The sequence below is a fragment of the Thamnophis sirtalis genome, unplaced genomic scaffold, assembly GCF_051295495.1.
Source record: "Thamnophis sirtalis isolate CommonGarterSnake01/CBP01778 unplaced genomic scaffold, rThaSir2_p1.2 scaffold_13, whole genome shotgun sequence".
Lineage (NCBI taxonomy): Eukaryota > Metazoa > Chordata > Lepidosauria > Squamata > Natricidae > Thamnophis > Thamnophis sirtalis.
Window position 1 is genome coordinate 3148336 of NW_028261393.1, and position 70985 is coordinate 3219320.

At 47.5% G+C, this 70985-nt stretch overlaps 1 protein-coding gene and 1 long non-coding RNA gene across 2 annotated transcripts; one reads left to right on the forward strand and one right to left on the reverse strand.

Moving 5' to 3' along the window:
- Nucleotides 1–3970: 3970 nt before the first annotated feature.
- Nucleotides 3971–5083, reverse strand: LOC148042897 (uncharacterized). Its single transcript, XR_015698351.1, has 2 exons — nucleotides 4965–5083; nucleotides 3971–4091 (listed from the first exon to the last, which is right to left on the reverse strand). It is a non-coding gene; the product is annotated as an uncharacterized LOC148042897 (long non-coding RNA).
- Nucleotides 5084–6388: 1305 nt separating this feature from the next.
- LOC148042898 (cation channel sperm-associated auxiliary subunit gamma-like) lies at nucleotides 6389–57621 on the forward strand. The gene is made up of 30 exons (XM_087727953.1): nucleotides 6389–6484; nucleotides 7820–7969; nucleotides 8899–8952; nucleotides 9638–9782; nucleotides 10273–10402; nucleotides 11113–11182; nucleotides 15186–15341; nucleotides 16777–16948; nucleotides 17912–18049; nucleotides 19101–19166; nucleotides 19708–19845; nucleotides 23163–23213; nucleotides 24387–24516; nucleotides 32770–32881; nucleotides 33466–33630; nucleotides 34515–34633; nucleotides 35942–36155; nucleotides 37278–37340; nucleotides 37618–37801; nucleotides 42283–42410; nucleotides 43064–43144; nucleotides 43780–43836; nucleotides 44255–44411; nucleotides 45106–45169; nucleotides 46171–46263; nucleotides 51288–51386; nucleotides 52410–52502; nucleotides 53782–53881; nucleotides 55134–55260; nucleotides 56949–57621. The coding sequence occupies exons 1-30, from the start codon at nucleotides 6389–6391 to the stop codon at nucleotides 57095–57097; spliced, it is 3501 nt and encodes a 1166-aa protein (XP_087584079.1). The 3' UTR covers nucleotides 57098–57621.
- Nucleotides 57622–70985: the final 13364 nt, after the last annotated feature.

The following is a 70985-nucleotide window of genomic DNA, read 5'->3' on the forward strand; positions in this document are numbered from 1 at the left end:
GAGACTGGACGGTAGTTATTAAGAACGGCTGGATCCAAGGATGGTTTCTTCAGGAGGGGTCTCACCACCGCCGCTTTAAGTGCGGCGGGGAAGTGCCCCTCCCGAAGGGAGGCGGTAACGACCGCCTGGATCCAGCCTCGTGTCACCTCACTGCTGTTGACAACCGGCCAGGGGGGACACGGGTCCAGTGTACAGGTGGAGGCGCTCACAGCTCGCATAGCCTTGTCCACATCCCCGGAGGCAACATCCTGAAACTCAACCCAGAGATGGTCTGCCAAGTTATCCCCGTGTCTCAGCTGGATCTGCGGGAGTGGAGTCCAAGTCCGACCGAAACCGAGCAACTTTGTCCGCCAAGAACTGGACATACTCCTCAGCCTTACCCTGTAAGGGGTCCCCTGCCTCCCTCCTATTTAGGAGTCTGGCAGTCGGCAGAGTTAGCCTACAATAATGCATCCTAACCACTGCGCCACCACGACTCTTCCCTGTATGGTCAGACAGAATGGGCACACACGGCTCCTCCTGACTAAAACAATAGCATCTTTGGGGACCCCGCAAAGGTGTCTTTTCTGTTGCAACACCTAGAACAGCCTAAGGCAGGCCTGGAACTCACTGTTTCCTGGTGATTGGCCCAAAGTCACCCAGTCTCCTTTCATGCCTAAGGCGGAACTAGAACTCACCATGGTGATTGGTCCAAAATCATCCAGCTGGCTCTCATGCTTAAGGTTGGACTAGAACTCACTGTTTCCTGGTGATTGACCCACAGTCACCCAGCCGGCTTTCATCCCTTCAGTGGGACTAGAACTCAACTTCTCTCTTTTCGCCCAGGGCCTAAACAACTGGACCAAACTGGTTCATAGGATTTTATCTGTTAATGCAATACGATTATAGTATAGTATAATCTTTATTGTCATTGTACTTAAATACAACGAAATGATCATTCTTTGGAGGTATATTCTTCTCATTTTTTTAATCTGACTCTTTTTTTTCATAATTTTTTTTTATTAGTTTTATTACAGAAAAAAAAGCACAAAAAGAAAAGCATCATCTTTCATTACATCTTGTAGAAAGCGCATCCATTGGTCACAAGTACATTTCGTGGGTTCTGTCCAGAATCACATATATTCCATTCAGTTTCAATTGTATATGTTAAAAATTTATATATTTTACTATCACCATACCACAATTTTCATTTAGTTAAGATTTCAAAGACAACCACCTGCTGGCATTTGCAGTCAATATGCCATATGTCAATATGCCATATCTTTATAACATATTCTAAGAAAAAAAAATAAAGTCAATCTGACTCTTTTACATGTTCTAATTATGGGGACTTGGAGCCGGCTCCTCCTGGCGAATCCTTAACTCTCCTGTCCTTTCTCTTGTGTCTTTTTCTTACCAGAATCCAGCCTCACCTTCTCTTCTTCCTTCAGCAGTCAAGGATCTCTTCGGCACCTGCCTTCTGACATCAGTTCTGGGGACCCCGCCAATGTCCCATCTACCACTCAGGCCCACTCCAAAAGATTTGCACCCCATCATGAGGCACAATAGAGCAGCCGTGACTTGCCAGATTCATCGGGCACTGTGGTTTTCCGGTGCCTGGATGTGTCATCTTTTGTCTGTGTAATGGTCCGAGAAAGATCCTTTTTCTTTGTTTCTCAAGTTGGAGGGTATCAGCAATGGGGAAGACACTTTAAGCACCAGCTGTCTGATTTTGGGAACAGGGTTGCGCTGTTAGGCTAGTCTTGCAAAAGGCTCGAAAGTCACCTATGGCCAATACTACCACACCTATCAAGATCAATTGGCACCCCAAAAGTAGGCATCTATCACAGCGTCTCACACACCACCACCACCAGAAACGCAGCCAAAGCATCCTTTTCATTGCGTGTGGAGGGGTCAGTCAGGAAGAGATCTCGGTTTTATTTTATTTGTCTATTTCTTTATTTGATTCGTTTGCCACCCATCTCACTCCGAGGCGACTCCAGGCGACTTACAAACATGAATTGGTTTGAGGTATTTTATGATTTTCCACCCTTTCCTTTTTTCCAAAAAATGTACTTCTTTAACCCCTGATCCTCTCTCAGCTGCTGCAGTTCTGTCTCTAAATGCTGGGAACGGCTACAGGGAAAAATTAAACAAGGGAGTAACCACTAAAAAAAAATGTGGGTGATAAGAGGAAATGGAAATCCTCACAGGCAGCAGGTGGCAAGTTTCTGATTTTCCTGTTCAGAGTTCCTGACTCGGTTTTGTTTGAATAAATATTTGGGTCCTATTTGTTGTCATCTGGATGCTTTCTTCTTCATTTGGGCATTTTGGGCAATGCCAATCAAGTGGGAGGGGGTGGGGAGGAACCGGGAGCTTCTGAAAATAGATGCAGGCGAGCAACTGGAAGTTTTTTGCGCCCTGCAGCACAACTCTTAATGCTGCTTCCTCCCCGGGGCTGTGTGTGTGTTATAGGAAGAGGAAACCTCTCTGGAGTTTGAAGAGATGGGATTTGCTACAGGGTCTAAAAAGAATCTCGGAGTTTAAGAGCACGATACTTTTGAAAGTCAGGGGATCAACAAGAGGGGAAGGGGTGTGTGTGTGTGTTTGTGGGGTGGGGGGGGGTTGCCCTGCTTGTGCATTTGTCGGTGCCTCTGGTGGAAGTTGGACTGGAAAACACACTATTATTTTAAAGCAGTGTTTCTCAACCTTGGTGACATTAAGCTGGATGGACTTCAACGCCCAGAATTCTCCCAGGCGGCTAGGGGACTAGGGAATTCTGGGAGCTGAAGTCCATCCAGCTTAAAGTCACCAAGGTTGAGAAACACCACTCTAAAGTCAGATTAATGACAGCTATTAGGTGAATCCAGAAAAATAGCTGGATTTTTGCTGAGCCCGCTTGCCAAAACTTTTGTCCTTTCGACCTTCCTATCCGCTGTTCTCACCTACAGATGCATCCTTGGTTTTAATCATCAGACCTATTAATTGTCCTAATCTCCCTCCTTACTCTGGCCCAGATCCAGCTTGGGGCCTATCCATGGATACATTGGGACTACCAGCCCCACAATTCCCAGCCAACATTGCCCGTAGGCTTGGGCAAAATCCCATCAAAGCAGCAGACAAAAGGAGACATGGAAAGAGGGTCAAGCTGCCATCTAGAGAGGTGTGTGTGTTTGTGTGACTTGTGTGTTGCGGTATATGTGCGTTTTTGACACACAAGTCACTAATAGGCTTTATAAATTAAATTATAAAAACAGTGCTGTGCCTAAGCTTTAATTATCTGTTTATTTATTCATTTGAAATCTTTATATCCTGCCAGGATAACTATCAGGGAGGTGGCAAAAAATATCTATCATGCAATCCTGGTTTGGTTTCGCTTTTTTTAAAAAAAGCGTTTTATTTCAAAAAGAAAAAGCAAATTCAATGAATGCCAAACAGCAGCGAGAACAAACCCTTGGGGGAAAAAACAGACCGAAAGGTCATTTCCAGGGGTCGGGATGGCAAAATGCAGCTAGTCCTCGACTTACGGCCACCATTGAGCCCTGTCGCTAAGTGAGACGCTTGTTATGTTTTCTCAGGGCTGTTAACAACTGTTCATTTAATGACCCTTCAACAAGCACTGGGGGGAAAATGACTTAGGACCATTTTTCACACTTACGACCATGCTACCTTTAGTCACGTGATCAAAAGTTTGATGCTTGGCAACTGGACTTGTATTTGTGACGGTTGCACTGTCCTGAGGTCACGTGATCACCCTTGTGGAAACCTTCCCAGCTGGTTTCCAAGAAGGAAAGTCGATGGGAGAGATCAGATTTGCTCAATGATCGCAGGATTCCTTTAACAAGCTAGAAGATCTCCAAGGTCCCTTCCAACTCAGATATTCTATTCTATTTCACCCCCTACACAAGAGAGGTTATTTTTTTTGACAGTTTCCACAGCCTCTCACGGCTTCCGGGGTAGCGCGAGGGAAGACATCCCCTCAAAACTCCCCAAAGGTCAACATATTTACTTGTAGTCAAAGTAGCAGCATTTGAGCTGGGCCATATATCTTTCAAAAGACGGAATGTCTTTCTTCAGGATGCTCCACTGGGCTCCGATTTCTAAAATGTCTCCTGGAGAGGGAAGATAAGAAGGCGCAGGGCATGAACAAAAAAGAAGACACAACCACCAAGGACAGCAGAAAAACACAGGCCCAACACCAGGGTGGATTTGATTTAAACCAGGTCTTCAAACTGGGCAACTTGAAGACTTGTGGACTTCAACACCCAGAATTCTCCAGCTGGAGAATGAGGTGGCTGGCTGGAGCCATTGAAGCAGTAGGCATGAGATTAAATGGACTCCAGAGGATGGTAGAAGACAGGAGGGGCTGGAGGAACGTGGTCCATGAGGTTGAGATGGGTCAGCAACTGACAGCAACCAAATGCTTTGACCCTTTTGGCCCCTGACCTCTGGAACAATCCTCCCCAAGACAAGATGGACCTCCCCCCAAACCCTTCTGCCCATTTGGTCAACTGGGAAGAGCCAAGGTGGCGCAGTGGTTAAATGCAGCACTGCAGGCTACTGCTAGATCAGCAGGTCAGCGGTTCAAATCTCACCGGCTCAGGGTTGACTCAGCCTTCCATCCTTCCGAGGTGGGTAAAATGAGGACCCAGATTGTTGGGGGCAATATGCTGACTCTCTGTAAACCGCTTAGAGAGGCCTGAAAGGCCTATGAAGCGGTATATAAGTCTACTGCTATTGCTATTGCTATTGTTAAGATCTGTCCCCCCGTCCCCCATTCTCAGTATTACAGGCCAGTCGAGAGGTCTCTGTGCGTGTCTCTTTTTGGGCTGCTCTGTTGCGATTTGGGATCTATTCCAGATTTATAAGGCTGCCCAAGTCAGCAACATTAACGTATTTTAATATTCCACGATTTCGTATCATTTTTTTTGGGGGGGGGGTGTGAGTGGCGTATGCGGTTCCACTCGGCCCGCGGTTGCTCGTACATGCCCGCCGCTTCCTTCAGCCCCGCCGCGTCTGCCCCGTTCAGCACCGGGCCGCCGCCCGCCGCCATCACGGCCGCCGCCGAAGCCATGAATCTGCACCCGGCGGGATTGTCGCGGAAAAAAAAGGCGGGATCCGCTCGACACCGCGCTTTACGGCCGCCTGCCGTCGATCGAGCGTCTCCCCGGGCAACCGGCTCGCGCTTCGCCCCGATTGGCTGGAGGAAAGTCTTCGGCGGGGGCGGGAGAAGTTAGGCGCATGCGCGGAGCGTTATTGGAACCGCTCGCGCTGGCGGCGCCGGTTGAGGGGAGAGAGTTTTGAGGGGAGAGAGTTTTGAGGGGTGGACGGATTAAACGGAGTTTCGGTCCGGTGGTTGAGGGGAAGGCGGGGAAAACGGGCCAGGCCCCTCTTTCCCTGAAGCACAAAGCGTGGCAGCGGAGGTGATTTTGGGCGTCGAATTAGCCAGGTCTCTTTACTTCAGCGGGCGAGGACGGTGACGGTTGGTGACGTCACTGGGCACTGGTGACGTCACCGCGCCAGCTCTTCATTCTCTCTGAGCTGCACCGGCGTGGCCGACCGCTGGGTGGCAGCAGAGACAATTTCCCCTTTTCCGCCCTCTAGTGGTTCTGCAGCCCCAATGTGGAAGGTCCATTATTGCCGTATTAAGTACGGGTAGTCCTCGAGTTACGACCACAATTGAACTCCCAGTGTCTGTTGTTAAAACTCGGGTGTTTCTTTAGAATAGAAAATAGAATACAATAGAGAAAATAGAGAATAGAATAGAATAAAATAGAAGAATAGAATAGAATTCAGAATAGAAGAATAGAATTCAATTCTTTATTGGCCAAGTGTGATTGGATACACAAGGTGCATAAGTGAATTTTGTCCAGTTTTGCACCTTTCTTGCCGTGGTTGTTAAAGGAACCACCTCAGTTGATAAGCCAGTAACCCGGTGGTTAAGTGAATCTAGCTTCCCCCTTGACTGCTTGCCAGAAGGTCACAAAAGGGGATCACGCTGCAATGGTCATAAGTATGAACCCCAATGCTTTCATTCAAGCATCACATGCCATCTGCTGCTAAGTGAATCCCTGCAGCTTCTAAGCTAGTGACCGTGGTTGTTAAGTGGATTCCCCGTTCATTTTGCTTGTCGGAAGGTCGAACCGGCTGGAGTTGAAACGACTGAATGGAGTCATCTGGCATTTATTGGCCGGTTGCCCTTCCTCACACCTACGTGGGGTTCACAGCAGATATTTTCTCTTTGCTGCAAACTCCGCATAGGCAGCAGGAAGGGCATATGTACATATATACATAATACTGAAAGTTGCAGTTATGTAATATCATTACACATACATACATACATACGGGCATACACATATCATTATTTTTGTATTATTACACATGTAATAATTTTTACAACTAGCTCAAGATGATGAACATACCTAATACTTCCAATTTCTTCACAGTAACAGAAGCCCAGGAGGTGAATTGTGCTGAGAGTGAGGACAGGCCCAAAGTCACCCAGGTGGCTTTCTTGACTAAGGCAGGACTTGAACTCGCCATCTCCAGCTTTCTGACCTGCTGCCTAAATCACTAAACCAAACTGGCTCTCCCCTTGATCCCCTCAGCATCCTTCTTGAAGTCATGCTCAGTGTGATCAAACGTGGAGCATGGTGGCCATAATGTCGATCATCTAATTCCCTGTTGATCGTAACCTTTTGAACAGGGATTCTTAAAGGAAAGTTGGAAGGGAGGGTTGGCTCGCTTTCTCTTTGCTTTCAGAGTACAGAAGCGACGCTTGAGCAGGATCCGTCCGCAGGATTGCCTGGGACGCTCCCTGTCCTCTGCACAGCCTGCTTGCCTTGTTCTCTGGTGGGGGAGGGGAGGGAGGGGGCTTTGTGGGACCTGAAGCAGAACATCCAGAGTCAGTCCGTTTTCTTCCCTACAGCTTCAACTTTGTGGCCTCTCAAGTTTCCTCTTCCCTCTACACATTCAAGATGGACAGGGGTTTGTGTGTGTGTGATGCATATGTATGTATAGGTGTAGGTACATGCTTATGTATGTAGCATGGGTATGTGTGTGTTATGTATGTATATGCTTTTGAGAGCAGGCAGCAATTTCATTTTTAATGTGTGCCAGTGTGCAACTGCATTTTATGCAGTAAAAAATGATAACAAATGTCTTTTCTTGCTCTCCCCTCCCTTCTCCCCTCCTCTCCCTTGTCCTCCCCTCCTCTCTCCTCCCCCTCTCTCATCCCTTCCCCTCTCTTCCCCTCCCCTCCCCCTTCCCTTCTCCTCCCCTCTCCTCTCCTTTCTCTTCTTCTCTCCTCTCCTCCTTTCCCCTCCCCTCCTTTCCCCTTCTCCCCTCTCCTCCCTTTTCCTCCCCTTCTCTTCTCTCCTCTCCTCCCCTCTCCTCCCCTCTCTCTCCGCCTCCTCTCATCCCTTCCTCTCTCCTCCCTGCCCTCCCCCTCCCTTCTCCTCCCATTCTCTCCTCCCCTCCCCCCTCTTCTCTCCTCCCCTCCCTTCCCCTCCCCTCCCCCTTCTCCTCTCCTCCCCTCTCCTCTCCTCTCTCTTCTTTTCTCCTCTCCTCCCCTCTCCTCTCTCTTCTCTACTCTCCTCCTTTCCCCTCCCCTCCCTTCCCCTTCTCCCCTCTCATCTCTCTTCTTCTCTCCTCCCTTCCCTTTCCTTCCCCTTCTCTCCTCCCCTCCCTTCTCCTCCCCTTCTCTCCTCCCCTCTCTCTTCTCCCCTCCCCTCCCCTCCCTCCCCATCTCATCTTTTGTAGGGAAGGGCCCATGATGTGGAAATCTTTTCTGCCCCACCTGCTTTGTCTCCTCCTCCAATTGAAGCTTTGCCTCTCGCAGAGACAATGCAGGTGGGATTTGGAGCTCGGTAAAACTCAGGGTCTGGATCTAGTCTCAAGCAACTACATCGACCAGAAAGAGATTCCCAGTGTGGCCGATTTCTTCATGGACCTCAAAGATTCACCAATAGATCCCAATGACAAAGATGCAGTGAGTACCTCTTACCTCGGAGGCTATGAAAGACAGGAGAGCAGAAGGCGCATTTGGTTTCTAGATCCTCCAAGGCTCCTGAGTAAAGCATGGAAGCCTCAAGACAGACAAATGGATCCCCCCCACCCCCCCATATATGGGTAGACCTCAATTTATAACTGCAGTTGGGATCAGAATAGCCATTGCTAAGCAAGGCGGTGGAAGGGGACTTGCGTCTGATTTTATCTCTCCCATCCATCTCTCCCTCCTATCCACCCACCCACCTCCCTACCTACCTATCAGGGGTGGGTCCCAGCTGCTGGTACTGCCAGTTCGCTCAGGGACATGCTGAGCCTAGCTCATGTGCAGTACTAAACAATTGCCTATGCTGCTGCTGAGAGAACCGGTTGGGGAGCGTGGCAAGCCGAGTTACTATCTCCTATTATCCATTATCTCTCTGTCTGTCTACCTACCTACCTACCTACTTGTCTGTCTGCCTGCCTTCCTGCCCATCTCTACCTACCTACCTACCTACCTACATCTATCTATCTATCTATCTATCTATCTATCTATCTATCTATCTATCTATCTATCTATCTATCTATCTATCTATCTATCTATCATCTCTGTGTCTATCTCTGTCTCTATCATCTCTCTCTCTCTCCTCCCCTCCCTCTCCCTCTCCCTGTCTCCCTGTCCATCTGTCTGTCTCCCTCTTTCTCTCCCTCCCTCCCCTCCCCAATCCGGCTTTGAATTTAGCCAGTGCAGTAAGCATCAAAGTTTGGTAAATTACTCACTGGAGATGTAGAAGATAACAGCTCTTACTAGCCTTATGGGGAAAAAAGCATTGTGTGTGATGTCCTGAAAATAACTTTTCTTTCTTTCTTTCTTTCTTTCTTTCTTTCTTTCTTTCTTTCTTTCTTTCTTTCTTTCTTTTTCTTTTAAAAAAGCGTTACTATGGATTTCCATACTTCCTGAAAATGTCTCTAGTATGCACCTCTCAGGTAAGGATGAAACGCATGCGTAATTGGTAAGTGTTCCTTGATCGAGAAAAGGAGTGGAATTAGGTTGGGAAGGGTCCTGCTTTTGTCAATCAGAATAGAACTGGAAGGGACCTTGGAGGTCTTCTAGACCAGAGCTCTCCAATCTTGGCAACTTTAAGCCTGGCAGACTTCAACTGTTGAAGTCCGCCAGGCTTAAAAGTTGGCTGTGGAAAATCTGGCTGGGGAATTCTGGGAGTTGAAGTCTGCCAGGCTTAAAGTTGCCAAGGTTGGAGACTCCTGTTCTGGACCAACCCACTGCTCAAGCAGGAGTCCTATGCAGGTTGAAACGTGTGACTGTGCGGTCTCTTCCAGTGATGAAGCACCCACAACTTCTGAAGGCAAGCTGTTCCACCGGTTAACTGTTATTTGCTTTAGTTATTTATTAAATAAGGTGACACACTTTGGTGGTGGGGGAAGGGCTAGGCTGGATGACATCTGGAGTGGGCCTGCAGTTGCCGTAGGGAGCCAGGACCACCCAATCCTCCCAAGTTCATTAGCTTAGAATTACTACTATTATTGTTCGTTCAATGGGTTTGCCACCTATCTCATCACAAGGGCAATGCTTACAAGAATAAATAAAAAGCCTTATCATCATCATCATAAAAAGGATCACTTGGTGAGAGGCTCTCTGTCCTTCTCCTTGCAGAGTGGCGACTTAGCTACTCGGATGGGCTACTACAGCGGACTGAATCCCATTCTGAGGGTCTATTTTGAACGGCCTGTCAACCCTGTGCGCCACAATGTAGAACATCTACAGATCGAAATGTTGGCTGCCCAATTCCGGTTGAACGGTGGGTTTGTGGCAGTGATGAAAGTCAATTTTTTTTACTATTCATGCTGTGGGCATGGCTTGGTGAGCATAGCAGGGGAAGGATACTGCAACATCTCCATTCCCTCCCCACTCCAGGGGGAAGGATATTGCAAAATTCTCATTCCCATCCTACTCTGGGGCCAGGCAGAGGTGGGGATTGCCAGTTCTCCGAACCACTCAAAATTTCTGCTACCGGTTCTCCAGAACCTGTCAGAACCGGCTGAATTTTACCATCTGAATTTTGACCCTGGGGATGCTGCAAAGGTCCTAACCGCAAAAGACGGTCATAACTCAACATTTTTTCTGGGGCCGTTGTAACTTCGAACTGTCGTAAGTCAAGGAACCACCTGTTTACATCCCTATGAAAACAGTGTAAAAATCATGCCTTTGTCAGGTAACATGGGAGAGATTTCTATCGTCTTTCGGCAAGCAGCTCAGGCCTTGTGATGTGCTGTTCTTTGTCTCTCCAGATTCAACTTGTGACAGCGAGGAAGTTTGCAAGATGTTTTGGTTCGCGCCGTTGCCCTTCATGAACGGCAGTGTTGTGAACCACCTTTTAGTGAGGACTAATGGCCTTGGGCTCCCTATGCGTAACAGGAGGTAAGAATAGGCTGTGGATAATGGTCTTTCTAGCCTTCTCTCTGGCTAAACGCTGAAAACCAGGGAATTGATGTTAGATACCTTTCATTCATTTATTTATTTTCCTGCATTTATTATTCTTTTACGAATAACTCAAGGCGGCGAAGCTATCCAACATACAGTACCTTCCTCTTCCTATCTTACCCACAATGACAACAACCACCCAGTGAGGGGAGTTGGACTGAGAGAAAGTGACTGGCCCAAGGTCACCCAGCTGGCATTTAAACCCAAAACAGGATTAGAACTCACAGTCTTCTGTTGATTGCCCCAAAATCACCTAGCTTTCATGCCTAAGGCGGGACTGGAACTACCTCTCCTAGTGATAAGCCCAAAGTCAAGCCAACTTTCATAGCTAAAGCAGGACTAGAGAAAAGTCATGGTCTCCCACTTTCTAGCCTACTATCCTGAACCACTAGACCAAACTGCCTCTCAAACCACTTTGTTAGAACCAAACCTTTCGATTCCTCCTTTTCCTGCTGTTGCCGTCACATAATTTTATTCTAAATTGCTCTTCCCTCATTTCTTCCCTTTTGCTTTTCCCTTTGTTGCGGCTCTCTTGGACCCAAGTATCATATCACAGTATAATTTACTTTGTGGGACCTGAAGTCACTCACAAACGTAGTAAATGAAATATTCATATGCACGAGCTTCCTCTTTCCCTTTCTTCCTAGGCTCTTCATTAACGTAAATGGATTTATGGCACAATCCGAGAATTCTGAAATAGTCAGGATTGGAGAAAAGGTGGGTTTCAAAAATTTTACGATCTATTCTGTGGGCGTCACCTATTTTGTGGGCGTGGCCTGGTGGTCATGTGATTGGGTGGGCGTGGCCAACTTGATGTCACTCACCATGGATTAGGTAAAATGTGAAGCTCACTTAACAACGCTCTTGCTTAGCAACCAACATTTTGGACTCAATTGTAGTCATAAATCAAGGACTATCTCTGCCTTCCTCTGCATGGCAGCCTTGTCCTAATAAACTCCTCCTCCTTTCTGGCAATTTTCCTCTCTGTTAGAGGCACCAAAATATAGAGACCGCCTCCTGCCGATTACCTCCCATAGACCGATTACATCTCAGGGTTTAGGTCTCCTCCGGATTCCATCCGCCAGCCAATGTCGGCTGGCGACTCCCCGGGGGAGAGCCTTCTCTGTTGCAGCTCCAGCCCTCTGGAATGATCTCCCTGTGGAGATCCGGACCCTTACTACCCTCCCGGCCTTCCGCAAAGCCACCAAGTCCTGGCTGCTCCAGTAGGCCGGGGGGGCTTGTGAAACATCCAGCCCCATGGAAACTCTGAATGTTGCATTTTTTTAAAAAATTTTTAAAAAAGATTTTATTGGTAAAAAGAAAATACAACATCCATAACTTGTAAAAAACAATACAACTACATTTCAAGATATTTCCATACTATCAAATCATTATAAACATTAAAGGTTAGGTATCTTATTCCTTCCCTCCCTCTTCTCTTCCCTCATTTCTTCTTTTCCATACCCTTTCCTTCCCTCCCCCCTTACTTCCTTCTCCTCTGCCTTCCCTCCTTTCTTTTCTCCTTTCCTCCTTTCCCTCCCCCTCCTTTCCCTCCCTCGATCCTTCCTCCTTCTCACATACTTTCCCAAAATGTTGCATTTTTTTTAAAGTGTTGTCTTTGTCTAGTTATTTCCCCTTCCCTGGTCAATTGTGAGCCGCCCGGAGTCCTTCGGGAGTGGGCGGTATACAAGAGAAATAAATACAATAAATACAAATACAATACTCCAGACAATGTAAGGTTTCCTGCTGCAGCAGGGGGGTGGACTAGATGACTTCCGAGGAGGTCAAATTACTGTGCTGTTTTTCTTTCTTTCTGCTAACAATGAAACCTGCCTAAGACTCATTCCTGCTAGAGATAATGAGCAAGCAGGGAATCATCCAAACCCTTCCAAACAACTTTTCAATTTAAAGCTTCAATTTAAAGATTGCAGCATTAACACTTGTGGACTTCAGCTCCCAGAATTCCACAGCCAGGCATGCTCAGTTCCGATTTAAAGCAACAGCATTTGTTTTTCTCCTTTGTTGAATCTCCCGGCTAAAAGGTAACTTTCCTTCTTTCTTTTTCTTTTTCTTTCTCCCTCCCTCCCTCCTTCCCCCCCCTCTCACACACACAGGATGGGATCTCTCCCAATGGCTTGAAAACAGCTCCTCTGCCACCCCCCATTCCCCCGCTACCTTCCCCAAACACCTCCCCCCTTGCAAATGCAACATGCTGTTCAGGTGGGAAATGCCTGGAATGCAATAAAGCCCACACATTCACCTCTTGCTGGCAGACTGGGGTGACAGGAGAGACAGAGAAGCTGGAGGGGAGCCGACCAGAGCCCTCCGTAAGAATGGGGCTGAGGGAAAGTGTGTGTGCTACAGCATGCCCCTTTCCTGGCTTCCCTCCTCCTGTGGTCTCCTCAGTGCTCGCTCATGCTCCCCCTCCCCAGTCTAGTTTGATTGCAGGTGGAGCCACATCGTCTTTTTCAAGCCTGCAGTCAGTGAAGCTGGGCTGGCTTTTTGCATAGCTTTATCCACACAGCTGGATAAAGCTATGCAAAAAGTCAGCCCTCACCGGTGCCCAGCTTCACTGACTGCAAGTTTGCAAATTGAGCTTCTGCCTGCATCAAACTACACTAGGGAGGGAGAGAGAATGAGTGAGCCAGAGCCCTTCACTCCAGCCTTTGCCTAAAGCCCGGCATCTCACCAGGAAGATGAAGTTTGAATTCCTTCCCCCCCCCCTCCGACCTTCGTGCACCTTTTCCAGCTGCTTCAGAAAGGGCTTCAATGCTGTTCTTGTCCTCTAAAGAAGACCCACGCTCACTTCCTTCTCTTTGAGAAGCGCCTTGCAAATGGGTGCAGGCCAGGGGACCATACTGGTACGGGGGCATGGTCATGCCATCACACTACGGGTACGCAAACGTATGTCTACATTTGCAAACCCTCAGCCCACAGCAAATTACCTTGTCCCCACTCCTGAACTGGGTTCCACCCGGTATAGGCATACAGGGAGCTGGATTGGGGACAAGGTAATTTGCAAATGTAGACATACGATGCTTGGGGATCGGTCCATGGTCTTAATAAGCCTGCTCTGACCCAGCTCCCCAAACACAACCAACCTTCTGAAGTGAACTCAAAGATTCCTTTAATTTGGAGTGCCAGCAGCTCCGGCAAAAACGTTTCTCTCTCACCACAGGCTAACAAGTCCGTCTGGCCAGAAGATGAATCGTTGTCTGCCACATTTATTTATTTCTGTCCCCTGCCTTTTACCTCCAGAACTAGGGTGGGGATTCAGTAGCAGCTGTGGCTCTTCCATCCCAAGGACCGGCTATAGATTTCCACTGCTCTCCTCTCCTCTGCCTTCTACGCATCCATGCATCAGGCACTGGGCCCAGCTGTTCCTCCTCTTCCTCATCAGCCATTTCCAGACCTTGGGACTGTTGACTCTCCATCTGAGGACTGTCGAACAGCCAGACTCCGCCTCTTACTCTCTCTCTCTCTCCCAGCTCCGTTCCCTCTTCCCCCTCAGAGCTCTCAGGTTGCCTTGATGCTGCCCTGACTCGCATGCCACCTCCTCCTCTGATTCAGTTGCTGGGGGCGCTGGCAGCCAACAGACCATTGCAAAACCTACTTGCATTCAATAAGGCAAATTCCTCTTGATTCCTCTGGACAGAGGTCACTCCAGCGTCTCTTTCCATTGTGAATCCAGCCATCCCTTTAAGAACATTCAGTTGGCCAGTCACAGTCTCCTGTTTTGTAGTCCAGCTCCTTAGGTAAAAGGTAAAGGTTCCCCTCGCACATATGTGCTAGTCGTTCCCGACTCTAGGGGGCGGTGCTCATCTCTGTTTCAAAGCTGAAGAGCCAGCGCTCTCCAAAGACGTCTCTGTGGTCATGTGGCCGGCATGACTAAACGCCGACAGTACATGGAACGCTGTTACCTTCCCACCAAACGTTGTTCCTATTTTTCTACTTGCATCTTTTACGTGCTTTCGAACTGCTAGATTGGCAGAAGCTGGGATAAGTTTTGTGTGGTCCAACTAAAACCTGTCGTTTAACAGTTGGAAGGGACCAACTGGTCTTAAAGGTCTTCTACTCCAACCCCCTGCTCAGGAAGTTAGCCCAATACCATTTCAGACAAGTAGCAATCCAATCTCCTCTTTAAAAATCCAATGTTGGAGCATTCACAACTTGTGGAGGCAAATCATTCCACTGGTTAATTGTTCTCACTGTCAGGAAATTTCTCCTTAGTTCCAGGTTGTTTCTCTCTTTGATTAGTTTCCACCCATTGCTTCTTGTCTTGCCTTCTGGTGCTTTGGAGAAAAGGTTGACACCCCCCCCCCCGGTCTGATTTGGGCAGCCCCTCAAATATTGGAAGACTGTTATCATATCACCCCTAGTCCTTCTGTTCATTAAACTCGACTAGGGGTGTCTAACTCGATTTTATTGAGGCCCCCTTCAGGGTTGTGTTTGACTTCGGGGGGCCAGGTGGGCATGGCCAGGATGGGAGTGGCCAACTCAATGTCACTCATTGAAGGTCTGTTTCCGGCCATGACGGCCTCCTGCAGCCTCTGCCATCGAAACGGAGCTGAACTAGACATACCCTAGTCCAGCGATCGTTCTTTATATCTTTCAGCCACCCAGTCCCTAAGCATCTTTGGAAACATTGTGGAATCAAACCTTTTGCGTTGATGGACAAGTGCTGACCGTTTCTTTTATCTCCCTGTCTGGTTGAGTACAGTTGAAGGGTTTGAAGGGTATCTTTAAGAAGAATGACCCATCACGCCCCCTGTGGTTCACTTACCGGCATGCGCCTGTCCTTATCCTGGGAGGGATCCCCGACAAGAAGATCGTCCTCATCTCAAACACGAACTTTGATAAGTTTCACCCCATAGAGGTAAACGGGGAGAAAAAAAATAACTACGGGTAGTCCTCGACTTACAACAGTTCATCCAGAGACCATTCTGAGTTACAACATTACCGTATTTTCACCCATATAACCCGCGGGTTATATGCGGTTTTTACATGCACAGCGCCCCCCTGCGGGTTATATACGTGGGCGGGGTATACGGAAGATATTTTACACGATCGGAGGCTTGCACAGGCTTGTTTCTCCGTTTCTTCCCCCACCCCGATCTCAGCTGTTTCCTTCTCCTCCGTTCCTTTCCTCTTCCCCAGCTTGCGCAGGCTTGTTTCTCCGTTTCTTCCCCCACCCCGATCTCAGCTGTTTCCTTCTCCTCCGTTCCTTTCCTCTTCCCCAGCTTGCGCAGGCTTGTTTCTCCGTTTCTTCCCCCACCCCGATCTCAGCTGTTTCCTTCTCCTCCGTTCCTTTCCTCTTCCCCAGCTTGCGCAGGCTTGTTTCTCCGTTTCTTCCCCCACCCCGATCTCAGCTGTTTCCTTCTCCTCCGTTCCTTTCCTCTTCCCCAGCTTGCGCAGGCTTGTTTCTCCGTTTCTTCCCCCACCCCGATCTCAGCTGTTTCCTTCTCCTCCGTTCCTTTCCTCTTCCCCAGCTTGCGCAGGCTTGTTTCTCCGTTTCTTCCCCCCCCATCTCAGCTGTTTCCCTTCTCTCTTACTCGTCGCGGGTTATATGCGTGGGCGGGGTATACGGAAAATATTTTACACGATCCGGAAAACCCGCGGGTTATTTGCGTGGGCGGGTTATTTGCGTGGGCGGGTTATATGGGTGAAAATACGGTACTAAGAGCCATGGTGGGGCGGTGGTTAGAATGCAGTATTGCAGGCTAAATTCTGCTGCCTGCAGTTGAAGAGTTCGAACTGGCTCAAGGTTGACTCAGCCTTCCATCCTTCCCAGGTGGGTCAAATGAGGACCCAGATTGTTGGGGCAAAAATGCTGACTCTGTAAAACCGCTTAGAGAGGGCTGTTAAAGCCCTGCGAAGCAGTATGTAAGTTCTATTGCTATTGCTGAAAAAAGTCACTTATAGCCATTTTTCACACTTGCCTCCATGGCAACATCACGTAAATCAAAATTCAGGCAACTGGCAACTGACTCACATTTATGACAGTTGCAGTGTCCCAGGGGGTCACACGATCACCTTTTGCAACTTCTTGAGCAGCAAAATCCACGGGGAAGCCAGATGTCCTGAACAACCATGCGACTAACTTAATATCTACTCTGATCCACTTAACAACTGTGGCAAAGAAAGGTCATAAAATGGGGGCAAAGCTCACTTAACCAACATCTCGCTTAGCCACAGAGATTTCGGCCTCCTTTGTAAGTCGAGGACTACCCTGTGTATAAAGGCTGCTGCCCTTGGGGAGGGCTGTCTCCCCTCAGCTGACACAGCTTTGGCTTTTGTCTCCTCTGCTCCAGGTCGCCATTGACAGCTGCTGGATTGGCTCCCTTTCCTGCCCGCAGGCAAAATTCTCCTCCTCCATTGTAGACACCATCGCTACCGAAAGCACGCTCTTCATCCGGCAAAACCAACTGGTCTATTACTTTACAGGGCATTATTCACTTTTGCACCTAGAAACCAAAGGATCTGGTATGTGTGCCTAAAAGGAAAACCCCACAAAAATGCTCCTGTGCCTCCACCCCTATCCCACCACGATGCTCCCAGGAGCATGGCTTCACCAGGAAGGTCTATAATCCGTAGAAAAAATCAAAGCTTTATGCCAGAGTCAACTCAACCCACTGGATTCCTCACGTCCCTGCATTACTCCGTGAATTATTAAGATCCCAGAGATTGAATGATCTATAATTACACATGGAAATGTGATTCATTAGAGTAAGTCCTCTGGAATCCCACGTGTGTGTGTGTGTGCGTGTGTGTGTGTGTGTGTTGTCAATAGCCGTGATGGTGCATTTCACATGGCTTTCCAGACCTCTGTAAGCAGTTTACAGAATTGGCCTCTTGTCCCCAACAATCTGGATCCTCATTTGACCCACCTCGGAAGGATGGAAGGCTGAGTCAATCTTGATTCAGTCAGGATTGAACTCGTGGAAGTGGGCAAAGTTAGCCTGCAATTGTGTATTTTAACCACTCTTCACCATGGAAGGGAGGGAAGGAGAATGGAAGGGAGGGAGGAAGGAAGGGCAATAGCCTTTAGACTTACATACTGCTTCACAGGGCTTTCCAGCCCTCTCTAATCAGTTTACAGAGTCGGCCTATTGCCCCCCAACAATCTGGGTCCTCATTTGACCCACCTCGAAAGGATAGAAGGCTGAATTGATCTTGTGCCGGTCAGGATCGAACTCCTGGCAGTCGGCAAAGTGAGCCTGCAATACTGCATTCTAACCCGTGTGCCACCATGGCCGTTCTGCACCTTTGGGGCAATTCTTTCAATGGTGCACTCACCCATCGGCCACTGCCCTTGAGTCCATCCCCCTGACCGCCGATCCTCCTCTCCGTCTCTTTTCGAAGGTAGCCGGAAGTTGCAAGAGGTTTATGGGCAGAATGCCAGGATCTTATAACCCTCTGTTCTTTCTCCCTCTGTTGCCCCTTTAGAACTGTGGACCCGGATCTTGAACAACGTCTGCGTGAGGAAGCTGCTTCCTGTCTTTTTCCCTCACAGTAACACCGAATTCGTGATCGCCCTCAGTGGTGGTTCCCAGGAAGGGGAATTCTTCCTTATAAGCTGCAAAGGTATCAGAAGTGTGTAGGGATTCTCCGTCATCCAGGTCACGGTTGTCCCAAAGTTGCTTTTTCAGGAGGCAACTGGATTTTCTGGGTTTTGTTTCTTTTGAAGACATTTTGCTTCTCATCCCAGAAGCTTCTTTGGCTCTGACTGGATGGTGGGGAATGGGAAGGATTGATGCTCCTTGCAGACAGCTGGTCATTTGCATCCTTTTGAGAGGGTCGTTGAGGCCACTTGGAGGCTTGTCTGTGTCCTCAAGGTCAACCGAGTGGTGCTCCTGGTTCTTGTAGTCTGCAATTTCTTTCTCTGGAAATCCATTCCAAGGGTCTTCATCCCAAATTGTATAGCTAAAAGTCTGCAGAGATTCCCAGTCCTCCAGGTCATGGTTGGGCCAAAGGTGCTTTTTTCAGGAGGCAACTGTCTGCAAGGAATATACATCCTCCCATTCCCCAACATCCGGTCAGAGCTGAGAAACGTCTTCCAAAGAAAAAACAAGGAAGTCCAGGTGCCTCCTGAAAAAGCACCTTTGGGGTAGTGTATTCGACTCCAATGAGAATGAACTGGGTCCCACCTGAGAGACGCTACTCTTCCATCCTCTCGTAGAGCTAGTCCTCGGCTTATGACCACAATTGAGCCCAGCATTCCTGTGGCTGAGCGAGACGTTTGTTAAGTGAGTTTTGGCCCGTTTTTATGCCCAATTCCCTTGCCCTGGTTGTTCAATTAGTAACAAAGTTCTTAAGCCCATCTGGCCTCCCCCGTGGAATTTGCTGACCAGAAGGTCGCAAAAGGGGATCACGTGACCTTGGGACACGGTGACCCTCCTAAATACGAACCATCTGAATTTTGAACGCGAGAGCGCTGCGAGGGTTGTTAAGGGTGAAAAGCTGGTCCGAAGTCACTTTTTTCCCCCAGCGCCGTGGAAAAATGGTCGAACAGTCACTTAAGTGAACGGTTGTAAGTCGAGGACCACCACCTGTAAAATAACATTGCAGCATTTTGACAGATATGAGACCCTGCCCAGGAAAGGAAGAACTCTTTTTCTTCTGTTTTTTTTTTTAGATGGGATTGTGAAGGCGAGTGCCTCCCTAAAAGAAAAGAGGAGGACTGTATGCTTTCAAATATTCCGTAAGTCCTTTTCTATGTTGAAAAGTTGCTTTTCCTTTCCCCTCCATGTCAGCATTCCGAGTAACACACCCATTGAAAGCAGACTCCGAAGCAGGTAGATTCCTCAAAGATACATCCTGTCGACACAGCCGGTGAAAACCAACTCTCTACGTTCCCACAGTTTTCACCTCATTTTCACACACACCCCTCCCAGGTGTCACCCGTCAGATTGTCCAATGAATACAGCCAGTGAGCTCCTCCTTCACCATCCACCTATTACGATGACCTTGGTTCCCACAGGAAAACTTTCTGTTTTGACTTGTTAGCAGGGCTCTCTACTTCCCTCCCCCTCCCTTCCCTCCCTCCGGCTTCGTGTCAACTATGAGGCAGCACAAGATGGCCTCAGCCAGCTTTGATTCAGAGTTGACTCACTGGGTAGTTTCTGTAGGCTTCAGCTGCTGTGGAGATTTGGGAAAAAGGTGGATGGCACTTTGGGATGGGCGCATCCAGCACACTTCCATGCATCCCTCCAAATTTAGACCTCTCTTTTTCTTTTCTCCAGATGCTCCGTGTAACATTTCATGGGTCTCGATGATAAACCAAAACATGTTCTATTTGCTGGCGACTCACATTTCCAGAAGGAAATCTTACATTATTTCATACGACAGAGGTAATAATGCTCGTGTCCTTTTCCACGGGACTCCTTGACCACAATGGAGGGGGAAATTGCTGCCCCTGAGCAACGCATTTGTGAAGTTGAGCTTGGCCGCATTTGATGGCCTCCCTTGCCACACTTGTCAAGTGAATCACTGCACCTTAACTTAGTAACAGGCTGGTGAAGTGAATCTGGCTTCCCCTGTTCATCTTGCTTGTCAGAATATCGCAAAAGGGGATCACATAACCCCAGGATTATGACGGCTACTGTCATAATTACGAGCCATGTTACTTTTGATCACGTGACCACAGGGAGTCTGTAAAAGTCGTAAGGGTGAGAAGGAAGTGTCATAAATCACTTCTTTCAGTGCCGTTATAACTTCAGATGGGCACTAAACGAACTGTTGTTAAGTCGGGGACTTACCTTATTTTCTCTATGTAAATATGTTTTATTTTCATTTTCATTTCATACAGTCACATGTATACTGTGCATAACCGGGGCCATATAACATTGAGCGATAAACACAGCCATTCTTGTCGACAATACCCCCCAAAATACAAAGCATAATCTCTCCTGGCTCTTAGCATTTGGGGTGGTATTTCTTTCAAGACAATCAAGTCCTGTCCGCCAATTTGAAGCCTGGTATTATAAGACTCTTGTAGTATCATGTTTCTGAACTCTCTTGTAGCAAAGTATATAATTACATCTCGGGGGAGTTGCTTCTGTTTTGCCACCCAAGAGTAAACGCGATAAATTTTTTCGATCTGCCAGTCAAAGTTGGACCCCAGTCTTTCCACCAGACGGTTACAAGCCTCTGAAAAAATCTGCTTCAAGTTCTCCTGTTTGTCTTCGCGCAGCCCCCTGACTCTTAATGCAAGCTCCATCTGTCTGTACTGTATCATAACAATTTGTTTTTCAGCGTTTTCAACTCTTTGTTGCAGCACTTCAGTTTTGGAAGTCAAATTAGTGTTGGCTTCATCAAGAACCTCTAGCTTATCTTCCATTCCAGAAACATATTCTGTCAATACAGTTACAAGTCCCAGCATATCATCATTTGTTTTGGCAATCTTAGTATCAAGCTTCTCATATAAGCCTGCTTTAAGTTTCTTTATCTCCTCTCTGAATTCTCTGAAGGTTTAAAAAAAAAGTTCTTTCGTTAGCAAATCTCCAGTAGGGGGCATAGAGGGTGGAAGCTGCGACTTTGTGCCAAGTGTGTGAGATGTACTCCTAAGAAGAGGTTTCCCCAGATTTAATTTTGATGCCATTATATCTTTTCTTCAAACAATTATTCAACAATTATTCAAACTCTACTGGCCCGCTGTGTAGCTTACGAGGAAAGAAAGTATTAACTCCCCCCTTTATTTGTTCTTAGAGGTTTTTCAAAAGGTTTCAGAAAAGGACATTGTAACAAAGCAGGTTTCAAAAGATTAGCATTGTAACAAAACAGTTCAGCATATTCATCTCTGTTTGGAATGTCTCTATATTAACAAGGAGTCTTTTAAAACTTTTAAAAGTTGATAAGAAAAAAATCTTGTAAGCTCTTCAGAGAAGTGAAACTAATTAGTAAGAGACTGCTGGCTGGCTGTTCCTTTGATCTTTTTTATCACTGTTCTTTGCCGGATAGTTAGGAATGTGGCACAATCGCCATTTTAGGAGCTTATTTTTTAAGAAAAAAAAACCCCGTGCACGAAGGAAGCTCTTTTAAAAATGAAGCTAGGATTTTTTTTTTTTAAAGGCAGATAAGGTTCTCAGATACGGACTCTGCTTGTATTAATCTCAAATAAATATATCAAAAATTGTCCTAAGTGGAGGATCCTTACTTTGCGCCGTAATAAATACAGCCGGGGTTTCTGGCACAGAGATGTGATTCAGCCTTCGGTTGGCCCCCCCTTCCATTCGCAGCAAAAAAAAAAGCTGCAAACTTCAAAGAAAAGCTCTTACCAGCTGGATCTCTCTCTCACTCTTCTTTGCCTGAAGAATGAGGTATCTACCAGGTATTTAGGCAGATAACGCGACCAGAAACCTGGGGGCAGCTCGTTAAGCTGCCGCCTACAGCAAGGTCCCGCCCCGGAAGCCCCTTATTTTCTGAGTATAAGATGCAGCTTTTTCTTCCCTAAAAGAGGGTGAAAATTTGGGTGTGACTTATACACTGAATGTAGCCCCATACACTCACCGGCCCCAACCCTTTGGCCTCTGCCTCCCAGCAATTTACCTCCTTGCAGAAAATGGGGCTTGGGGATGCTGCAATAGGCTATGGCAATCCCTGCAGCCTGAAACAGCTGATGGTCGGGAGCCTCCTGCTGAAATTGAAAGTGAAACTTGCTGTTTGCTCCTCAAGGCAAATTGCTGGGAGGCAGAGGCAGATTTTTTTTTCTTGTCATATCAGGCTGTTTGCTGTTTGCTTCAAGGAGGTAAGTCAATAACTATAAATGCCTATAGAGTATAGAATGTTTAAATTATTACACTTATTCTTTAAAGACTGCTTTATTATTGTTTTAGACAGCTTAACAAAATGAAGAAGCTTTTTAAAATAAACGCTTGGTCTAAAGAGGCCCAGTGCTATTGTATCTTCTTTTAAATACCAGTTTTAACGGCATCTGTACAAGTATAGTCTGAAATGTTGACACCACAAACAGTGTATGTTGTCTGTACTGTTTGCTGTTTGTTGCAAGGAGGCAAATTGCTGGGAGGCAGAGGCAGATATTTTTCCATTGGTTTCCTCCCCAAAAGCTAGGTGCGTCTTATACTCCAAAATACGGCACCTGTACAATGCAGGATTAGTTGGAACCATTTCAAAGCTCTTGGAAACAGATGGATTTACCTGAGGACTAGGTGGTCTGATACCAGCATGGTCAATGCTACTGTAAGCTATCTTTGCCAGTTCCCTAGTGTAGGGAGAAAAATGTTACATGCTGGCTGTTGAACTGTGACTCTAAAGCAGTGGTGTCAAACTTGATTTCATTGAGGGCTGCATCAGGGTTGTGTTTGACCTTGGGGGGACATGGCGTGGCCAGGGGGGGGATGTGGCCAGCTTGACATCACTCGCGTCGTGGGTTCCTGTGGTGGCCTGAGCACTCTACCAGCATAAACGGGCTCCCGAGCTTCGTTTTCAGCTGTGGCAGCCCCCTTGCAACCCTCTGCCAGTAAAACGGAGCTCGGTAGAGATGCACACAACCCTCTGGAGCTCCATTTTTGCTAGCAGAGGCACCGCAGGCCGGTCCTTTGCTGGTTTCAGGGCATCCCTGCGGGCCAGATCTAAGCACCCTGTAGGCCGGATCCGGCTTCCGGGCCTTGAGTTTGACACCCCTGCTTTCAATTGTTTGTGTTCACACACTCACCTTTGTTTCCTTTTCCGTTTCCAGAGCAGGAACATTTTGAACAACTATATGAAATCCCTACCCGTGTCCCTGAGGGTAAGAAGCACACACTTCCCTGGTTTATGAAACTCACCTGGTCCTTGGGAGGGGGAGGGGGATGCCCAACCAAGTCTAAACATCTGGCTGCCTCTGTGACAAAACAGCATGATACTCATTTATCATACTGTCATGCCGCCCGACTCTCAATAACTTTGGGCAGCTCAGAAGAATGAAAGGCAACACAAACAAGAGGGTGATGAGAAAAAACTCTTTCACAAGAAAGAAAGAAAAACAACAGAGCGGGAGAAGAAGAAGGGAGGGGGCGTCTCCCTCCCCTTTTCAATGGCCTGGGAGAAGAACCAGGACTTCACTGCTTTTCCAGACAATAGCAGAATGGAGGCCAACCGGCTCTTAGGGGGAAACGTTGTTCCAGAGGGAAGGGGTTGCAACAGAAAAGGTGGGTGTTGCTTAATGCAGGGCTTCCCAACTTTGGCAACTTTAGGACGCATGGATTCAACTCCCAGAATTCCTCTGCCAGCCGTGCTGTTAGCCTGTTTGTCTGAGTTTTGTAACAGCAAACAACAGCCTCATCAAGGGTCACCATCAAGACACTGTCAGGGCAAACCATTAGTATGTAAAAAAGAGAGCAAACCACACTTCCTCCTTGCACTGATGATACTTAGTTGGGTGATGGAAATGTCTGCAAGAAAACAGCCAAGCTCAGAGAGCACTAAGGACCTTATTCTCCTCCTCCTCTTCTTGTTCTTCTCTCCTCCTCCTCCTCCTCCTCCTCCTCCTCCTCCTCCTCCTCCTCCTCCTCCTCCTCCTCCTCCTCCTCCTCCTCCAAACCCCACTCCCTTCCAGCACTGCTATTGTTGCCCAGTTGGGTGATGAAATGTCTGCAAGAAAACAGCCAAGCTCAGAGGGCTCTAAGAACATTCCCCCTCCACCCCAAGTTCTCTCCAATTGGTAATTTATCCTTGCTCCTTTCTACCTTGTGTTTCTGCTGAGTCTGTTGTTCAGGAGCTGTCCTATCCTCTGAATTTCAGGGGGACTTGAGGTTCAGAACGGCAGCCTTCAAAGAAAGGATGGTCCTCAGATAAACGGGGGCACAAAACAAAGGAAGAAGAGATGCTTCTTCCCTCCTTCTCTCCCTTCCTCTCTTTTGTAGTCTTCCTGCAGCTGCCACTGAAACCTTTTCTTTTGACAGTTCTCTTTTCTTCTCCACAGCCTCTGATAAAGGGTTTGTGATGCTCCTGGGCACCGAAGAATACATAAATAAAACTCTGATCCCGCGAGGCCTGGCTTACAACCCCTTCAGCAAGGCTTTTTATGTTTGGGGGAACGTGATCTTTGTAAGGTAAGCGAGTCCTTCCCAGGCTGAACTGCCATAGAGTCCAAAGGGGTCATTTAGCCAAGTAAAACAAACAGGAATAAAAAATGAGAAGGACGAGGCAGCTTAGTCTCTCCAACACAGTCCTTTCAGCAGCTCCCAGAAGGTTCCACACCCATTGGCACGATTCAAGCATAGAGAAAACCTCCAGGTGACCTCAGAGACTCTCAGAGAGAGCGCTAAGGACCAGAGGACTGCAAGGAATTTAAATCCTTTCATCCCACACCATTTCAGTCAGAACTGAAGAAGCTGCTTAGACGAGAAGAGGAACGTCTTCCAGGAGAAACAAAGAAAGCCCAGTTGCCTTTTGAAAAAGCCCCTTTGGGACGAGGACAAGACATTTCAGTTATTTATTCATCAGACTTTACCCGAGCTTTATTACTTTTGTTACAAATAACACAAAGCGGCAAACATACCTCATATTTCGTCCTCCTGTTTTTCCCTGAGAGGTGATTGGGCTGAGAGAGAGCGTTTGGCTCAGTGATGGGATTCAATTTTTTTTTACTACCGGTTCTGTGGGCTTGGCTTGATGAGTGTGGCTTGGTGGGCGTGGCAGGGGAAGGATACTGTAAAATCTCCATTCTCCTGTGCGCTGCTTTGGGAAGCCAAGCATGGGTTAACTTTGACCATTAGCCTAGAGACTGAGTTATGTAAATGTTGACTACGCCTCCTCTGACTGGATGGGTCAGTTTTTTAACTCAGTCCAGCCTGACGTATATCAATTCTCTCTCTAGTATAATTGACAAATTACTCAGGATTCCAGGATTCAGCTTTACTTTTCTGGAGAAGGAAATGGCGATTAGTAAGCGATCTTTCAGCAGGGAGTGGAGAGACGACAGTTCGCTGTCAGTCACGGCACTCGCCGCGCTGCTCTGCCTCCGGGGCTCTAGCAGCCGGGGTTTCGATGGCACTGTCCGAGCCGCCCATCGGCATTGCAGCCACAATCGGGAGTTGGTTCACCGCTTCCGCAGCTGTCCGCAGGCACTTGGGGAGTTGGTTCGTCGCTCCGTGCGGTTTGCCTAGGAAATGACCCGCCCTGATTGCCGTGGTCTCATTCCCAGGAGCTTTTTGTTGGATCGGCCTGCTGAACTTGCCGCGAGTTTGCCGCGGCACGGACGGAGCCGCTGCGCAGCTGAAGGCGATGGAAAGTCAAGCCTCGCATTTGAATGTCCGGCCTGAATTTCCGCCACCATTTTGGATGGCTTATTTTTACACGCGCGGGATGGCTACAAGGGGCGTGTCCTCACTTTCGCGCCTAATTGCCATGCTGCGTCAACAGCTCTCCCCTTCACACTCTCTTTTGCTTGGTCGCCTTACTGTGAGGAGGTTCTTCGCTGCAGCTCGGCTGAGTCCCACATGCAGTTAGCGAACGGAGCGAGATTAGATCTGATTGGTGATCTTAAGCCTTTGTGTTGGTGGAGGTTGAACCTTTTCATTTCGCCTATTGTTATCATGGCTGATTTATCAATTACCGGAGGTACTGTAGAGCCCATTAATGCCCCTCAGCCCCCTAGTAAGGCTGAAGCCACTCCAAGGGCCAGTAGAGCCACTACCAGGGCCTCTTCCCAAAAGCCCCGGGCTACATCTTCGGCTCCAGATAGAGCCTATAAACGCAAGGATAAGTCTAAATCATCGGACAAGCCTTCTGGAACGGCTAGTGGCTCTACCCCTGTGCTAGTCCCTCAGCGGATCTCTCCCGCTCCCCCCTTGCGTGTTTCTGGGAATCAGGATTGGTCCCCTGATCTTCCTTTGCCCCCAATTCCAATGTTAGGGGAGGGGGGATTGGGGCCCCAATTGCCCCCAAGCCTTTCGGAAGTAAGCCTGGCCTCGGCCCACGCACCCCCACATGCTGGGCCTTCAGCCACCTTTACACCTACTGCTGCGGGCCTGAGGCCTGCGGAGGCCCAGGACACCCCCCCCCCGAGTTGTACCAAATGATCTCTGCAGCGATTTCCAAGGGGGTGGATGCAGAGCTACATCGCAGGGTTCAGGCTCCCAGGCCTGCTGCTGCCGCTGCTGTGGCTGAGCCTCCAGATTTACCTAATATTCAGGCAGACCCGCCTTCATCTCTCCCCTCTGTCTATAGCGAGGATTCAGCCTTGTTGGAAGAAGGGGAAATATTAGATGTTGATTTTTCAGACGAAGAAGGGATGGCTCAAGACCAGTCTACTTCTTCTGGTTTATTCTGGCCTACATTATTTAAATCTCTGTTGTATAAGGCAAAACCCACCACTAACATGGGTGGGGCTTCCCCACAGGACAGCACTGCAGTCGGTCTAGATGCAACAGAATGTTTATTTGCTGAACAGGTTTCAGAACAGGAAATCATCCCATTCCCTAAATTATGTCTCGATATTGTTCAAAAGCAGTGGGCGCAGCCGACTGCGGTTACCCCACCCAGCAATGGGGATAAGAAATTATACACTTCCACTTCAGAATTGGAGGGCATCCTCCAATTTCCCACAATGGACCCTCCTATTGCCGCCCTTGCATCACCAGCCTTGATTCCATCGGAGATTTCTGAAGGGTTGAAAGCGGAGGACCGTAAGGCTGAGTTGGTCATCCGGAAAACTCATCAGGCTGCAGCCTGGGCCTTACGTGCTGCTACCGCGGCGTCCTTCTTTAATAGAACATCCTTGGTCTGGCTCAGACAACTGCAGGGTAGGCTTGGCCCGGAGGACATGCGTCTTCACCAAGATATTATTACCAAGCTGATGGTAGCCTTGGAATTCTCGGCGGACACTACTCTGAATGCAGCAAAATTCGCATCCAGAGCCGTGGTTTCCAATGTGGCATCCCGGCGATTGCTATGGCTCCGCCATTGGCAACTGGACGTTCACTCCAAATGGCAGCTGGCTTCCACCTCATTCAAGGGCGGAGCCTTGTCTGGCCCAGCTCTTGACCAAATTCTCATTGAAACTAGGGAAAAGCGTAAGGTGCTTCCATCCACCGGCAGGGGCACCGACAGGAGGCAACATCCTTATAATAGGCGCCAGCCCTTTCGTGCAAGGGACTCGTGGTTCACTACCGCCATATACACCCCCCAGTATAACAGACCCTTTACCCAACCTCAGGACAGGGGTCAGGATCGTACGGGAGCCAGAGATAGGGGTCGCCAACAGCACCAGGCACAACCTCAGGTGAGGCAGCCATTTAGTGGAGCCAGCAACCGGTCCTTTCGGAGGTACCGGTGACTCACAAGGGGAGGGCCTATCAGCGGGCGTCTCCTGGACTTCGCTCACCAGTGAGCAGAGACCACATCCGACGCTTGGGCCCTCCAGGTAGTGAGGTTGGGCCTCACTCTAGAATTTCTCTCCATTCCTCCGGGGCGATTCATCAAGTGCCCTGTACCCAGGTGCCAAGTGAAGAGGCATCTGATGGACGCCAAAATACAACATCTCTTATCCATCAATGCCATAGAGCAGGTTCCAAAGGGACAGGAAGGGCTAGGCTTCTACTCCATCTTATTCCTAGTGCCCAAGAGTTTGGAGGGATGGCGGGCCATTCTAGATTTGAAAAGGCTCAATCTGTACATAAAGTATCAAAGGTTCAAGATGCAATGGTTTATGGTTGGTTTATGGTTTATTAAACTTGTATGCCGCCCTATTCCCGGGGGGACTCAGGGCGGCTACCAAATTCATAGGGAAGGGGGTAATACAAAAAAACAAACAAGACAAAGCAATTACAAAAAACAGATCAAAAGCATCTTGGCATCCATCCACCAGGGCGACATGATGACATCAGTCGACATCAAGGAAGCGTACCTCCATGTGCCCATACATCCGGCACACCGGAGGTTTCTACGCTTCCATTTTGCTGGGTGCCATTTCCAGTATCGGGCCCTGCCCTTCGGCCTATCATCGGCCCCCAGGACATTCACCAAACTCCTGGTGGTCATAGCGGCATCCCTTCGTTCAGTGCCCATTTGAGTGAATTGCTATTTAGACGACATCTTGGTCCTGTCCTCATCACGACACCAGGCCCTCCAAGATATTCGCTTCACAATGGACACTCTCCAACATCACGGATTCGTCCTGAATCTCCCCAAGAGCCACCTGCAGCCGACCACGTCACTGCTCCACCTGGGGACCTTCATCAATTCTGCAACGTGCGAGATGTTCCTATCCCAAGAAAGACGACAGAGCATTCAACACCTGGTGAGTCAGGTTTCAACTCAGAGACTGTTACCACTGGCAACTCTATCTCAGCTACTCGGGAAAATGATTTCCTGTATAGATGTTCCCTGGGCCCAGTCCCATGCTCCACCATTTCAATGGTTCCTGCTCCCCTTCCAGAGAGCCCACACCAGCCATTCCCAAATCAAGGTTCGTCTTCCACCCAAGCCACTCAGATCCCTCGGATGGTGGACCTCCTCCAAACTCCTCAGGGGGAGCCCGTTCAAGGAACCGGACCGCATTCAGATCACTAGGGACGCCAGCCTCTTCGGGTGGGGAGCCCATGCCCTGGACCGAGTTGCTCAGGGCCGCTGTCGGAGCAGGAACTGAGAAACAGTATCAATTGGCTGGAGCTTCGGGCCATCCACCTAGCCCTCCACGAGTTCCGGGACATAGTGTCAAACAACCACATACTAGTCCGGACCGACAATGTTTTTAGAGTTTTAGAGTTTTATTAGTATTTGTAGGCCGCCCTTTTCCCTGAGGGGACTCAGGGCGGCTCACACAAAACCGGGAAGGGGGAATACAGACATTAAGATAGAAATATATAATAAAATAGTAGGCAACATACATTCATCATTCGGGAGGGGTAACTATCCTTATCCCCAGGCCTGACGGGCGAGCCAGTTCTTCAAGGCTATGCGGAAGGCTTGGACGGTGGAGAGGGTACGAATCTCCACGGGGAGCTCGTTCCAAAGGGTCGGGGCTACTGCTGAGAAGGCCCTCCTCCTTGTAGTTGCCAGCCGACACTGGCTGGCCGATGGGATACGGAGGAGGCCTAATCTATGGGATCTTATTGGTCGCAGGGATGTAATTGGCAGAAGGCGGTCTCTCAAGTATCCAGATCCACTGCCATGTAGGGCTTTATGGGTGACTAATAGCACCTTGAAGCGCATCCGGAGATCGACAGGTAGCCAGCGCAGCTCGCGGAGGATAGGTGTTATGCGGGTGAATCGAGGTGCACCCGCAATCACTCGCGCGGCTGCGTTCTGCACTAGCTGAAGTCGCCGGATGCTCTTCAAGGGCAGCCCCATGTAGAGCACATTGCAGTATTCCAGCCTAGAGGTCACAAGGGCCCGAGTGACTGTTGTGAGAGCCTCCCGATTCAGGTAGGGTCGCAACTGGCGCACCAGGCGAACCTGGGCGAATGCCCCCCTGGTCACAGCCGCTAAGTGGTGGTCAAATGACAGCTGCGGATCCAGGAGGACTCCCAAGTTGCGAACCCTCTCTGAGGGGTATAAAATTTGACCCCCCAGTGGCTTCCAAGGCGCACGTCAACCGCCAGGGGGGCACACACTCCAGATCCCTGATGATGGAAGCGGAGAAACTGCACCACTGGGCGGAGGGTCGACTCTTGTCAATTTGGGCAGAGCATATCTCGGGCGTTTCCAACACACAGGCGGACTGGCTGAGCAGGGCCACCGTGGACCAGGCGGAGTGGTGTCTCCACCCCACCCTCTTTCAAGAGCTCTCTCGCCGGCTCGGCCAGCCCGAGGTGGATCTCTTTGCTCAGCCTCACAATTCTCAACTTCCCTGGTTCTACACCAGGTACCAGACCCCCGGGGTGGAGGGCGTGGATGCTCTCCGCAGCCCGTGCCCGGACAGCCTGCTCTATGCATTTCCACCTCTCTCGATCCTTCTGCTGGTCATTCAAAAGATACTGGCGGAGCAAGCGGAGGTATTACTGGTCGCCCCAATGTGGTCCCGGCGCCCTTGGTACATCGATCTCGTTCATCTCTCGGTGTCACGTCCGTGGAGGATTCCGGACGACCAGATCCAGCTCACCCAGGGGGCTTTCATCCACCCGAACCCCCAGTTGCCACAATTAGCCGTGTGGCACATGAGCAGACTATTCTTACTGGACTACACTACTCCAGCAAGGTAATTGACACTACTCAAGCAGCCCGTCGTCCATCCACTACTCGGATTTACGAGGCCACCTGGCAGGCCTTCTGCAGGTGGTGCCGCCGTACTGGGGCTGACCCTCTCAAAGCTTCGGTGCCTCAAGTGTTAGACTTTTTACAAAAGGGACTTGCCAAGGGTTTGGCTCCTAACACTCTTCGTAGACAGGTCGCGGCCTTGTCTACCGTGATTGGCGGTGGTCAGGGCTGCCCACTGACTCAACACGCACGGGTCAAATCATTTCTGAAGGGGGCAGCTAACATCAGACCTCAGACCGTGCACCGTTACCCTACTTTGGACTTGTCACTGGTACTCAGAGCTCTCACGGCCACACCTTTCAAGCCCATCCAATCAATCAGCCTCCGTCTGTTGACTCTTAAGACAATGTTTTTGGTGGCCATTATATCGGCCAGGAGGATGTCGGAGCTGGCAGCGCTTTCTGTTCGCGCAGACCTCTGTATATTCCATCCCAACAGGGTTGTGCTCTGTCTGGACCCGGCATTCCTTCCAAAGGTCAACACCTTGTTTCACAGGGCGCAGTTGCTCATCCTTCCGGATTTTTGTCCCCGCCCTTCCCATCCGCAGGAGCACCAGTAGCATCACCTGGATGTTCGCAGGACTCTTCGGCGCTACGTGAAACACACGGCGTCGTTCAGGAGGTCAGAAGCACTTTTTGTATCATTCCAGCCTTCCTCCATGGGGAAGGTGTCTTCCCATACCATTGGCCGTTGATTAAAGGCATGCATCGCCCTTGCTTACGACAGCCAGTCCCGACCACTTCCCAGGCGCATCACTCCTCATTCCACCAGGAGTGCGGCTACCACAGCCGTCTGAGCTACGCAAGCCTCAGTGGAGAAGATTTGCAGGGCCGCTACCTGGTCGTCGCCATTTATAAGACACTACAAGGTTGACATGTATGCCTCGGCCGAGGCCTCCTTTGGGCGGCGAGTGTTGCAGCGGGTACTCTCTTCTCCTGAGTGCCCTGACCAGCCTAGTTCCTGCCCTGGAACTTAATTGCTTTGGCATGTCCCATGCTTGGATTCCCCAAGCAGCGCACAGGACAACGACCGTTGACTTACCTGAACGGTCCTTCTATGTGCGCTGTGAATGGAATCCAAACCCGCCCGCGGCTTCGGCTGGCCAGGGCTATCTCACAACTCTGACTTAATGTTTGACTTTACTCTGACTTGATGACTTTATTCTGGACGTGACTGTTGATACATCTTTCTTGGCTACGGCCATCAGTGACATCGCTACACATCTTAGCGGCTGACTTCGTACAAAACTGACCCATCCAGTCAGAGGAGGCGTGGTCAACATTTACATAACTCAGTCTCTAGGCTAATGGACAAAGTTAACCCATGCTTGGATTCCCCTTGCAGCGCACATAGAAGGACCGTTCAGGTAAGTCAACGGTCATTCCCTCCCCACTCCAGGGGAAGATAACTGCAAAATCCCCATTCCCTCCACCCTCCCCAGGGGAAGATATACTGCAAAATCCCCATTCCCTCCCCACTCCAGGGAAAGGATACTATAAAATCTCCATTCCCTCCCCACTCCAGGGGAAGGATACTGCAAAATCCCCATTCCCTCCACCCTCCCCAGGGGAAGATATACTGCAAAATCCCCATTCCCTCCCCACTCCAGGGAAAGGATACTATAAAATCTCCATTCCCTCCCCACTCCAGGGGAAGGATACTGCAAAATCTCCATTCCCTCCACCCTCCCCAGGGGAAGATATACTGCAAAATCCCCATTCCCTCCCCACTCCAGGGAAAGGATACTATAAAATCTCCATTCCCTCCCCACTCCAGGGGAAGGATACTGCAAAATCTCCATTCCCTCCACCCTCCCCAGGGGAAAATGACTGCAAAATCTCCATTCCCTCCCCACTCCAGGGAAAGGATACTGTAAAAAAAAAAGTTGGCGTTTACATCAAAGGCAGGACTAGAAGTCACCGACTCCTAGTGATTGACCCAAAGTCCCCCAGGCGACTGTCATCTCTAAGGCCAGACAAGAACTGGAACTAGAACTCCCAGGCTCCTAATTTCTAGGCCTTAATCAAACTGGCTCTCCAAATTGAAGTGGGCCCACTACTCAACCTAACAACAGCATTTTTCTCTTTTCTTGCTTTGCTTTCCAGCCACGATATGGTGAATTTCATCTACCTTTCCAATTTCCCGAGTGCTTCTCCCATCAAGGATTTTGTCCTCTCTTTTACTGGGCCTTTTGCCGTTATGACAGAGTCAGAGGAGGTAACGCCTTTATATTCCTCAGGAATCCAAGGGATAAGAAAGGCTGTGGGAAGCGAGTGATCCCTGTCCATTTTCCCTACTTTCTGTTGTACTCTTCAGAGGTAGTCCTCGACTTACAACAGTTCATTTAGTGACCGTTCAAAGTGACAACGGCCCTGAAAAGTTTGGACAACCATTTGTCTGAAGTGGTGTAGGGTTTCCTGCCTAAGCAGGGGTTGGACTGGAAGACCTCCATGGTCCTTTCTAACTCTGGTGTTCTATTCCATTTCTATTCCTATTGTATTGTATTTTATATTCTATTGTCTATTCTATATCTTCTCTATGCTCTATATTCTATTCTATATATTCTATATTCTATTTTATATTCTAGTGTCTATTCTATATCTTCTCTATTCTATGCTCTATTATATTCTATATATTCTATATTCTATTTTATATATTCTACATATTATTTTATTCTATATATTCTATTCTATTCTATTTCATTCCACCCCATCCCCTATCCTGCCCAACCCTACCTGCATGCTATGTAGTTTTGCACGAAACAAGCCCCCCCTTTCTCCCCCTCCTTCTTCTCATCGCAGTTGTGGGTGTCGAGAGAAAACAGCATCAACTTTAAAAAGGTTTTCCCTTCAGATTCCTGGCATAAGTTGAGTGCTCTCCAAAGGATGAGAGGGGCCTTAAGATATTCCACAATATCTGAAGATGCCATCACCAGCATGTACTACGATCCAACTGGCTTGCAAGCGGTGGGTGAGATGGGCCAAGGGAGCTCCATGGATGTTTCATGGAAGCAAAGGGGTCTGGCAAGATCCTTATGGATTTGAACAAGGATCTTGAGGGATTTGCTTATTTATTTATTTGCATTCTATTGCCTATCTCATGGATGGGACACCGCGCAGCTTGCTACCCTACCTGTTTATTATCACAGGTAGTCCTCGACTTATGACCGCAATGGAGCCCCAAATTTCTCTTGTGAAACCAGAGATTTGTTAAGCGAGTTGTGCCCCATTTTACGACCTTCCTTGCCACGGTTGTTAAAAGTTAGTAGCCCTGTTGTTAAGTGAATCAGGGTTCCCCATTGACTTGGCTCGTCACAAGATCGTGACCTATGACCCTGGCATCCTGTCATAAATATGAGTCGGTTGCCAAACATCTGGGGGGAAAAAACACCTTGCCATGAGAGAAATATAAGAAGTTGGTGAACACAGTTGGGATACCAATTTCTGTTGCTAAGCAAGGCAGTTGTTAAGCGAGCCGCACCTGATTTTACGACCCTTTGCCATGATTGTTAAGCAGATCACTGAGTTGTTCACTAAGCCACACAAGTCGGCTGGGAAAGCCACAAGTGGCGATCATGTGGACCCTGTGTTGTAAATATATGTGACGGCTAACCCCCCAAATTTTGATCATGTGACCGTGGGGAATGATGTGACGGTCCTTAAGTGCGAGGACCGATCCTAAGCCCCTCTCTGCAGTCCCATTGTAATTTAGAATGGTTGCTCAACAACAACAAAAAAAAGCTCTTAAGCCAAGTAATGGCAGAAGTGAGGTGAAGATCATGAGGTCACCTTTGCATCTGTTATTTGTTAAATCACGGGTCCATTTTTCTCGGCTTTTTCCTTTTGGGCAGCTGATTTATGTGAAGGATGAGCGTGGCACAGAAAAATTCATGAAGAGGAATTTCCCTGTAGATACTGTCGTGGCCTACGATCTCTTGATCAGCACACGTCACAAAAAGATGACCGTCGAGTGAGTAGACCACCAACGGCTCTGCGTTTCCCCAGTGTCCGCTAGGTCGTAGTGTCTTGTCAATGGAAGGGAGAAGAAAGGCTTCCCTTCAATCCTGGCCTGGCTACCGGTTCTGTGGGCGTGGCTTTGTGGATGTGGCAGGGGAAGGTTACTGCAAAATACCCCTTTTCCTCCCGATCAGCTGGGACTCGGGAGGCAGAGAATAGAAGGGGGTGGGGCCAGCCAGAGGTGGCATTTACTGGTTCTAAGAACTACTCAAAATTTCTGCTACTGGTTCTCCAGAACTCGTCAGAACCTGCTGAATACCACCTCTGCTGGCTTATCTTTCTTTGACCGCTTCTTGATCTCCTCCCTCCATTTGCCCTTCTCAACAAGTTCAGTTGGATATTCGATTTCATCTAGAGCGGGCCACGTGCCCCCCCCCCCTTGAGAAATCAGGGCCTTCCTCAGAAAAACATATGAGGGAAGTCAGTGAATGGGGGTTGAGTGTGGTAATAGATCTTCTTCTTCATCCCATTGCATTTGGGTCCCTTCGGTGTTAAAGTGGTAGCTGGTATCTCCAGCTCGAGGTGAAGGGAGGGAGGTGTGAAGAGGGAATTGAGTTTAGAATCCTTGCAGGCTAGAAAGCGGTGCAGGCTTGACTTCGCCTGGAGTTCCTGAAGCCGGCCGTTCCCAAGCGAATGCTATCAGTCTGGTGTCAGTCTTGTAAATAGGCATTGCAGCTTTGATCAACTCAAGGTGTGGGCCTGGTTCCTTGTTCCTAGGGAGGAAATGAGGATGCCCAGTATTCTACTTATAGGGTTTCTTTGACCTTGGGTGGGCCTGAGGGAGAGCAGGATGGGCTCAAGGTCACCGAGCTGGCTTTCGGGCCTAAGTCAGCACTAGAACTCGCTGTCTCCTGGTGAGTGGCCTAAAACCACCCAGATGGTTTTCATGGCAAAGGCAGAACTTGAACTCACTGTCTCCTGGTGATTGGCCTAACATTACCCAGCCTTTTATGGCAAAGACTGGACTAGACCCACAGGTGAACATCCAGCCCATTCAGGTGCAGAGTTCAAGCTAATTACTCTATTATGTTCTGCCTATAATACAGGAATTCTCCAGATTGGCAGCCTTCTCGTGGGAACAAAGAGATAAAGCCCCAAGGAACTCCCTTAGGTTGGGCTCAGCTCTAGTACTTTTGTGGTTTCCCAGTGACTCTAGACTAGCTGCACACTTGATCCCTCCTCCTTCTCTCTGCCAGTCCCACAATAGCAATCCCGTTAGGAAGGCCTGCAAAACGGGGGATCCTGTGTTCTCTGTTCCCAGCGAGAAAGACTACATCCGATTCACCCATCTCTGCCCCTTCGCTACATTGCGTATTGTGGATCTGCCGCAGCCACAGCGCATCTCCCGAGTGGAGTATTACTGGGCTACACCCCCAGATGTCATGGAGAAATCCGGATTCCATGAGGCTAAGTCGCTCAACGTCTACCAGGGCCTGGTCTACCAGTTGCTTCAGCTGCATTCATCGTATCACAGAGTAAGGACCGGTTCTGTTTTTTTCTGGGCACAAAAAGGGCAGCCCATGGCATACCCTACAGCAGGGGTGTTAAACTCGATTTCATGGAGGGCCACATCAGGGTTGTATTCGACCTTGGGAGGGGTGTGTGGCCATGGTGGGCGTGGCCAGCTTGACCTCACTTGTGTCGGGGACGCCTGTGGTGCCTGAGGGCTCTGCCAGTGGAAACGGGCTCCCAGGCACCGTTTTCAGCTGCGATGGCCTCCTGCATCCCTCTGCCAGCGAAAATGGAGCTTGGGAGAGACGCATGCAGCCCTCCCGAGCTCTGTTTTTGCTGGCAGAGGCACTGCGTACCGGTCCTTTGCTGTTTCCAGGGCAGCCCCGTGGGCCAGATTAAGCACCCCATGGGTCAGATCCGTGCCCCGGGCCTTGAGTTTGATACCCCTAACCCTATAAGCTAACTTCAGAAGCTTTTGGGGGAAAGTCACGTAACGTCTCCAGAAACAGGGATCTGTCCCAGTTGACAACTGACGAGGTAAAAAAAAATAAAATAGGGAGAGAATGTGTGTGTGTATATGTGTGTAAAATACAGGTGGCCTTTGACTTTCAACTACAATTGAGCCCAACATTCCTGTTATTAAGTGAGACACTGATGAAGTGAGTTTTTGCGTCTATTTTACCACCTTGTTTGCCACAGTTGTTAAGCGAATCCCTGCAGTTGTTGTTAGTCACCTGGCTGTTAAGTGAATCTGGCTTCCGCATGGACTTGGCGCTTGTCACAAGATCACAAAGGGAATCACACGATCCCCGGGAGACTGACATTGTCATAAATATCTGTTACCACATGACTCTGGGGATGTTGTAAGTGTGAAAAAGGATTGTGAGTCACTGTGTTCAAGGCCGGTGTAACTTCGCAGACAGTCACTGAATGAACCGTTGTGAGTCGAGGCACACCTGCATTCGATTGTGGCATTGAAAGAAACAAAAAGGAGAATTAAAAAATGATTGTGGGGGAAAAAAAGGCCCTTCAAACATAAATCCCTGCTAATATATGTCATCGACATAACAATAATAGATGCTAAGTTGAAATATATGAAGTGTTATGTTGGAGGTTCATTTCTTCGTGTAATCTTGTCTTCCCAGCCGTACGCAGACCCCGTCCATGACCCCACTTGGCGCTGGTGGAAGAACCAGAAAGAAGAAGCCGTAAGGAGAAAAACAACGACAACCCCTGAGTGTTATTTTCTCAGCCTTCGCACTACTTTATCCCCTTTCCAAGCCTGGCAAAATTATGAAAAAACAGTCAAACATGCCACCAAAGGGCAGTTCTGGGTTGGGTTGCATGGGAGGCCGCCAAATTCTCCCGTTCTCAAAATGTGCTTCATGAATGCAACAGAAAGTCAACATGAACCATAAAATCAACCCTTCTGGAACTTACTTGTTGGTTTTTCCCTCCCTCCCCCTCCCTCCCCCCCCCCTCCAGGAATATTTTGACTACAAGGCAAGAAACTGGGAATCATTGGGCGGGATCTTCATCGACATGCTCAACTACGCCAAAATTTACAACTTGATGACAAATAACTATCTGCCGGGAAATCTCTATCTGGACAAGAATACAGCCTACTCTTTTAATGTGTTAATGACCATCAGAACAGCGAAAGAGAGCAGTAAGGAAAGATGGCTGATTGGGGGAGCATGCCTCCCTCCCTCCCTCCCTTCCAGGGCTGGGATCCTACCAGTTTAACAATCGGTTCGCTGAGCGCATGCTTCGCCCATGCACGGAGTTTACAGAAAACTCACCATATGCATTAATGCTGGTGAGGAAAACAGCTGAGGTGCAGCAATCCACTCTGCTGCGCCGATCAGCTGGGCTTCGGAAAAGGAAATACAGGGGGTCAAATACTACGCCCCTCAGACAGGGTTCGCAACTTGGGAGTCCTCCTGGACCCACAGCTGACTTTTGAACACCATTTGTCAGCTGTGACCAGGGGGGCATTTGCCCAGGTTCGCCTAGTGCACCAGTTGCGTCCCTACCTGAACCGGGAGGCTCTCACAACAGTCACTCGTGCCCTTGTGACCTCTAGGCTGGAGTACTGCAATGTGCTCTACATGGGGCTGCCCTTGAAGAGTATTTGGCGACTTCAGCTGGTCCAGAATGCAGCCGTGCGAGCGATCGTGGGTGCACCTCTTTTCACCCACGTAACACCTATCCTCCGCGAGCTGCACTGGCTGCCTGTTGATCTCCGGGTGCGCTTCAAGGTGCTAGTTGTCACCTACAAAGCCCTTCATGGTATTGGATCTGGGTACTTGAGAGACCGCCTACTGCCAATTACCTCCACTAGGCCAATAAGATCCCATAGATTAGGCCTCCTTCGAATTCCATCAGCCGGTCAATGTCGACTGGCGACTACCCGGAGGAGAGCCTTCTCGGTGGCTGCTCCGACCCTATGGAACGAACTCCCCGTGGAGATTCGTACTCTCACCACCCTTCAGACCTTCCACGTAGCCCTTAAAACCTGGCTGTCCTGACAGGCCTGGGGCTAAAGACTTCAACCCCACCCGAATAGTATGACTGTTGTGCTTTTTAACGATGTATTGTCTTCATGTGTATAACTTGTTTTGTCCTTCCCTCCCCCTGAGTTGTGAGCCGCCCTGAGTCCCCTCAGGGAAAAGGGTGGCATACAAATAAAGTTAAATCCAAATCCAAATATTGCACAGGAGCAGGTGGGTGGGCCCACTTCAAAGTTGGAGCAAACCAGTTCGCTCCCGGCTGATAATTGGAGCCACCAGTATGCCCGAATCAGTCCGAACTGGTAGAATCCCACCCCTGCTCCCTCCCTCCCTCCCTCCCTCATTGAATTTATAGGAATTCCCGTCTCAAATTCCTGACTCTGGGCAGCTAACAAGCACTGTTCCCTCTAAGGTGCGCGCGTGCGCGGCCGCGCACGTCGCTAGAAACCTCCGCGCAGAGCTTTCTAACTGCCGCACAGAGCTTTCTACCAAAGCAAACGTGGAGAAGTCCTTTGCAGGCAGCTAGAACTGGCCGCCTGCAAAGGACCTCCCCAGACTTGTTTTGATGAGCCGCCAGTCCTCTTGCTTCTTCTCCTTCACCAGCAAAGCTCCCGCAGTGGTGCCTCTCTCTCCACGCGGAGCACCTGAGCTGGCCCCCGCGTTATCCCTCCCCCTTCCTCCTCTGCCGTGCTTTTGAGGCCGCGGGAGCTAGTAGGAAAGCGGCAGAGGTGGAGGCGATGGCAGGGATAACCCAGAGCCCAGCTGAGGTGCTCCGAGCGAAGGGGGAGGCACCACCGCCGCTGCTTTGCCGGTGAAGGAGAAGGAGCAAGAGGACTGGCAGCTTTGAAATGGTCCCGCCGGCTGCAGATTTGATTCAGCGTAAGCAGGGGCCGAACACATGCTGAGCCGACTTTGCGCAGTGAGGCGGAGTAATTCAACCCCCCCCAAAGAACACGTGTCTGTGTGTGTGTGTGTGAGAGAGAGAGAGAGAGAGAGAGTTGGATCAAAATTGGTGGCCAAAGGAGTGGAGGGAAGGAAGGAAGGAAGCCCTGCCCCCTGTGAAAAAAACTGAAGATGGAGCAGTGAATGAATAAACCATAAAAGCAACAAACAGTTAATGCGTAAGTAAGCTGAGGAGGAAGTTCTCAACTAAGGAAGAAATATTAGAAAGAAATATAAAAAGCTCAATATGCCAAAACACTTATTTTAGTCTTCATTTAATTACTTGTATTGTAGTCTGATGTAACATCTTTTTAAAGTTAACGTTAGTTAGAAAAGATAGGGTACAAAACTTAAATAATAAAAAAAATTGTACATTCATTTTGAAAAATAAATGCAATACTTGATTAATTTCATATCTTTATTTAAAATAGTTTTGGCATGGCATATGATTTTATTGACTCAGTTGGAAATGATGTGGATGTTGTATCTGATTCTGAGGCATATATATTCTTAAGTAACATAACATATAGCATATTGTCCAAACTTGCTAGACTATTTAATTGATCTTATTACTTTAAAGGGGGAGAGTTTCATGATGAATTATTTTATTACATTTATGTTGTATTTATATATTATATTTATTACATTTATATTCCACATTATATATTTGTATTGTTATTTTAGTGTTTATTGTCAATTTTGATAGATATATTGATATATCAATACTGATTTTAATCATACTAAATAACAATTACTGCTATTATTTATCAGCATTAAATATTTACATTTTTAATATCGAGTTAGTCATATTTTAGAATAATAGGATTATCTTTTAATAGGATAATTGGCAAAATCTAATTCAAATGTGATGGGTTGCATTCCAAAGGAATGTGAGAGGACAGGTTGCCTGCAAAATGCCAGGACCCAGGACCTGTTGGTGCCATGTCTCTCTCTAGCCAGTCTAATGATCTAAAAGCTGAGCAGAAGTCTTTTTTTTTCAGGGTGAGCGGAAAAGTATAGTGTTTGAGTAGCACATTTTCATGCCTGGCATTCATCAGGCTGAAACCTCGCTCACAATTGGTGCTTGGCGCTTGGAATGTTGCGCAAATGTCCAGCAGACGAGACAGAAGTTCAAACTGTTGCTCTCTTAGGTGCTCAGGCATGAAACTGTGCCGCTCAAACACTATACTTTTCCGCTCACCCTGAAAAAAAATTAGAGGGAACATTGCTAACAAGTCTTAAAACAAGATTCAAAAACAACAACTACTATTACAGTTAGTATGTTCCAAGAAGGCAATTTGTGTTTTAACCATGCTGTGATGTTGAATTCATTACCTTTATTTATACTTAGCTGGATCTACTAGCTGCTTAGATCTACTAACTGCATAGCTAGATCCACAGAGAGGAGGGGGTCAAGCTATTTTTCCAAGGCACCTTTGAAGGCCAGACAAGTAACAATGGATGGAAACTGACCAAGGAGAGATTCAACCTGGAAATAAGGAGGAACTTTCTGACAGGGAGAACAATCCACCCATGGAACAGAAGTTGCCTTCAAAAGTTTGTGGGAGATTCACCCCTGGAGGCTTTCAAGAAGAGATTGGACTGCCATTTGTCAGAAACGGTGTAGGGTCTGTTTGGGTGGGGGTTGGACTAGATGACCTAGAAGATCCCTTCCAACTGTTAATCTGTAATGTATGGATTGTGCAAATCTTGGTTATTTTCACCTTGGTTAATTGCAATAGGGGAATGTGTATGCCTGTGTCTCTGCAACTGTCATAAATATGAGTCAGTTGCCAAGCAACTGAATTTTGATCACGTGACCTTAGAACCGGCAGCAACCCAGGCCTGCCACGCCCTTGAACCAGTTCCCCAGTCGCTTCCATTGCCACTGTCTGGTTTTTTAGGTCTGCGCATGCGTAGAACAGTTTTAATTGAACTGCGCATGCACGCGCATGAAGCGTGCGCAGAAGCGAACCGGCAGTAAAGCCGGCAAGAACCCATCCCTGATGCTGCTGTAGCAATAGCAAGAGCCCTTAGACTAATACACCACTTCACAGTGCTTTCCAGCCCTCTAAGCGGTTTACAGAGTCGGCCTCTTGCCCCCAACAAATCTGGGTCCTCATTTGACCCACCTTGGAAGGACGGAAGGCTGAGTCAACCTTGAGCCTGGTGAGATTCGACCTGCCAAATTGCAGGCAGCCAGCAGTCAGCAGAAGTAACCTGCAGTACTGCACTCTAACCACTGTGCCACCACGGCTCATAGTGACTTTGAAAGAAAATGAATGGTTGTAAGGTGAGAATTGCCAGTATCTATCTATCTACTTACAGAGTCTAGAGGAGTGTTTCTCAACCTTGGTCACCTGAACATGCGTGGACTTCAACGCCCAGAATTCCCCAGTGTTTCTCAACCTTGGTCACCTGAAGCTGGCTAGGGAATTCTGGAAGTTGAAGTCCACGCATCTTCAGGTGACTAAGGTTGAGAAACACTGCTCTAGAGGGCAAAATGGTCTTGGAAGCAGAAGGGATGGTTTCTATATCTCCCTCGGCTTTCGGTGTGGTCCGAGGCAGCTTATTTGAGTGGGAGAAGAGGGTCTCGGGTTGCCGGTATCCCAAACGGTGTGTGTTTGTGTGTGTGTGTGTGTGCATGTGTGCATGCACACACCCATCCTCAGCCGTTGTGCTTTTTTGCCTCCAGTGGGAGAAACAGCCGATGAAAATTCCCTCGACTACATCTGGCTGGCTGCTACTATGGCCCATCCCCAGTATGTCAAGACAGAACTGCAGAGGCAAGAACTCATCAGCCGAGGCTCGGTGTTATATCGGGTAAGACCCAGATGATAATTGATTCTATGGACACGTGACTCTTCCTTGCAGGGTTAGCACTAGCACTGTGTTCTGACCCAGCTTCCCGAACATCAGAAAACCTCTGAAGTTAAATCAGTGGTTCCTCTATTAGGAGTGCCAGCAGCCCCAGCAGGCTAACAAGTCTCTCCGTCCAGAAGATGAATAGTGGCCTGTCACATCTTGCCTTTTATCCTGAGAGCCAGGGTAGAGCTTCACTAGGAGCGGTGGTTCCTCCGTCCCAAGGACCGGCCCATAGTTTTCCACTGCTCTCCTCTCCTCTGCCTTCTGCGCATCCATGCGTCAGGCACTGGACCCAGCTGTTCCTCCTCTTCTTCATCAATCACCTCCAGACCTGGGGGATGTTACTGCGGGTTGGGTGCACATGCGATTTGCGCGCACACACTCTCTGCGTACATGCACAGTTGCCTGTAAATAGGTTTGTGCATGTGCAGAACATTAAAAATGTCCCCAAAACCATGGCGCGGCAACCGGGGAACCGGTTCAGGGGCATGTCGAGCCTGCCATCTCTACCTGTTCGGCAACCCAGTGGCAATTTCCACTCCTGATTCGTGCAAACCAGTGCAAATCGGTAGCAACCCACCTCTGATCTGACTTCTCCCCACCCCCAATAGGTAACCATTAAAGACAGTGGGAATTACCCAAGGCAGCAACTCAGCGGGCGGCGCCTTCTGAAAAGCTCAGCTGACTTAAAGGTGAGGCTTCATCAGCAGTTCTGGATATCCATGGATCTCCTCTCTGGTCTTAGTTGATTGATTGATTGGCTTGAGTGATTGCCCTCACCTTTGTCACTTTATAAGGAACTCACGAGGGCGAACATTCCTTGTACTCCTTCCTCCTCTTATTTTCCTCATAGCAACTAGCCTGGGAGGTGGGTGGGGATGAGGAAAAGTGACTGGACCAAAGTCACCCAGCCGGTGTTCATGTCTAAGGCAGCTCTAGAACTCATAGTCTCCTAGTGATTGGGGCAGAGTTATTCAACTGGCTTCCATGCCTAAAGTGGGACTAGAATTCAGTGTCTCCTGGCGGCCCAAGTCACCCAGCTGGCTTTCATGCCTAAGGTGGGACTACAACTCCCAGTCTCCTGGTGATTGGTCCAATGTCAACCAGCTGGCTTTCATGCCTAAGGCAAAACTAGAGCTCCCAGCCGCCAGCTTCTAACCTAGTGCCACAATCAGGAGACCAAGCTTGGCCCCTCTAAATCTCTCACCATTTTCTTTTCACCTCTGGCCAAGCGTTTCCTGTTCTGTCTTACCTGTTAGCTGGTGAAACTGCTCTTTCTACTTCCTTCCTCTGAGGGATCCATGAATCTTTTGTCCACTTTTCTCAGGTGGTCAATTCGGATATGGCCTGTTATCGCCATAGAAGCTTGTCCCTGGATTTGCAGGTAATCTGAATTCCTCAGGAAGGCAATTTCTTCCCGGTTTCTTTTCCTTCCAACAGACCAACAGCAGGGGGACCACACAGAACGACTGGCTTATTTTAAACAACAATGGATATCAACACACGTGGCGTAAGACACAGAATAAAGCCAGTAATAAAATGGGTACAAGATCTTCAAGACTTCCTCCTTAGAATGTCTTCCGTTAGAGCAGGGGTGTCCAAACTGAGCCACTTTAAGACTTGTGGACTTAATAACTCCCAGAATGTTCTGGCTGGGGAATTCTTGAAGTCCACAAGTGTTAAAGTTGCCAAGTTTAGGCACCCCTGCCATAGGGGCAATGGGGTTTTTAAAAAATGGCCGTGTTTATACCTCAATGTGAAAGAGAAGGGATGTATAAATCCACTTCTTTGTTGGCCCCCAGGGTTCTAAAACATTCTTGATCTATATCGGATGCCCCCCAGGCAAGAGATTGGCGTTTGACATCACTTACACACAGAATTACACCACGGAGAAGAACAAGCACTACTTTGACTGTGTTGAACCAGATCCAGAAATGCCCTGTTTTTTCTTCAGCGATGGTAAATGACTTTGCATCCCCCCCCACCTCCTCTTCACAAACCCCACTCCCTTCTAGCACTGATAACATTACCTAGTTGGGTAATGAAACGTCTGCAGGAAAACTCCCAAGCTCAGACAGCACCAAGAATCCCACAGTCTTCCTCCTCCTCCTCCTCCTCCTCCTCCTCCTCTTTTTCTCCCCCCCTTCTCTGACTCCTTTTCCTTCTGTCCTTCTCTGTCTTCCTCCTTCTCTTCCTCCTACTTTTCCTTCTGTTCTTTCCCCCTCCCCACCCTTCCTCCTCCTTTTCACCTCATCTTTTTCATGATAATGATCATCACTTCCATCATTGCCAATAACAGAGACAACCGTATTTCCATACCATTCCTGGAATGTACCATCATTCAGGGAATCCAGGTTAGGGGCCAACGTAGTTAGGACAGAGCCTCTCTGCATTTGTCTAGATGGGCGTGTCTGAGGCCACCCTGTGCCTACACCTGAATAACTCAGAAGGCACGAGATGCAAAAAAAACACCAAACCCGTGCGAATCCAGTTCCCCCGGAGTCAGCTTCAAGGATGGGTGTTGGATTTGAGCCAGCCACCTGCTGGAAACCTTTCGAGAGACAGCCTGGGAACCCCAGCGCGTTCCCCGCCGTGTTCCCATCTACTCCCGTTTGTGAGCTGGGAGCAAGGCACTTGCTTGTTTCCCTTGCAGTCTTCTACCCGTTCTTCTTGATCCAAGACATGGTGACCGGAGACTCGGGGCGGTTCCACGGCAGGTAAGAGAGGTGGGGACGGGCCTCAGGCCTCTCAGAGTTGGGACCTGGGGTTGGGGTGGGGAATGGGGCCTTGTCTTTGGGGCAGTGGGGAAATTCAAACATTTTCCCTACCGGTTTTGTGGGCGTGGCTTGGTGGCCATGTGACCAGGTGGGCGTGGCTGCACAACTGACTCACACACAATGTGAAAAGCAGCTGGATTTTGCACCAAATGGCCCCTGCAACAAGCCTCACAGACAATCAGGCACAGCTGATCGTGAGAACTTAAAAAAAAAAAACTTTTTAAAGCATTTTTAAACTACCACTTCAAGAGAACTTGCCTGAACCGGTAGCATTTCACCCCTGCTTTGGGGTCTTGGCAATAAGAGGTAGAAGAGGAAGAAAACTGGTTCAGGGAAGCTCCTACATCAGCACCAGAAAGGCTGGCTGGTTCGCTCTCTTTCTCTCTCTCCCTCCCTCCTTCCCCCCCCCTCTGTCTATGTGTGTGTGAGAGAGAGGGAGAGGGGGGGGAGTGGTGGCAGGTTTGATCAGCCTGATAGTGAATCTTTGCCTAGCGCTAGCTGGGGAATTCTGGGAATGGAAGTCCACCCACGTTAACATTGCCGAGGTTGAGGCAGCGTTAGAAAATCAGCTTTGGCAATCAATTGGTGGCTTTTTAGTTCCTGCTATCTAAAATGGGGGGGGGGAGGCCCAAAAAGAGAGGTGTGGCTTTTTCTCAACTGTGCAAATCATATTTAACCGAAAGGGGGGGATTGTGTAAGTTGGCTACATAACAACGATGTGATTGTGACATCACATAACAATAAGTGAGAAGAATCAGACTTCAGAAGTTGTGGGGTGTTTCATCGCAGGATGTTTTTAAGAAGAGACCGGATGGGCATTGGTCTGGCACGATACAACATGGTTTCCTATTTGAGCCAGGGGGTTGGACTAGAAGACCTCCAGGGTCCCTTCCAGCTCTGTTCTGAATCTGAATCTTCCGTCTTCCTTGTTCTCTTGACAGCTACCTCTTTACCATCATTGGCGGGGGTCCCTTTTCCCAGAGCAACATCAGATACTTCACTCCGGAAGAGATCGTAAAATACAACACTAACAGGTGACTTTTCAGCAGGCTGCTGCCTAGACCCAGTCTGAATTGAACTCACAAACGAACCGGTAACTGATGCTGCTCACCCAAAACATGTGTTATATGTGCAGCCCAGGGGTGGGATTCAAAACTTTTTACTACCGGTTCTGTGGGAGTGGCTTGGTGGGCTGCAAAATCCCCATTTCCTCCTGATCATGGTACATATCAGAGGTGGGTTCCTTCTGGTTTGCACCGGTTTGGTGAAACTGGTAGTGTAAATGGCAACTGGTAGGGATGGCATGCTCGCCACACACCTGAACCAGCTCCCCAGCCACCATGACATCTTTTTTTGACCTTTTTAAATGTTCTGCGCATACGTAGACCTATTTATAGGTAACATTTATAGGCAGACCTATTTATAGGCAAAATTGCGCATGCACTGAACCAGCAGTAATGCCAGCAGAAACTTACCCCTGGAATATATGTTGTGCACAGACAATAAAGAATTATTATTATTATTATTATTATTATTATTATTATTATTATTATTATTATTATTATTATTATTATTATTATTATACAATTGTATCACAGCGGCCAGTTGTTTCGCCGGATTTGGCATTGGTTACTAGTCGGGCCCCACCCAGGGGCCTAGGACGTCGTAACGTATTTTCGTAATATGCGTGCAGATCCAAGCAGTGCGGCTTTTTGCATTTGACTGATGGTGATTTTGTCAATATTTAACTGTTTTAAATGTAATTCCAGTGCTTTTGGAATAGCACCCAGTGTGCCAATTACCACTGGAATTACCACTGCTGGTTTGTGCCATAGTCGTTGAATTTCGATTTTTAATTCCTGGTATCTTGCGATTTTTTCATGTTCCTTCTCGGCGACCCTGCTATCACCTGGTATTGCAATGTCTATGATTGTGACCTTATTTTTCTCAACCAGTGTGATGTCTGGTGTATTATGCGCCAGTATTTTGTCGGTTTGTATACGGAAATCCCACAAGATCTTGACCATCTGATTTTCTGTGACTTTTTCAGGCTGATGTTCCCACCAGTTTGTTGCTGTTTTAATATTATAATTTTTGCACAAATTCCAATGGATCATTTGTGCTACTGAATTGTGCCGCAATTTATAATCAGTCTGCGCGATTTTTTTACAGCAGCTGAGTATGTGATCAACAGTTTCGTCAGCTTCTTTGCAAAGTCTGCATTTGGCATCATCAGAGGATTTTTCGATTTTGGCCTTAATGGCATTTGTGCGGATAGCTTGTTCTTGCGCAGCCAGGATTAGTGACTCTGTTTCTTTCTTTAATGTACCTGTTTTTAACCATAACCAAGTTTGTTCCCTGTCCACTTTATCTTTTATTTTTTCCAGAAATTGACCATGCAGTGCTTTGTTCTGCCAACTCTCCATTCTTGATTTTATCACATCTTTTCTGTATTCTTGTTTTGTCTGTTGGGCCTTCAGTAGATTTTTGTTCTTTACTTCGATTAATAGATGTTCTTGACTTTCTTTTAAATAATCAGCCAGTGCATGTTTTTCTTCTTCAACTGTTTGCTTCACTTGTAATAATCCTCTGCCACCTGATTTTCGGGGCAGATATAGTCTATCAGTATCACCACGTGGATGTAAACTGTAGTGCATTGTCATTAGTTTTCTGGTTTTTCGGTCCAAAAGGTCCAAATCAGTTTGTGTCCAGTATTATTATTATTATTATTATTATTACACAATTGTATCACAGCGGCCAGTTGTTTCGCCGGATTTGGCATTGGTTACTAGTCGGGCCCCACCCAGGGGCCTAGGACGTCGTAACGTATTTTCTTAATATGCGTGCAGATCCAAGCAGTGCGGCTTTCTGCATTTGACTGATGGTGATTTTGTCAATTTTTAACTGTTTTAAATGTAATTCCAGTGCTTTTGGAATAGCACCCAGTGTGCCAATTACCACTGGAATTACCACTGCTGGTTTGTGCCATAGTCGTTGAATTTCGATTTTTAAGTCCTGGTATCTTGCGATTTTTTCATGTTCCTTCTCGGCGACCCTGCTATCACCTGGTATTGCGATGTCTATGATTGTGACCTTATTTTTCTCAACCAGTGTGATGTCTGGTGTATTATGTGCCAGTATTTTGTCGGTTTGTATACGGAAATCCCACAAGATCTTGACCATCTGATTTTCTGTGACTTTTTCAGGCTGATGTTCCCACCAGTTTGTTGCTGTTTTAATATTATAATTTTTGCACAAATTCCAATGGATCATTTGTGCTACTGAATTGTGCCGCAATTTATAATCGGTCTGCGCGATTTTTTTACAGCAGCTGAGTATGTGATCAACAGTTTCGTCAGCTTCTTTGCAAAGTCTGCATTTGGCATCATCAGAGGATTTTTCGATTTTGGCCTTAATGGCATTTGTGCGGATAGCTTGTTCTTGCGCAGCCAGGATTAGTGACTCTGTTTCTTTCTTTAATGTACCTGTTTTTAACCATAACCAAGTTTGTTCCCTGTCCACTTTATCTTTTATTTTTTCCAGAAATTGACCATGCAGTGCTTTGTTCTGCCAACTCTCCATTCTTGATTTTATCACATCTTTTCTGTATTCTTGTTTTGTCTGTTGGGCCTTCAGTAGATTTTTGTTCTTTACTTCGATTAATAGATGTTCTTGACTTTCTTTTAAATAATCAGCCAGTGCATGTTTTTCTTCTTCAACTGTTTGCTTCACTTGTAATAATCCTCTGTCACCTGATTTTCGGGGCAGATATAGTCTATCAGTATCACCACGTGGATGTAAACTGTAGTGCATTGTCATTAGTTTCCTGGTTTTTCGGTCCAAAAGGTCCAAATCAGCTTGTGTCCAGTTAACTATGCCAGCTGTGTATCTTATAACTGGTATTGCCCAGGTATTTATGGCTTTGATTGTATTTCCACCATTCAATTTAGATTTCAAAATTTTCCTAACTCTGTTGGTGTACTCTCGTCTGACAATAGTTTTTACTTCTCCATGCTTGATGTTATCCAACTGCAGAATGCCTAAGTATTTGTAGGCTTCATTTTCTTTGCATTTAATTAGTTGGCCATTGGGCATTTCAACTCCCTCAGATGCAGTGATTTTGCCCCTTTTTATGGATACAGTGGCGCATTTTTCCATGCCAAACTGCATTGAAATATCGGTGCTGAATACTCGGACTGTATTTGTCAATGATTGGATTTCTATTTCTGACTTTCCATAGAGTTTCAAATCATCCATATATAGTAAATGCGAAATTTTTTCAGCTTTTTTGGCTGTTTGGTAGCCTAATTTCATTTTTTTTAAGATTACTGATAGTGGGATCATTGCGATGATGAAGAGAAGAGGTGAAAGTGAATCACCCTGGAAAATTCCTCGCTTGATATTAACCATTCCGTAGCTCTCATTCCCTACTGCCAACTCAGTTCTCCATTGTTTCATTGCCTTTTCAGTAAAGGATGTAATATTTTTGCTAATGCCAGTTGTTTCTAAGCATTTTATGATCCAACTATGTGGCAGTGAGTCAAATGCCTTTTTGTAATCAATCCAGACCATATTCAAGTTCGTTTTTCTGTTCTTACAATTTTCTAATATCATTTTATCAATTAGAAGCTGATCTTTTGTGCCCCTGCTCCTTCTTTTGTTGCCTTTTTGCTCTACTGGCAAGATGTTGTTTGTTTCCAAATAATCCATCATGTTATCTGCAATAATGCCTGTGAGTAATTTGAAGGTTGTTGGCAAGCATGTTATTGGTCTATAGTTTTCAGGTGTTGTTCCTTTAGTTGGATCTTTCTGAATCAAGTATGTTTTTCCAGTTGTCAACCATTCATCAATTTGGCCCTTTTGTAAAATTTCATTCAGTTGCCTGGCCAATATTGCATGTAAACTGGTCAGATATTTGAGCCAGAAACCATGTAATTGGTCCTTTCCAGGTGATGTCCAATTCTTTACCTTTTTAACTCGATTTTTGATCATCTCAGTTGTTATTTCTAATACTTGCATTTGTTTGTTGCCAATGCTTTTCTCAAAGTCATGTATCCACTTTGCTTCCTTGTTGTAGTCCTTTGCATTTTCCCACAATTCTTTCCAGAATTCAACTGTGGCCTGCTTTTCTGGTTTTTCACTTTTGGTGTCACCATTCACATTAAGACTTTGATAAAAACGCCGTTGGTCTGATCGAAATTGCTGATTTTGTTTATATTGGATGATTCGTGCCTCATATCTTTCAATTTTTCTAGCTGTTGCTGTTATCTGCTGTTTTACAATCTCTACAGCTTCATTGATGTTTCTTGTATCCAATCTATATCTTCTGATTAGCCGATTATTATTATTATTATTATTATTATTATTATTATTATTATTATATACTTTATTCATTAAACATGAAACTCAGCAACTGAACATTCAAAAATGCACCATAAATACCAGTGACTGGTGCTAATGGTTGATACGGTTTGCTGCCAGCGTCCCAGGTATCAACCAGGAGCTTCTTAAAATATAAGATGTTCCGAGTAGGGCAGTTTTTGGAAGTTCCACTGGTTTTATTGCAGGAAGCTGCAATTTGTTCATGTATCTTGTAAAACTCTTGGACATCGTGCCAAATGCCCCGATGACCATGGTTACATGCTTCATCCATAGCCATGTAGTTTCGATGGCCAGGTCACGATATTTCATTATTTTTTCTACTTCTTTTTCTTCGACTCTGGCATTATTATTATTAGCTGGGACTCAGGAGGCAGAGAATAGATGGGGGTGGGGCCAGCCAGAGGTGGTATTTGCCGGTTCTCCGAACTACTCAAAATTTCCACTACCGGTTCTCCAGAACCGCTCAGAACCTGCTGAATGCTACCTCTGACACAGCCCCAAACTGGGCACACAGGACTGTGTTCTGCTCCAGCTTCAGCTTCTGAATAATCTTCTAGGGTAGCCCCCTGTAGATCATGTGGCAGTCAGGAATGGAAGATCTGCTACAAAAAAAGTGGGGGGAAAGGGCTCTGGACTCCTGATGTGGACGGTCTTGATCTGTATTTGGCTTCTCTAGTAATTCGTCAGCTTTGATCTGGGCGAGAGCCGACGTAGAAGTGAATGATACCAATGAGGAAGGATTCCCGATTCTCTCTGAATCCAACTCTGGAATTGTGTAAGTTCTACTGTGAAAGATACGCTTGTCGGTTTGGGTTTGCAGATCCGCTTCTAGGCAGGCTCTTCGAATTCTATCCTCCAGTGAAAGAGGCTTGGATATAGTTTGGGGTAGACCAACAACCAAGAAGGAAACACTAGCAACAGCACGTAGACTTATATACCGCTTCACAGGGCTTTCCAGCCCTCTCTAAGTGGTTTACAGAGTCAGCCTCTTGCCCCCCCCAAACAATATAGGTCCTCATTTGACCCACCTCACAAGGATGGACGGCTGAGTCAACCTTGAGCGGGTCAGGATCGAACTGCTGGCAGTGGACAGAGTTAGTCTGCAATGCTGCAGTTTAACTACTGCACACCATGGAAGGGAGGGAGGGAGGAAGTGCTTTACAGCCCTCTCAGCTTAGAGTCAGCCTCTTGCCCCCAACAATCTGGGTCCTCGTCTGACCGACCTCGGAAGGATGGAAGACTGAGTCAACCTTGAATAACAATACCCCAATCAAGAAGCTACCAACTCAGACAAACAATCAAACTCTAAACAACAGCCTAATTAGAGAATCCCACCAACACTGACAGTGCAACCCACTGTTTATAAACACAGCAAATCCCACTCCCTTCTAGCCCTGATAATATTCCCTAGTCGGGAAATGAAATGTCTGCAAGAAAACAACCAGCTTCTGCCAACCTAGCAGTTCAAAAGCACGTAAAAAATGAAAATAGAAAAATAGGAACCACCTTTGGTGGGAAGGTAACCGCATTTTGTGCCACTTCGGGGTTGAGTCATGCCGGCCACATGACCACGGAGACGTCTTTGGAGAGTGCTGGCTCTTCGGCTTTGAAACTGAGATGAGCATCGCCCCCTAGAGTCGGGGATGACTAGCACATATGTGCAAAGGGAACCTTTACCCTTTTTGGATTTTACACCATCCCAAACCAATCTTAAAAAAAAACAGGATTCCACCCATAGATATGAAGCATCCCATTGTAGGATCTTGCCTGACACAAAATCTCTTTTTTCCCCCTTTAGGTGGATTTGTCAGAAAAACTCTCCGTGTTACGATATCGTCCCTCAAAGTTTGGCCACTCCCGATTATTTCTTTGTGATCAAAGTATCCAACAGGTACTTGGGATTTTGATGTTGAAACTGATTCCTCTGCCTGTAGTCGGGTGAAATCATGCCAGAATGCACAGGGAGAGCTTTTTCTAAGGGTGGATGTGTCTGTCTGCCTATCTGTGCATATGTGTGTAGTATGTTCTTATTAAATTACTAGCCTGCTGCAAGAGTGAAGCCCATGATCTGGAGACTGTCGGACTAAGACCTTGATTAATTATGTAGAACGGTGTTTCTCAACCTCCGTCATTTTAAGACGGGTGGTGTAGGAGAAGGAGTGGCAGAGGAGCCAGTTTAGAATCCCTACATAGTCACAGATAAACACAGCCCAACCTCCTTTGAATTCAGGTGACCCTTATCCACCCTGTTTCCATGAAAATAAGACCTCTCCAGATAATAAGCCTGATCAGGCTTTTGAGCGCATGTGCTAAAATAAGCCCTCCCCCAAATATTGCAACACAGCAGCAGCCATGAGGTGACCATGCTCGCCACCACCTGCACCTGAAAAATAATAAGACCTCCCCAAAAATAAGGCCAAGCGCTTATTTCAGGGGTCAAAAGAAAATGAGGCTCTGTCTTATTTTCAGGGAAACATGGTGACTCTGAGCAGGTACTAAAGGTTAGTGGAGAAGATTCCTCTGCTTAGGCATGATTAGCAGTAAATCCCGTTTCCTTGGACCTTTACATGTGGATTCAGTCTTTCGCACCTGACAGGTGGACTTCAGCTCCCCGAAGCTGGGAGCTGAGGTCCAACTTCTTAAAGGCCGAGAAACACAGATGTAGAAACCTAGAAAATGAGAGCCTGCGATGGGATTTAATCACTGTGAGGCGAGGGAAAACTTTTTAAAAAGGACGGTGTCAGGGTTCCAAGTAATACCCCCATAGCAAACAAAATTCTTCCAAGAACAGTTTTATTGGATGTATCACATTGGCACAGACTGGTGAAAACCAACTCTGAATGTTCCCGCGGTTTTCACCTAATTAAAAGAAAAAGTTTTCTCTCTTCCCCAAACAATCAGTCACCTGGTCCAATCAAGGTGGCCTCCAGTTGGCTGTAACTTCATTCCTCCTCTCTCCGAGCACCTGTGGGAATGGCCTTGGTTCCCAGGAGAAAGTATTTTGCTTTGGCTACAAACCCCGGCTATCTCTACTCCCCCCTCCCTATCCCTCAGCTCCAGTGTGGTAATACTGAAGCCTCAAAATGGCCTCGGTCCGGTCAGCTTCAGGTTGAGAGACGGACGCTTTGCTCCCGTGGCCCACCTCTCTCTGTTCTTGTCTGCTTCCACAGGGGGGTCGACCAAACCACCTACTGTGACTATGCCTTGGAGTTCATCGTTCACATCCACGGCCTGCGCCTCAGCCCCCACCGTGCCATGTACATAATGAAGGTAAGACAGCTGGGCTTTGACTAGGTGTCAGGATGCCAAGTAATAGACCCCTAGCTAGCAAAACTCCAAGGCGGGTAGATGCCTCAAAGAAATAGCTTTATTGGATATATCATATTGGCACGGATCTGGTGAAAACTGACTCTGAACATTGCCGCAGTTTTCACCTACCATATTTTTCGGAGTATAAGATGCACCAAGATTTTGAAGAGGTAAATTTTTTAAAAAATATTTTTTTGCACTTTGCAGGCCTCCCAAACTCTCTGCATGCCTCATTTGTTTTGTGAAAAACGGGGCATCCAGAGTGTTTGAGAGGCCTGCAAAGTGCTCCTTGGGCGGGGGGGGGGGACGGGACCGGGGAGCAAAAACAAGTAAAAAACGGCCCTAACCCTCTGCACGTCCTTTTTTGCAATATGGGCGGAGTTTTGAAAGGCCAAAAATGCTGTATACAGTGTATAAGACGCACCCAGATTTTCATCCTCTTTTTGGGGGGAAAAGGTGCATCTTATACTCCAAAAAATATGATAATTAAAAGTTTTTCACCTTCTCAAAACAATCAGTCACATGGTCCAATTGGCTACAAAGCCCCAACTGTCTCAAATCCCCCCATCCCTCAGCTCCAGTGTGGCAGCACTGAAGCTCCAAGGTGGCTTCGGCCAGGTCAGCTTCAGGGTTGACACTAGGTTCAGGGGTTGTGTGAAGGGCAACCCTGTTGGGAAGCCTATTCCGCGTGTAAAAGGAAGGGAAAGAGCCAGCGAACTCAGCAGGGAGACTCTTGACAAGTGTCGTGTATCCTCAGCCCCAGAGGCTCCCCGGTGGTTCCCTTCTGGGATCGGGAGGCTAAGGGCTTTAACAACTTGAAGATGTGCGGACTTCAACTCCCAGAATTCCTATGCCGGCATTTCTGACTGGGGAGATTCTGGGAGTTGAAGTCCAGACATCTTCAAGTTGCCAAGTTTGAGAAACATTGTCTTAGGGCCTTAGACCATCTTCAGAATGACAACGCTCCTGTTGAGGCCAGTTGGCAGAGCTAGGTTTTCAGGCCCTTTCAGAAGAACGAAAGGGCCTGTCCGGATCTCACCTGTGTGTGTGTGTGTGTGTGTGAGAATTATTCTCCCCACCCTAACTAAAACGAAGGCTGAGCATTCCTGGGCCAGCAGGATAAGAAGACAATGCAACGGGGAATGGGTGGGTGGGGTTCTCAGCTGAGGAATTCACGGCCCACCCTTCTCCCTCTCCTCTTTCCTTCTCTCAGATTTCATTTGCTGTTATCATCGGACTGGTCATTCTGTATATCTTCGTTGACACAGTGGCCCCTTGGGTTAAACAATTCTGCAACAGGACGTTAAAGAAGATGGAGGAAGCTATAGCATTTCGGGCTGGTGAGTTTCCAACCAGTGGCCTCTTGGACTGTTTTCTTGACATTTCAACCAAACCTACGGGCAAACTAAGAAGTGACTTTGAGCTTGAAGCCCACTGAGCAGGGGTGAAATTCAGCCAGTTCTGAAATTTTGAGTTGTTTGGAGAACCAGCAAATCCCACCTCTGACTGGCCCCAGGAGTGGAGAGGGAATGGGGATTTTGCAGCATCCTTCCCCTGCCACGCCCACCAAGCCACGCCCACAGAACCACTAGTAAAAAAAAATTGAATTTCATCGCTGAGGCTCCTTAAGGCAGATTTGCCCAGCCAGGGACCTTTGAGAAGGTGGGACCTTTGTCGCCAGAGTCATCTCTGCTTTCTTGGACCTCCTGGCATCTTGCTCAGGGACTCCTAGTGGGCTGCATCTTTCGTGCCCGGGGTACAAGAAGTAAAAATCGCATCTGCTTCTTGCCACATCAGTCTGCTTAGTCGAGGGGTGTCAAACTCAATTTCATTGAGGGCTGCATCAGGGCTGTGGTTAACCTCGGGGAGTGGGGGACAGGTGGGCGCGCTTGACTGGGTGGGTGTGGCCATATTGACGCCACTCCCCAAACTGCTGGCACGTTTCCTCTTCGCATTGGGTAGACTGGACTGAAGCGATGTGTGCCAGCCCCTTACATTTTCCAGGACATCCCCACGGGCCAGATCCAAGCACATCGCAGGCTTGAGTTTGACACCTCTGGCTTAATCTATTCCTGCTGAAGTCTGCAGGATCTCGCCGAGGTTGTGTCTCACCTGCTCTTCTGCCCTGCCATCCTAGAGTTGGGATTTAGGATATTCCGTTACTTCAATCAGGTGCCTTTTCTGCATGAGTTATCGGAGGGGTTTCTAGCAAGAGCAATATCCCTTAGACTTACATACCGCTTCACAGGGCTTTGCAGCCCTCTCTAAGCGGTTTACAGAGTCAACATATTGCCCCCAACAATCTGGGTCCTCATTTGACCCACCTCGGAAGGATGGAAGGCGGAGTCAACCTTGAGCTGGTCAGAATCAAACTGCTGGCAGTCGGCAGAGTTAGCCTGCAATACTGCATCCTAACCACTGCGCCACCACGACTCTGCCCTGTATGGTCAGACAGAATGGGCACACACGGCTCCTCCTGATTAAAACAATAGCATCTTTGGGGACCCCGCAAAGGTGTCTTTTCTGTTGCAACACCTAGAACAGCCTAAGGCAGGCCTGGAACTCACTGTTTCCTGGTGATTGGCCCAAAGTCACCCAGTCTCCTTTCATGCCTAAGGCGGAACTAGAACTCACCATGGTGATTGGTCCAAAATCATCCAGCTGGCTCTCATGCTTAAGGTTGGACTAGAACTCACTGTTTCCTGGTGATTGACCCAAAGTCACCCAGCCGGCTTTCATCCCTTCAGTGGGACTAGAACTCAACTTCTCTCTTTTCGCCCAGGGCCTAAACAACTGGACCAAACTGGTTCATAGGATTTTATCTGTTAATGCAATACGATTATAGTATAGTATAATCTTTATTGTCATTGTACTTAAATACAACGAAATGATCATTCTTTGGAGGTATATTCTTCTCATTTTTTTAATCTGACTCTTTTACATGTTCTAATTATGGGGACTTGGAGCCGGCTCCTCCTGGCGAATCCTTAACTCTCCTGTCCTTTCTCTTGTGTCTTTTTCTTACCAGAATCCAGCCTCACCTTCTCTTCTTCCTTCAGCAGTCAAGGATCTCTTCGGCACCTGCCTTCTGACATCAGTTCTGGGGACCCCGCCAATGCCCCATCTACCACTCAGGCCCACTCCAGAAGATTTGCACCCCATCATGAGGCACAATAGAGCAGCCGTGACTTGCCAGATTCATCAGGCACTGTGGTTTTCCGGTGCCTGGATGTGTGCCATCTTTTGTCTGTGGTAATGGTCCGAGAAAGATCTTTTTTCTTAAGATGGAGGGTATCAGCAATGGGGAAGACACTTTAAGCACCAGCTGTCTGATTTTGGGAACAGGGTTGCGCTGTTAGGCTAGTCTTGCAAAAGGCTCGAAAGTCACCCTAACGCTAACCTATGAATTGGTTTGGGGTATTTTGTTGCTGTTATACTACTGATTTTCCACCCTCTCCTTTTTTTCTAAAAATTGTATTTCTTTAACCCCTGATCCTCTCTCAGCTGCTGCAGTTCTGTGTCTCGATGCTGGGAACGGCTACCGGGAAAAATTAAACAAGGGGGTAACCACTAAAATAAATGTGGGTGATAAGAGGAAATGGGAATCCTTACAGGCAGCGGGTGGCAAGTTTCTGATTTTCCTGTTCAGAGTTCCTGACTCGGTTTTGTTTGAATAAATATTTGGGTTCTATTTGTTGTCACCTGGATGCTTTCTTCTTCATTTGGGCATTTTGGGCAATGCCAATCATTCCAGAAACCCACCTGTTTCAGGAATGATTGGCAGGGGAGCCATTCTCTGCTGCTTTTCCAGACTGGGAGACTGCATGGCTGGAAAACATTGTAAACTTTTGGCTCGGTCCTGGTGGAACTTCTCTGCAGACACCAACATATGCCATTGCCCTCTTTAGAAACAGAAACTACCAGCTAGCAGCAAGATGTTAAATCTAGAGCAATGATTCTCAGTCTCAGAAACTTTTAAGATACGTGGACTTCAAACCCCTAGCCATCTTTAGGCATGCCTGGGGAATTCTGGGCGTTGAAGTCCCCTATCTTAACGCCTGCTGGTGGAGGGATTGTGGGAGTTGCAGTCTATCCATCATAAAGCATACTGCCTGAGGGATTCTGAGAGTTTGAGTGATCCTGAGGAAAGGAATAGAAAGCAACTGAGCGTGCAACTCTATACTTTTTTTTAACTCTATAGTCTGCAGGGTAATATGTCTGTTGCTGTACTTCCGTCTCGCGAGCAACCCTCTCTCGATAGTGACCCCTTGTGGCGCCTCCGAAGAGTGTCTCCTCCAGGCTCGGCCAAGACTTTGGGACCAAGCAAGAATGGGGAAGCTACTTTGACCGCTCAGATAGCGGGACCCCCAGCCACCCCCCTGCTCTGCATGGACTCCACTCTGCATCTCTTGAGACAGAAGGAGCCCCTCCGGGTGGGAGCAGTAAATCCAAGGTGGCTTAGCACGCGCACATACACACACACGCATCGCCTTGCAATTGACCCTTTGCAAGTGAGGCCCGAGGACGATACCTCTGGAAAGCTGGTTTTTAAGGGGGGGAGGGGGGGGCAACCAGAGGGGCAACCCAGTGGCCAGTCACCCCGTTCCCAGGACTTCAAGGCAGAAAGGAAAATATGGGTGGGGTGGAGAGGAGAGCAGAGCGTTTCCAGTTGGACCTCCCTCCCCCGAACCCCCTTTTTCATCCCTGCAAGGCTGAAATGGGGAGGGGATAAGCCGCCTGGGAAAGCCGAGGGGAATCATCGAAAAAGCGAAAGTTAGAATATTTCGGACAGGTGATGCAGCACCTGGGAAAATACGACATCCCTCAGAAGGCAAACGAGGTCCAGGCAGAAGAACACCATGGCTTCAAAATCGAAGGGACTGTCTTGGACAAAACTCAGCAGCACTTTTGCGTGTGGTTGTTGATAAAAATAGGATTGCCAACATGATCACCAATGTCCGATGATGGATATGGCAGAAAAGAAGAAGTAGTAGAAGAGGGAGGAGGAGGAGGAGGAGGAGAAGAAGAAGACAGAATTGTGCTCTGTAAACTTCCCAACCTCTCCCTCCCAAGCCGGCAGGAGCTGTCCAGGGTCCTGCAAACAATCCTGCACAGTCGGCTTGCTTGGCACAGTCTTGTAAGTGCCTTCTCCTCTCCCGGGGCGAAGCTGCCCCCTTTGTACCTAAAGCCAGCTGGCCTCCTGTCGACACAATCTCTGCAGCAGTCTCTGACTCTGGGGACCTCTGTCTGTGTGTGTGTGTGTGAGAGAGAGAGATATATATATTTTTAAATTGCTGGGCAGCAATGCTGCATCTCAACCGGGCTGACCGCAGTGCCCATAGACCCTCCAGGACAGAGAAAGACGCCTTTCTATTCAGGAGATGCTTTGAAGCGTTTGGTTCTTTGTCCCGTTCTCAATCCTTTGCGGCTCTTGCAAAGAGAAGAGGGGTAGTAGTTGCGGCTGGGAAGAGGAGCCCTTCCGCTGGGCCGATGATAGCACCTGGTGGCCTCCTTTTCCTGGTGGCCTCCTTTTCAGACAGAAATGTGAAGGTCTGAACTCTCAAAGGAAGGCTGAGATAAAAGAGGACTTGGTCTCACTTCTGTTCCATTGCTCGGGACGTCTCAACCTCGGCCACTTTTAAGACTTGTGGACTTCAACTCCCAGAATCCCCCAGCCCGCTAGGCACCCATCTTCAAGCTACGCCTGGAAAACACTGTTGTTTGGTTACAAAGTGGGGCTTCTTCGAAATATAACAATCATTCCAGGGAGTTTGCAAAATACCAACTACATCACCCGGCTGGCCAGCCACCGGTTGTGATCATATTTTCTGCCTTCCTGCTGAAAATCTCCTACTAAATGAGTACTGACAATTCTGCCGGGAGGACCGGCCTTTCCCTCTTTATCAATGCTCAGAACTTTTATCCTCCTCTCATTATTTCTGAGAGTGAATCATGGGCTGAGTTGGGCCGGGACCCCCACATTTTGACTGTGTGACGCACGGGGATGCCGGCAACAGTCGTTAAGGGCCAGAACAAGGCCGTAAGTCACCTTTTCCGGTGCTGTTGTAACTTACAACGGTCTCTAAACGAATCGTTGTAAATCAAGGGCTCCTTGTAGTCTGATCTGGTTTGAATCCTAGACTGCATCAACAACAGAGATCACCAGCAGAGCCGGCCAGAGCATTCTGGGAGTTGAAGTCCACAAGTCTTAAAGTTGCCACGTTTGGGGCCCCCTGGTTTAGCCTAACAAAGAGAAGGACTAGGGGTGACACGATAGCTGCCTTTCCTTACTCCAGGGAGAAAGAAGTGGGTTCCGTTGCTAAGCGAGACGGTTGTTAAGTGAGTTTTCCCACATTTTGTGACCTTCCTTGCCCCGGTTGTTAAGTGAATCCCTGCAGTTGTTCGCGAAGCAGTTATTAACGACACGGTTATTACCTCAATCTGGCTTTCCGCGAAGACTGTGCTGGTCAGAAGGTTGTGCCATAGATGATCACGTGACCCTGGGACACTGCAACCGTCCTGAATGCGAGTCAAGCGTCTGAATTTTGATCACATGACCATGGGGGTGTAAGTCAACAAGGGTGGTAAGTCTCTTTTTTCAGGGATCTGGGTCACTAAATGAATTGTTATAAGTTGAGGATTATCTGTGTACACACTAGGAGAAAGATGCTCTGGTATTTAATCTTCCTTTCTTTACTCCCTCATCTCTCTTCCTCTCTTCTTCCTTCTTTCCTTCCTTCCTCCCTCCCTCCCTCCCTCTCCCTCTGTCCTCCCCTCCCCTCTTTTTTCCTCCTTCCCTTCTCTTTTCTCCTCTCTCCTCCTCTCTCCTTCCTTCTTTTATTTGCGACGACACTTTTAAACAACTTCTACTCACCTGCCCTCTTGTTCTACACTATGTAGGAGGAACTCTACCCAATCCTGCCTCGATGTTCCCCCCCCCCCTCCAAAAAAAAAAGCCCCCAGATCCAACTTTGGCTAAACACTCTGCTAAATATTTTGGGAAGATGACCTGTTTACTTGGCAGGCAACCAAATGAGGCGCATCGGGTTCAAACACAATGTGCCCTCCAGAACCTCACAAGCCACCACCCTTCCACCCCTTAGTAGGAAGGAATGTCATTTGCTCCCTGTTGCAACCCGGGGGGCCCTTATCCGGGAGCTATTTTTAGCTGCTATTAACCTCCCGACTTCCATGGTGAGGGCCTCTCTGCCATTGCTGGAGGCCACAGCCAATTTGTCTAATTAAAGAGAATTAAGGAAGAAATGTCCTCAATTAAAGCCGGAGAAACCGCCAGTTCTGGAGGTAGAATTTTTTGGTCATGGATGTCACATAGAATTAGACAAGATGGGGGAACGCTTCCAACTCCGAAAGGGGTTGAAAAAGAAGAAGAACTGACTCTTTGGAAGAGGAGGAGAAGACACCCCCCCCTCCCCAAATGGGATTAATTGGCAAGGATATCTGATTTGTGGCCCCAAAGGTTTTGGTGATTTGGCGATTTCCAGCCAAACCTAAAAGTAAATTAAAGCATATCTTTAAAGGCTGCGGAATGCCTTCTTCTGGCCCAAATACCCATGGAACTGCGAACATATTTTTAACACCCTCCCTCCCCATATTAACATAGCGATGAGACTCGGGGGGCATCGTTTAAACTCCAGAGAATCTCAGTGGATCTCCACAAATTGCACATTAATCCCGCTTTAACGTGGTTTAATCAGCTTCCCGTTCTTGCCATCGAGGGACCAGCCAGTCAACTTATATCTGGATTCGGCCTTCGGAGCCCCAGTTTTACCCTTGCCACATTCCGACATTCACAACAAGTGCAGGGTGAGACTGAGTCATAGGTGGTTAAATTGTCATTTTGCGAAACCTCTGTTTCCAGCCTTCGTTCATTTGCCCTTCGCACTAAACCACAGTTGAAGGCTTCAGCCCAATTAACTGGGACTGCCCTAACCCTTCAAAGCAATAAACCATGGCTTGTAAAGGCTGGGGCGGGAGAGTCACAGAAAGCCCGAATACAAATTGTAGAAAAATAGGACATTGAGCTCTGGGCCTGCAAGAGCCATTTTGATGTTGGCCATCCTTCTGGTTTTGAGATCACAAAACGTTGTCTTTGCATTGAAGTCTTCTTTCCCCCCCCTACCTGAACCGGGAGGCCCTCACAACAGTCACTCGCTCCCTTGTGACCTCTAGACTGGGCTACTGCAACGTGCTCTACATGGGGCAGCCCTTGAAGAGCATTCGGCGACTCCAGCTTGTCCAGAATGCAGCCGCGCGAGCGATCGTGGGTGCACCTCGGTTCACCCACGTAACACCTATCCTCCGCGAGCTGCACTGGCTGCCTATTGGTCTCCGGATAAGCTTCAAGGCGCTAGTCGTCACTTATAAAGCCCTTCATGGTATTGGACCTGGGTACTTGAGAGACCGCCTGCTGCCAATCACCTCCACTAGACCAATCAGATCCCACAGATTAGGCCTCCTCCGAATTCCATCCGCCGGCCAGTGTCGACTGGCGACTACCCGGAGGAGGGCCTTCTCTGTGGCTGCTCCGACCCTCTGGAACGAGCTCCCCGTGGAGATTCGAACCCTCACCACCCTCCAGGCCTTCCGCAAAGCCCTTAAAACCTGGCTGTTCCGACAGGCCTGGGGCTAAAGAACCGTTGCCCCCGTCTCGAATGGTATGACTGTTGTGTGTTTTAATTATGCATTGTTTTGTGTCGTTTTTAATTTTGTTTGTATCCCCCCTTCCCTGGTTTGAGTTGTGAGCCGCCCTGAGTCCCCTTCGGGGGAAAAGGGCGGCATATAAATAAAATAAACATTCAACATTCCTCCTCCTCTCTGCAAGCCCAACTCCCTTCATGCACTGATGATGTTACCTAGTTAGGTAATAAAATGTCTGCAAGAAAACAACCAAGCTCAGAAAGCACCTGTTCTGACCCAGGCGTCCCAAGAGCCTGAAGCAAACTCCTTGTCCCGACAAAAACCCCTTTTATTATTTATTATTAATTCACGGTGAATTCTGCTCAAGGGAGGATTTCCAGTCACAGACCTTATCTGGCTTGGTGAGCTGCCAGGCCGATATCCGCAAAACTCGGCAAGGAGTCTTGGAGAGTCACAAATTAATTAAGCGGACTAAGTGTCTGCTACAAACTCCCCTCCCCTTTTGCTCCTCTTTTATTTCCTCTGGGAGGGGCCATTCATCGTCCACCTGTTGGCCTTCCTCCCAAGTCGACCCCTGTTCTTTAGCTGATCCCTTCGTCGGGCAACTCTACACAAGCGCACACTGGGAATAGGCTCCAGCTGTTCCTCTGCCTCTGAAGACAGCTGATAACTGTCAGACGGCCCTGGCCCCCACTCTGCCTTCGACACTGAGCCTTCCCCAGACTCCAGGACTGGCCCATGATGTTACCTAGATAGGTAATGAAATGCCTGCAAGAACACAACCGCACTCGGGGACCACCAAGGACTCCTCATATAAAATCTGCTTTACGTCATCAGACTCAGAATTCTTCATCTCCCAACTATCAACCCAGTGGTGGGATTCAAATAATTTAACAACCGGTTCTCTGTCCTAATGACCAGCTGGGTAGGTGGGGCTCGGTGGTCATGTGACTGGGTGGGCGTGGCCAACTCAATGTCACTCACGTCGATGGGCGCTTCGTCTTAGCTGTGACAATGGAATGAGGGTTAACCGGAGGGGCAATTTCTGTAAGGAGGGAAATAAAGATGAGGCTAGAAACAACACCAGAATGTTTCCTTCCTGCCTTCCTTACAGGATTAGCCCTGGAAAGTGGGAAAAAGCAAAAGGAGATTTCTTCCAACAACCGGTTCCCTGAACCACTTAGAAAGTTACCAACCGGTTCTCCTGAATAGGTGCGGACCGGCTGAATCCCACCACTGACTCAACCCAACATCCAGGTCTGGAGTTAGCATAGTTTGTATGACCGCAATCGAGTTTTAGGAACAGGCTGCTTTTCTGCTGATAGCCACCGGGAGGCGCCTGGAAACCATGATAAATCTTAGGCCATTCTACAGACAAGCCATCCAAGATCTGGTACCCAACCTAACCTTGTTGTTGTTTTTTTAACAAAAAAGGAAAGTTGGTGCAAAGGAGAGAGGGGTGGCATTGCTTGTTTCCCCGAAACAATAGCAATAGCAGTTAGACTTATATACCGCTTCATAGGGCTTTCAGCCCTCTCTAAGCGGTTTACAGAGTCAGCATATCGCCCCCAACAACAATCCGGGTCCTCATTTTACCCACCTCGGAAGGATGGAAGGCTGAGTCAACCTTGAGCCGGTGAGATTTGAACAGCCGAACTGCAGAACTGCAGTCAGCTGAAGTAGCCTGCAGCGCTGCATTTAACCACTGCGCCACCTCGGGAAATGTCAAATTAGAAGAACGGGATATTTGGAACCGGTTCTGGTGCCTTGGGCCGCCTTCCTGGTGGGTTTGTAAAAAAAGCGGAAATGGAGCCTAAATGGTTCTCTCTGTGTGTCTGTTTGATGGTGTGCATCTATTTGTCTCTCTGTGTGGTTGACTCTTTAAATTTTAATATGATTTGTATGCCACCCACTCCCTAGGGACTCTGGGTGGCTCACAACAATATAAAAACATTTAAAATATTTTTTAAAAAAATACAGAATTAAAACCAATACAACATCCATTCCATCAAGCGGGACTCCATATTAACTTGGTTAGGGAGGATAATATTGCGTCAACAGAGCTGTGCCACTTCTGATCTCACCTTCATCATCAAGGGGTGTAAGAAGGTACCAGCCATTCTCCTTTGCTTGTTCCAGAATTTGAGGGGCTGCTGCAAAGAGGAAGGGGGGAGGGTGTCAACCTACTCTTCAAAGCCCCTGAAGGCAGGACGAGAAGCAATGGATGGAAACTAATCAAGGAGAGAAGCAACCTAGAACTAAGGAGAAATTTCCTGACCGCGAGAACAATTAACCAGTGGAACGACTTCAGAGGTTGCAGGTGGAAGTTTTAAAGAAGAGATTGGAGAACCATTTGAAATGGTAAAGGGTCTCCTGCCTGAGCAGGGGCAGGGGGTTGGACTAGAAGACCTCCAAGATCCCTTCTGACTCTGTTGTGGTTTATTGTCCTCACTGTCAAGCAATTTCTCCTTGATTCTAAGTTGCTTCTCTCCTTGGTTATTTTTCCATTCGTTGCTTCTTGTCCTACACGCAAGTGCTTTGGAAAATAATTTGACACCCCCCCTCCTCTTTGTGGCAGCCCCTCAAATATTGGAATATTGCTTTCATGTACCCCCCCCCCAGTCCTTTTTTTTCTCTAGACTGGCCAACCCAAATCCGGCAACCGTCCTTCATATGTTTTAGTCTCCAGACCTTTAATCATCTTAGTACCATGATGGCAAAGCCATGGCACGCATGCCAGATGTGGCACGCAGAGCCAAGGTGGCGCAGTGGTTAAATGCAGCACTGCAGGCTACTGCTAGATCAGCAGTTCAGCGGTTCAAATCTCACCGGCTCAGGGTTGACTCAGCCTTCCATCCTTCCGAGGTGGGTAAAATGAGGACCCAGATTGTTGGGGGCAATATGCTGACTCTCTGTAAACCGCTTAGAGAGGGCTGAAAGCCCTATGAAGCGGTATATAAGTCTACTGCTATTGCTATTGCTTTGTGGGCATGTGCATCATCGCTACATCTTTATTATCTGATTGTATATTCCTTGACTTTTATTTGGGGGTGGGTGGGGAGAATGCTTTTTCATTGTTGAATGTAGCACATTCACATTGTTGAATGTGCCAGCCAGCTGGTCTTTGTGGGCACTGGAGTGCCAGAAAATGGCCTGAAACGGCCGTTTTCCGGACTATTTTCGGGCTGTTTTTTTGTGCTGGTTTTTTGGGTGTTTGTGAGCCAAAAACAGCCTAGAAAACAGCCTGAAAATGTCCTGAAAATGGCCAAAAAAATCACCCCAGCCTGAAAAACAGAACACATGTATTCCGCGTTGGATACTCGGTGCCGAAAAGATTTGCCATCACTGTCCTAGTAGCTCTTCTCTACACTTTTTCCAAAGTCTCAACCTCTTTTTTGTAACACGGTGACCACAGCTCGGTCCAGAGGTGGCCTTACTAAGGCGTTCTAAAAGTGGAAGCATGCATCCCTGGAGCTGGGAGACTTGCTCGTTCGGTCTCTCCAGATAGATAAGATGCCAGCTTACTGGCAAGACGAAACAACACCCTCGGGCACAGGTGACCAAGCAATGAAAAAGGCAAGAGATATACTTCCTTTTTTTGCTGTTTATTTACATCGCCCAAGGCAGACTCCCGGGAGAAAGGACGGCTGCCAGGAAGCATTCAGAAGGGGGAAAGGGAGGGGGGGGCAGGAGCTTCTGAAAATAGATGCAGGCGAGCAACTGGAAGTTTTTTGTGCCCTGCAGCACAACTCTTAATGCTGCTTCCTCCCCGGGGCTGTGTGTGTGTTACAGGAAGGGGAAACCTCTCTGGAGTTTGAAGAGATGGGATTTGCTACAGGGCCTAAAAGGAATCTCGGAGTTTAAGAGCAGGCTACTTTTGAAAGTCAGGGGATCAACAAGAGGGGAAGGGTTGTGTGTGTGTTTGTGTGTGTGTGGGGGGGTTGCCCTGCTTGTGCATTTGTCGGTGCCTCTGGTGGAAGTTGGACTGGAAAACACACTACATTCTAAAGCAGTGTTTCTCAACCTTGGTGACATTAAGCTAGATGGACTTCAACTCCCAGAATTCCTCAGGTCTGCAAATTTACAGTGTTTCTCAACTTTGGTGACTTTAAGCTGGATGGACTTCAACTCCCAGAATTCCTCAGGTCTGCAAATTTACAGTGTTTCTCAACTTTGGTGACTTTAAGCTGGATGGACTTCAACTCCCAGAATTCCTCAGGTCTGCAAATTTACAGTGTTTCTCAACTTTGGTGACTTTAAGCTGGATGGACTTCAACTCCCAGAATTCCTCAGGTCTGCAAATTTACAGTGTTTCTCAACTTTGGTGACTTTAAGCTGGATGGACTTCAACTCCCAGAATTCCTCAGGTCTGCAAATTTACAGTGTTTCTCAACTTTGGTGACTTTAAGCTGGATGGACTTCAACTCCCAGAATTCCTCAGGTGTGCAAATTTACAGTGTTTCTCAACTTTTATGACTTTAAGCTGGATGGACTTCAACTCCCAGAATTCTCCCAGGCAGCTAGGGGACTAGGGAATTCTGGGAGCTGAAGTCCATCCAGCTTAAAGTCACCAAGGTTGAGAAACACCACTCTAAAGTCAGATTAATGACAGCTATTAGGTGAATCCAGAAAAATAGCTGGATTTTTGCTGAGCCCGCTTGCCAAAACTTTTGTCCTTTCGACCTTCCTATCCGCTGTTCTCACCTACAGATGCATCCTTGGTTTTAATCATCAGACCTATTAATTGTCCTAATCTCCCTCCTTACTCCAGCTTGGGGCCTATCCAGGGATACATTGGGACTACCAGCCCCACAATTCCCAGCCAACATTGCCCGTAGGCTTGGGCAAGATCCCATCAAAGCAGCAGACAAAAGGAGACATAGAAAGAGGGTTAAGCTGCCATCCAGAGAGGGGTGTGTGTGTATGTGTGTGTGACTTTTTCTTGTGTGTTGCGGTATATATGCGTTTTTGACACACAAGTCACTAATAGGCTTTATAAATTAAATTATAAAAAACCGTGCTGTGCCTAAGCTTTAATTATCTGTTTATTTATTCATTTGAAATCTTTATATCCTGCCAGGATAACTATCAGGGAGGTGGCAAAAAATATCTATCATGCAATCCTGGTTTGGTTTCGCTTTTTTTAAAAAGAAAGAAAGCGTTTTATTTCAAAAAGAAAAAGCAAATTCAATGAATGCCAACAGCAGGGAGAACAAACCCTTGGGGGAAAAAACAGACCGAAAGGTCATTTCCAGGGGTCAGGATGGCAAAATGCAGCTAGTCCTCGACTTACGGCCACCATTGAGCCCTGTCACTAAGTGAGACGCTTGTTTATGTTTTCTCAGGGCTGTTAACAACTGTTCATTTAATGAACCTTCAACAAGCACTGGGGGGGGGGGGGAAATGACTTAGGACCATTTTTCACACTTACGACCCACGCTACCTTTAGTCACGTGATCCAAAATTTTGATGCTTGGCAACTGGACTCATATTTGTGACGGTTGCACTGTCCCGAGGTCACGTGATCACCCTTGTGAAAACCTTCCCAGCTGGTTTCCAAGAAGGAAAGTCGGAGAGATCAGATTTGTTCAATGATCGCAGGATTCCTTTAACAAGCAGAGGGTTGGACTAGAAGACCTCCAAGGTCCTTCCAACTCTGCTATTCTATTCTATTTTCTATTTAAATGCTAAATTCTATTCTGTTCTGTTCTATTTTCTATTTAAATTTTAAATTCTAAATTCTATTCTGTTCTGTTCTATTTTATATTTAAATTCTAAATTCTACTCTATAGAATTCTATTTTATTTCTATTTCTATTTCCATTCCATTCTATTCTATTCTTAATAAAGATTCTATTCTACTCTATTCTTCATAAAATTCCTATCTACTCTATCTTTAATAAAGATTCTATTCTATTCTTAGTAAAGATTCTATTCTACTCTATTCTATTCTTAATAAAGATTCTATCCTATTCTATTCTATTCTTAATAAAGATTCTATTCTATTCTTAATAAAGATTCTATTCTACTCTATTCTATTCTTAATAAAGATTCTATTCTATTCTTAATAAAGATTCTATTATATTCTATTCTTAGTAAAGATTCTATTCTACTCTATTCTATTCTTAATAAAGATTCTATCCTATTCTTAATAAAGATTCTATTCTACTCTATTCTATTCTTAATAAAGATTCTATTATATTCTATTCTTAATAAAGCTTCTATTCTATTCTTAATAAAGATTCTATTCTATCCTATCCTATTCTATTCTATCCTATTCTATTCTTAATAAAGATTCTAGTCTATTCCAATTCCATTTCCATTTCTATTCCATTCCACCTACCCCACCCCACCGTACCCTATCCTATCCTATTCCTGAGGTGGGTGAAGGGGGAAGGCAGCGCCCTTGATTTGATGCCACTGTCAATGAGTGGGGGGGTATCCTTCTACCAGTTCTTTGCATCCAAGAGGGGATGGAAACTGGCCGAAGACCTTTTCCATCTCCTGGTAGACCTGCCATCTCCGGTGGCTTCCTCTCTCCTCCCTCCTCCCCCTTCCCCCTCCCCGCCCCGTCTCACCCCAGCTTCCCATAACATGATAACGGTGGGGACCTTGGCCAACAAAAGCGGATTGAGAAGCCGAGGAAGACGAAGGCAGCCGATAGAATAGAGACTCTCGGGGGGAGAGATGACATCCGAGGCCCTGACTCCATAGCTGCTTCCATTGTGAGCTTTTATGCCCCAAATATGATTCTCCAAAGGGATTACCAACTTCAAAAGGCAGCCGGGCTTTGATGCTGCTGCTCCTTAAAACCTTCCATTCAAATCTTGGGAGCGAGGCCTATATATTTTTTATTTCGAGCAAACCTGATAAACTGCCTCATTGTATTAATGACATGTTTCTGTCCTCTCATTTAAAGAGTGGGTGGAGGGGGAGGAGGAAAGGAAAGGATTGGGCCAGAAAGTAGAACAGGAAACTTTCTCCTCCTCCTCCTCTCCCTTTCCCCTCTTCTTCTTCTTCTTCTTCTTCTTCTTCTTCTTCTTCTTCTTCTTCTTCTTCTTCTTCTTCTTCTTCTTCTTCTTCTTCTTCTTCTCCTCCTCCTCCTCCTCCCCCTCCTCCTCCTTCTCTACCTCCTCATCCCTTTTCCGCCTTCCTTCTTTTCCCTCTTCTTCTTTCTTATATCTTTCTTCTCCTTCCTCTTTCCTCCTCTTTTCCTCCTTCCTTCCTTTTCCCTCCTCTTCTCTTTCTTCTTCCTTATATCTTTTTCCCCTTCTCTTTCTCCTTCCCTTTCTCCTTTTCTTTCTCCTTTTTCTCCTCCCTCCCTTTCTCCTTCTCTTTCTCCTTTTCCTTCCCTTTTCCTTCTCCTCTTCCCTCCCTTTCTCCTCCTCCTCCTTTCCCCGCTTCTTCTTCTCTTCTTCTTCCTCCTCTCCTCCTCCTTCCTCTTACTCCTCCTCCTCCTCCTCCTCCTCCTCTTCTTCTTCTTCTTCTTCTTCTTCTTCTTCTTCTTCTTCTCTTTCTCTACCTCCTCATCCCTTTTCCGCCTTCCTTCTTTTTCCCTCTTCTTCTTTCTTATATCTTTCTTCTCCTTCCTCTTTCCTCCTCCTCTTTCCTCCTTCCTTCTCTTTTCCCTCCTCTTCTCTTTCTTCTTCCTTATATCTTCCTTCCCTTCCCTTTCTCCTTTTCTTTCTCCTTTTTCTCCCCTCCCTCCCTCCCTTTCTCCTTCTCCTTCCCTTTCTCCTTTTCCTTCCCCTTTTCCCTTCTCCTCCTCCCTCCCTTTCTCCTTCTCCTTCCCTTTCTCCTTCTCCTTCCCTTTCTCCTTTTCCTTCTCTTTCTCCTTCCCCTTCCTTCTTGAACCATCACTGCATTTAAGTAGCTCCAAGGCTCTCCATGCGTAGTACCAAAACACGAGATGGCAGCCGCAATGGTGCCATGGGAGCTCCACTTTCTTTTTATGTGTGACGCAAACAAAAAGCAGCTTTTATCCTGCCATTTTAATTTAAAAAAACAACAACAAAACTTTCCCCATGACTTTCAAACTTCCCTGGACAGTAGCTTTTTCCCTAATCCACCTCAACATTTAGGATACCAATATAAGACTGCTAGTAGAAAAAGAGAGCGAGTTAACAGCTAAGCTAGTCTCCTGCCTATTTCAGGCTCAGGGACACACACAGACACACACACACACACACACACACACACACACACACACACACAAACCGGGTTCTTCGTCATGCTAGAGCTTGATAGGACACTTCTCTTTGATCTGTGGTCCTTCAGCAGGACCTGGCAGAACAGTAAACTTTATTATCTTTGAGAGCCGGCCTCCGGGTGATGAGAAGGTCCCCTCAAAAAGTATGGCCACGGTCATCGGTCAACCACGCTGTGGTTGTTAGGTTAGTAACCCGGTT

Bases quoted from the DNA above. Each gene is read 5' to 3' on its own strand.
- LOC148042898 (XM_087727953.1), top strand. From the start codon at position 6,389: ATGATGAACATACCTAATACTTCCAATTTCTTCACAGTAACAGAAGCC. The intron at 6,485-7,819 runs GTGGCTTTCTTG...TGCCTCTCGCAG, and splicing joins ACAGGCCCAAAGTCACCCAG to AGACAATGCAGGTGGGATTT. The intron at 44,412-45,105 runs GTAAATGACTTT...TTTCCCTTGCAG, and splicing joins CTGTTTTTTCTTCAGCGATG to TCTTCTACCCGTTCTTCTTG.